The following is a 72,089-nucleotide window of genomic DNA, read 5'->3' on the forward strand; positions in this document are numbered from 1 at the left end:
CCTAAAGGGAAGTTCAATTTGCCATACGGAATAAATCTTGCATGACTCAAGCTTTCTGACTCCAGTCTCTCACTCTCACCTCACTTATCCTCAAACCCATCCCAGCTTGGGTGACAGTTTTTTACACAGTAATGGTGATGGTTTGTACTGTGTCATTCCTACTCACTTAATTTCCCCCTGACACACACAACTTTGCCCAAAGGCACAAATTGCAAGAGAGTCAGTTGGGAGAAATAATAGAACCTATGGTTGAAGGAGAGAGAACTCAAGAATAAAATGTGCTGCTTTTCCTTCCCCTATTATTGATTCATCAATTCTCCTATCATTATTGTATACAAAACAAAAGACAACTCTACTACTATCAATCAATGATATTTATTAAGTATTGTCTGTTTACAGTACACTTTCCTTAGACTTTGGAGATCCCTGCCCTCAAGAAGCTTATAGAATATTAAGCGAGAGACACACACAAAATAATTTCCAGATGGAAGAAGAAATAGGAAAAGTGGACATATTGGTAAGTCCGCAAATTGAAGGGTAAGCCAATATGTATAGAAGTGTTCTGGGGGAATGTGAGTTCATAAAGTGCCTAGTTAGCCTAGAAGTGCCAAGATGGCAGTTGAATTTTGAACACTGGAAGATGAAGGGAGTTCTTGGAATGTGAGACTTTATGAAGTCAGTTCCATCCCACTGAGAAGTACTAGTCTTGGCATATAATCTGGTCAACGAGGGTATGAGGAAATCAAAGTCACCATAAATGAGTCCATCAGCAAATGTACATTTAGGCATGTTTTTGCATTTTCAGCCAATGGGCATCTGAGATACTACATTTTTTTTTTATATCCTGAATGTGTGCAACTTTGGGATGGAAGAAGCTTCCCTCTATAACTGCTCTTCCTTTAAATCTGTCTCTGAATCCCATCTCTAAATTACACTGTGTACTTTTTCAACTTTAATGGTGCTACTTTGTCTTGTTTATTGCAGAAACCTATGTTCTAGCCTAGCTAAAAGAACTTCACATACATAACTCCACAAACATTGCACAGTGGTCCCTATAAAATAAGTTGTAGGTGAGATGGATCACTTTAAACAGGTAGACATTGGAGCTTAATGGAGACTCAGATTTTGTTTTGTTATAATGTTGTTATAATGTTGTTTCTCTATCAGTTCTAAACTGCTTTGCTACCTGCTTTCATTAGAATGTTAACAGCTGCTTTTCAGTATACATAACTCTATTCATTCTGTTCCAGAATTGCAAAATTACTAAATTTCAACATTTGTTCAGTTTTGAATGTTTCAGTGATCAATATCCTTCTTTGCTTCCCTGGAATTTGGAAAGGCCTTGGACAAAAGGATGACTGAGAGTGAGTATGTGTGATAAGACTACCTTTGAATCAGCTGGTAATAGCCCAATATCAAATAACAGTTTTGCTCTGGCCCAGGCTAACTAACAAAATTCATTCATTCAGTCATTTATTGAGCACTTATGATGGGCACTGCCCTGTGCTAAGCACTTGGAAAGTACAATTTGGCAACAGAGACAATCCCTAACCAACTATGGGATCACAGTCTAGAAGGGGCGGGGGGGAGACAGACAACAAAACAGAACAAGTAGACAAGCATCAATAGCATCAAAATAAATAGAATTAGAGATATATACACATTATTAATAAAATAAATAGAATAATAAATATGTACATATATACACAAGTTCTGTGGAGCAGGGAGTAGAGTAGAGTGGAGGGAGGGAGCAGGGAGTAAGGGCGATGGGGAGGGGAGGAGGAGCAGAGAAAAGGGGGAATCAATCTGGGAAGGCCTACTGGAAGAAGTGAGCTTTCAGTAGGGCTTAGAAGGGGGGAAGTGAACTAGTTTGGCTGATGTGAGGAGGTAGGGCATTCCAGGCCAGAGGTAAGATGTGGGCCAGCTGTTGACACCAGGACAGGCAAGAACGAGGCACAGTGAGGAGGTTAGAGGCAGAGGAGCAGAGTGTGCGGGCTGGGCTGTAGAAGGAGAGAAAGGAGGTGAGGTAGGAGGGGGCAAGGTGATGGAGAACTTTGAAGCTAATGGTGAGGAGGTTTTGCTTCATACAAGGTTTTATAGGCAGCCACTGGAGATATTTGTAGAGGGGGTTGACATGCCCAGAACGAATCTGCAGAAAGATAATCCGGGCAGCAGAGTGAAGTATAGACTGAAGTTGGGAGAGACAGGAGGTTGGGAGATCAGAAAGGATAATGATGCAGTAATGCAGTCGGGATATGATGAGAGATTGTTCTAACAAGGTAACAGTCTGGATGGAGAGGAGGGGATGGATCTTGGTGATGTGAAGGTGAGACTGGCAGGTTTTGGTGATGTATTGGATGTGTGGGGCAGCTTGTACAGGAGAATAAAGGTAACTCTTTCAGTCAGAAGTCAGATTTCAACTCTCTGCCAAGAGGTGCCACTGAGTTAATACTTTGCTAAGGCCAAGCATTCAGATGATGTTTAAACTGAAAATATATTTCCTTTTCATCAGCACAACTAACTGGAGACAATAGTTTAAATTAGTTACCAACCTTGTTTTCACTCAATGGTATTTTAATAAGATTGACCAACATAACAGATGAAAATGTGTATGGGAAAGACTTGCAAAGGGCCGTTGGATAACGGTCGGAGAGCCAACAGCTGATACTGGAACCAAAGAAACCCCTCGCTACTGTGTGGCTGGATCAACACATTTCTGTCACCTACCATTAACTACTGACAAATGCTTTTCATCTTGGCGTGACCACCTTTGGCTTCTCCATCTACTGGATCTATGTAATTCTTGATACGTGGTGGTGATGCTATAAGGGGAAGTGAGAAACTGACAAAATACCTATAAATTCCCTTATTGACAAATGCACTATATTTATTTGGAATTCAAAAAAAGGCCATTGCAATAAAATTCAGAACAAATTGTAAAAGACCCACCCAAACCTGCAACAAAAGAATAAATATGATGAGGAGGGTTAGGGTCTATTGCAGAACAGAATTGAATTAATGGCTTAATGTTTTACAGTCTTTGTGTGAGACAACATTGTTATAAAAATGAATTATTAAATGTCCATATGTATAGTCCTCTGAAATATCAATTACCCTAAATTGATATGGTTACTGTCCCCTGTGAGATATTAATTCTGAGTTTATGCATGCATCAGAGAGTTGTATTTACCAGCTATTGTTGTCAGACATTCAGGAAACATCCTTGTCATTGACAACTGTTGATCAGCAAACCCTTTTTGGCCTTTTATTTGTCTACTCATCCTTCTCTTCCCAGGCTTCCTCACTCCTGTCCTCACTTGCTCCATCCTACTTTAATCCTGTTTTTCAGACTCTGGGGGAAACTATCCTACTTTCCCTCTTAATATATAAATTCTCTTCTCACAAAAACCCAAGTCCAGCAGCCCTAAATACCAAACACTCTCAACTCTGTTTTTTGGTTCTTTTTTGTTAGTTCTGCCTTAGACCTGTCCCTGCTACACCAGGCCTGTTCAAACTTCTTCTTCCTGGTCTGTGAAATTTACAGAAGTGGAGTCGGATGGAACAATGTCCATCCCTACCCCTGCCTCACTGGTTGCATTCCCCCTCTTACCTCACCTCCCTTCTCTCCTTCTACAGCCCAGCCCACACCCTCCTCTCCTCTGCCCCTAATCTCCTCACCATGCCTCGTTCTCACCTGTCCTGCCAACGACCCCCGGCCCACGTCCTCCCCCGGGCCTGGAATGCCCTCCCTCCTCACATCCGCCAAGCTAGCTCTCTTCCTCCCTTCAAGGCCCTACTGAGAGCTCACCCCCTCCAGGAGGCCTTCCCAGACTGAGCCCCCTCCTTCCTTTCCCCCTCCTCCCCCGCATCCCCCTGTCTTACCTCCTTCCCCTCCCCACAGCACCTGTATATATGTATATATGTTTGTATGTATTTATTACTCTATTTTATTTGTACATATTTACTCTATTTTATTTTGTTAATATGTTTTGTTTTGCTCTCTGTCTCCCCCTTCTAGACTGTGAGCCCACTGTTGGGTAGGGACTGTCTCTATATGTTGCCAACTTGTACTTCCCAAGCACTTATTACAGTGCTCTGCACACAATAAGCGTTCAATAAATACGATTGAATGAATGAATGAATTCCTGAGCCCAGTGCATTGGAAAATAAGGGCAGAATGGGTTGGAATGGGACTTGTGAGGTGGGGAAGGTGGATCGCTTTTTTTTTTTCTTTTAAGGTGGACAGAGAGTGTACAGGTATAGAGTTTTGGAGCCAACAAAACTCCTCCTTCCCTTCCTTGGTGAGGGGAAGGAGTAAGAGTGAGTTCTTCCCAAAACCAAAGGACTGAGAACTTTAGTTGGAAGGTGTAGATTTAGGGTGGGATTCATAAAGAAAAAAGTGGCTAAGAATTACTTAACTAATGGATAGCTCTCAGTGACAGGGACTTGTATAGTGTTTTGGTCAGCAACATTTATGAACTATTTCCTTCTAATTTTGCACCATTCTAAATGAAAACTAAGACCATACATTTTCAAGGCAATAACTTACCTTCCTCAGTTCATCTCATATTGAATGATACAAATGGTCCATTTTTACTGAATAAACCCAAGGACGAGATCATTTGTTGTCATGCACATAAGAGAGTCTGTTAATATCTGAACATTAGAAAAGCAAATAGAATGTATTCTCCTCAAGCAATTCCTGCAATGACAACTCAATTTGTCTGTTAAAATTGGATTGAAATGTGAGGAAATGAAAATAGCATAACAAATAGAATGTGGTAATTGTGCACTGTTATAAAAATGGGCTTTTGGATTCCAGTAAGTCAACAACATTTATTAAGCTTGGCCTGTATACATAGTGTTGAACTTTACTTACTTTTCTCCTTATCCAAAACAACTTCAATTAATCAGACAAACACCTTCGAGTCACCTGCATTCTGGTTTTCATTTGTGTTTTACTGTATTTTTGTTAAGTGCTTACTATTGGCTATGCACTGTACTAATCACTGGGGTAGATATCACACTGGGCTCACAGTATTAATCCCCATTTTACAGATTATGGAACTGAGGTACAAAGAAATTAAGTGACTTGTCCAAGGTCACACACAGCAGACAAGTGGTGGAATTTCTGTGGAATGAAATTCCCTCCTACATCAATCAATCAATCAAGCAATTGTATTTATTGAGTGCTTACTGTGCGCAGAACACTGTACTAAGCGCTTGGGAAGTACAAGTTGGCAACATATAGAGATGGTCCCTACTCAACAGTGGGCTCACAGTCTAGAAGGGGGAGACAGAGAACGAAACCAAACATATTAAGAAAATGAAATAAATAGAATAGATATGTACAAGTAAAATAAATAGAGTAATAAATATGTACAAACATATATACATATATACAGGTGCTGTGGGGAAGGGAAGGAGGTAAGGTGGGGGGGATGGAGAGGAGGAGGAGGGGGAGAGGAAGGAGGGGGGCTCAGTCTGGGAAGGCCTCCTGGAGGAGGTGAGCTTTCAGTAGGGCCTTGAAGGGACCTATATAAGCTGTCTAGGTTCATTGTACTCTGGAAAAAAGATAAAAAACACAAGGGATATATGGCAGTAATGTATGGTACACTGTAAAGTGCATATAGAAAGATTCTGTTCTATACTCATTTTCTGAGCCCCTGGCCAAGAATTCAAAGTGCTGGCCCAGCCCTGTCCCCAGTATGTGATGTATGACATAGCACAAGAGCATGACAATGTCACAGTGTGTGCAATGTGACATCATTAAAATAAATTGTTTACTCAACCCCCAAATTTTCAGCTCCATCTCCATATTCCAATCCAAATCTCCTTTGGCACTAGAACACTAAGCCTCTGAGCCAAGATAATAATAATAATAATAATAGTATTTGCTATGCACTTACTATGTGCCAAGCACTGTTCTAAGCACTGGGGTAGATGCAAGGTAATCAGATTGTCCCATGTCGGGCTCACAGTCTTAGTCCCCATTTTAAAGATAAGGTAATTGAGGCATAGAGAAGTTAAGTGGCTTGCCAAAGGTCACACAGCAGACAACTGGTGGAGCCAGGATTAGAACCCATGACCTTTGACTCCCAAGCCAGTGCTCTTTCTACTAAGCCATTAGGCTGAGGATATAGACAGCTAGGTGTAGAGAGAGATAAAGACAGTTTCCTTCTTTATCGGCCAAATCTTGGGCGATGTGATGTCTAGATGTCCTTAGTTGGATCATTTTGAAGCCAACTGCTAAATATTTTCAGATATTTTTCCACATTTCCCAGGTCTGCCCCTTCCACATCATCCAAACTGCTACATTTTCAGTAGTTGCTTCTACTATTCCCAGTGTAGTTGCTTCTACTATCCCCAGTGCAGACAGTGACTGGAACATAAAGTTAAGAGTAAAGATTTGGAGGGAATATAAGTAGTTCGGTTGTAAACATTTTGACTTTTAGGTATCAGAGGAATATTCAAGTGAAGATATGTTGGAGTCGATGCAGAACAAGTGAGAGGCAGAGGCTAGAAAGACAGATTTGTATAGTGGTGGTAGCTGGAGTCATGCAAGTGGTAACTACCTCTAAAAAGTGGGTGGATGAGAATAGAAAATATGTATATATCTATAATTCTGTTTATGTTGATTCCTGTTTACTTTTTTCGATGCGTGTATATATATATATATATATATATACATATATATATATATTTAATTCTATTTATATTGGTGCCTGTTTACTCATTTTAATGTCTGTTTTTCCCCTTCTAGACTGTAAGCCTGGTATGGGCAGGGATTGTCTCTCTTTATTGCTGAATTATACTTTCCAAGCACTTAGTACTGTGCTCTGCACAAAGGGTTCCTAATGCCTGCTTATTACAAGTCTGAGGAGACTCTTAAATATACTTCATTTATGGCCAGGGTGTAGATTAGGCAATAAGAAAAGCTATATGATTAAATACATTTAAAAAACCCCCAACAAAACATTTTTCCCACTTTATCAAAGACAGGTAAATTTGTCTACCTCTCCGCACTTGCTAGCCCATTGTATTTTGGACTTCAGTGAGAACACAATTGACAAGGGCAGTGATACTGTCCAAACTGCTATTACTAAAATCAATTCCTTTTATCATAATTCTCAGTCTTGACATGTAGGGACCAAGGCTTATCCTTTGGTCTCCTTTGGACATTATCAAATTTGAGCATTTCTAGTTATGTGGGTCCACGCTCACGAGGGATTTGCTGTTACTGACAATACTTTGCATTCTAAGCAACTTGTAGGGGGCCTTTCAAAATAGGGTGTGATGATCCCAGAGGTTCTCAGCCCTGAATCTCAGCTGAAAGATTCCTTGAAGTTACTTTAGTAGCACCTGGACCCTAATCAGCCTCCACAGGAGTCTAAAGCTCTCCAGTTCTTCTGTCCTTCTAATGTAGATTTGGGGACCTTGTCTGCTCAGTGCACCTCAAATCTCTACCACCAACCTTCGACTGAAGCCCAGGCATTTCCCTAGAGGTGAAGAAGTCAGTGGGGATTAGTAATCACTACCCTGTAGGATCTAGCTCCAGTAAGCTCAAGGAGAAAGTGCTCCCTCTTGCTACTGTGGGTTTTCAGATCCATGTCTCTGTAACACCAGTAACTTCTCCTCTAGCCCCCTCTCTCAGGCAGAAAACAAGATCTGAGCTTTCAAGAAAGTGTAATGGCTCCTTAATTCAATAACAATGAAAACAATTCCAAACTGCCTTTCCCTAGATCTAATATATTTTCCCGACGACTCTTTGCTTTCCTGCAGGTATTCACAGACTCACTTTTCTCTAATCCTTCCCCCTCTTCTCTCAGGGTATACCAGGTTTCCATTTTACATTTTCTGTAATTCACTCTAACGCAGAATCCTCTCCAATCCCTCGTTGTGCCCTGTTTCTGCCCAGGTCCATTTACAGTCCTCGAGTCCTCCCCTTGCCTCTGTCCTCACAGAACCCTGGCTCCCCAACTCTCACCTCTAAGATGGCTGAGACACTTCTCTTCCAAATACCTGGCTCCCCCTAATTCCTTCTCAATCTTCCTCTATGGTTGGTTCAGCTAAGAATTTATACTTCCCTCAAGGAGGGGAGCTTTGGAGTAACTCCTAAGTGTAATAACAATAATAATAATAATAATAATTTTGGTATTTGTTAAGCACTTACTATGTGCCAAGCACTGTTCTAAGCACTGAGGGAGATACAAGGTGATCAGGTTGTCCCACATGGGGCTCACAGTCTTCATCCCCATTTTCCAGATAAGGTAACTGAGGAACAGAGAAGTTGTGACTTGCCCAAAGTCACACAGCTGATAAGTGGTGGAGGTGGGATTTGAACCCATGCCCTCTGACTCCCAAGCCCGCGTTATTTCCCCTGAGCCATGCAATGGAACTGATTGTCACAAGGGTATGAACAAATAATACAGGTGATAACTCAATGATTGATAGGCAGATGTTGGGATTTGAGGCCTAGCCTTCAGCTACCAGAATGGTGTCTGGGCAAGAATTACTGTCCAGCTCCTCTTCATACTAGGAATGGATAGTGCATACTATTATACCGCTAACCTTATATTCACTCCTGATCAGTTAGGTGTTCTGTAATTTAAGATAGGCAAAAGATGTATTCTGATATGTTATTTCATGACAGGACTATATTGAGAAAGATAAAAGCCTGAGACACAGTCCAAAGTGTGAACCAAACCAAGCTAAGCCCTGTGGTCCAAACCCTAACCAGTTAGCAAGTGAATTTAGTAAAGAGACTGAGTGAAAGTGACCTGCTAGATTAGAATAAAGAATAACAAAGAAAGGAAAAAACAGGTAGGGTATCAGGGCATGCAGGTCCTGGGGACCTGGGAACCTTCCCCAAAATAACTAGGTCATGAACTAATTGACAACCACTCCAAGATTTGAAATTACCATTGCCCAGAGGAAAGAAGAAGCTATGTAATCTTGCCAGATTGTCAGGTCCTTGAAGGCAGGATTCAAGCGTACGTAGTCTATGGTACTTTCCTAAGTTCTTAGTTCAGTGCTCTGCACAGCACTGATAGATTGGTGTAAATATCTGAACATAAGGATCTGTCTGTTCTGATCTTTTAAGGGGCTTCCCTGCTGGTATAATAATAATAATAATAATTTGATGACTGTTCCTCTCTTTGTCCCCCGTAGACATTTTGTGTGTTAGAGACTGCTTGAGAGGAGATTGCATAACCAATTCATAATTCCCTGCTTGTGAAACCATGTCCCTGGCAAGTTCATTTATCTCAGGTGCCTTGCAGTTAAGAAAGAAGAGAGGGAGGTGTAATACGTGGGCATTGGGTTCCACTATGGGGTAGTTCATTTTATGCTATAGTACATTATTCAGAAAATTATTCAAGATGATGTATCAAGTGGGTGTTTTTAAATGTCTAAAGATTGATCTGTCTCAGAGTTTGAATTGCTAGATAGCCTGATTTGGCAAACAGGGGCCGGCACTGGAAAGATGGATATGAGACTTTCTGTGCCACTTGAGAGGAAGGAACCCAGGCTGGCCAAGCGGGTGCACGTTCATTCAGTTGTATTTATTGAGCAATTACTGTGTGCAGAGCACATGATTTCCTCTGAAACTGAAACATGTGTGGGTGAACCTGAGCTGATTGAGGGTTGTGGTTGGGGAGGAGGCTGGAGAATTGCTTTTTTTTTTTTTTGAGGTGAAGTGATGTATTTGTTAAGCACTTACTGTGTGCCAGGCACTGTACTAAGTCCTGGGGTAGATACCTGCTGATCAGATTGGAAACAATACATGTTCCACATGGGGCTCACAGTCTTAATCTCCACTCTACAGATGAGGTAATTGAGGCTTAGGGAAGTTAAATGACTAGCCCAAGGTAACCTCCACCAAGGTAACAAATGGTGGAGCTGGGACTAGAACCTAGGTCCTTCTGACTCCTAGCCCAGAATGTGTCTGCTCAATCCACCAGGACATGCTGCCTTTTGTATGCTGGGCCCGGGAATAGAAAGGCCAACTGGCAGGGGCAGGGAGGGAGAAGGGTCCTTATCCCACTCATCGAAACAAGAAAGAGGTGTAAACTGAAGTGGATCTGTTGTAACTTCTTGGGAATGTTAGTACTGCTGGGAGACTATTTCCCTAATCATCAGAAGGGAGTGTGGAAATCAGGAAAGCACCTATGAGAAGCCTCAGGTTTGTTTTCTTTTCATTTAAAAATAAGTAAAAAATAAATCCCCCAGTGTTGGAGCTTCCTGGTCTGTGAATATGACTGGGTGGGTTAGGAGTGCCATGACTGGGGTGAGAACCAGGCTGATGACTTTTAGACTGTGAGCCCCTTTTAGACTGTGAGCCCACTGTTGGGTAGGGACTGTCTCTATATGTTGCCAATTTGTACTTCCCAAGTGCTTAGTACAGTGCTCTGCACATAGTAAGCGCTCAATAAATACGATTGATGATTGATGATGACAGATTGCATCATATGCCTGGGAGCGGGAAGAGGTACCATGTTGGACCATAGTTCGACCCCTTTGCCTTGTGTTTGGTAGAACTGATAGACAACTCTGTAAGCCAACCAAATTGTTACCCATCAACAGAATAATAATAATAATGGTACTTAAGTGCTTACTAAATGCCAGGCACTGTACTAAGTGCTGGATAATGAGGCTCTCCAAAGTGTCCCACACAACTGCTTTCTTAGCAGCATATGTAAATATAGACCTTTCTCCCCTGAAGTACATAAATGTAGCTTAACTGCAGCAGTTTCCTTGGCTTTCCCCAGACTTATCCTATCTCTTCTCCCAAGGCTCCTCGTGTTTTCTTCTTCAAAGCTTTTCTGTAGCTTGTATATCTATATTTGAACCGATTTATTATTTTAACAACCCTAGTGATGCTGGATTTTATTGACAACTTTTGGGTTCCAAATGTCATTCCTGCCACTCAGGCAGCTTCCACAGCAGTTGGTTCCTGCCTTGTAGGATGCTAGGCTTGGGGGAACTGGGCAAATCCATGGTGGGATGGGCTAAATCAGCTTGGGGAGGAAGCCACAAAGCAGTTCTTACCCTCCTCCCTTCTCCACGCCTCACCCTTTTTTATCTCCCTTGCTGCCAACCGCTCACCCCACCTCCTCTCCTCCTGTTATCTTCTCCTACTAACTGCTCTTCCCATTTCTTTCTCTGCTGCTGCCTGCTCTCCCCACCTACTTCTCTGCTGCTACCTGCTCTCCCTTCAGCCAGTTCTAATACATAAGAAGATATTTGCATGCTCCTTACACTCATCCATATAAGGTCATTGTGGGCAGGGAATATGTCTGTTATATTGTTATATTGTATTCTTCCTACTCCTCACTACTAGCTAACTAGTAGGCTAACTAGTTGGCTAACTCCTCACGATTGGTTTCAAAACTCTTCTTCAGCACAGGTGATAAATACCAGTTGACTCTGACCTTCTAGGGGCAGAACTCCGAGACACGCAGCAGTGGCCCAAGTATCTTTCTCTGCCCAGAGGGCCAGACACCCACTTTGTAATCAGAACCAGCCCCCTGAGGAAAGGGCCACGGGACGGGTGAGTGTCTTCAATCAATCAATCAATCAATCGTATTTATTGAGTGCTTACTGTGTGCAGAGCACTGTACTAAGAGCTTGGGAAGTACAAGTTGGCAACATGTAAAGACGGTCCCTACCCAACAGCGGGCTCACAGTCTAGAAGCGGGAGACAGAGAACAAAACAAAATGTATTAATAAAATAAAATAAATAGAATAGCTATGATCAAGTAAAGTAAATTGCCAAACGTTCGTGGGTGCGAGCCAGGTGCCCCTCTGCGGACGGGGAACATAAGTGGATTCCTCCTGTGTAGGGAGAGCACATTCATTCAATCATTCAGTCGTATTTATTGAGCACTTACTGTGTGCAGAACACTGTACTAAGCGCTTGGTGACAGAGACAACCCCTACCCAACAACGGGCTCACAGTCTAGAAGGGGGAGACAGACAACAAAACGAAACAAGTAGACATCACTACCAATAGAGAAGTAGCGTGGCTTAGTGGAAAGAGCTCAGGCTTTGGAGTCAGAGGTCGTGGGTTCTAATCCCGACTCCGCCACTGATCAGCTGTGTGACTTTGGGCAAGTTGCTTGACTTCTCTGTGCCTCAGTTACCTCATCTGTAAAATGGGGATGAAGACTGTGAGCCCCATGTGGGACAACCCGATTACCTTGTATCTTCCCCAGTGCTCAGAGCAGTACTTGGCACATAGTAAGCGCTTAAGAAATGCCAATACTATTTTTGAGAAGCAGTGTGGCTCAATGGAAAGAGCCCAGGCTTTGGAGTCAGAGGTCATGGGTTCAAATCCCACTCTGCCACTTGTCAACTGTGTGACTTTGGGCAAGTCACTTAACTTATCTGTGCCTCAGTTACCTCATCTGTAAAATGGGGATGAAGACTGTGAGCCCCACGTGGGCAACCTGATCACCTTGTAACCTCCCCAGCGCTTAGAACAGTGCTACGCACATAGTAAGTGCTTAATAAATGCCATTATTATTATTACCATCAAAATAGATAAATCGAATGGTGAGAGCTAGCAGCCCGCCACGTGCGCTGTTAATGGAATGGATTCCTCCCGTTTGGGAAAGCACGTGGATTCTTCCCGAATGGGAAGTGCACGTGGGTGAGAGCTCGCCGCCTCACCCACCCGCGAGTAACATATGCGTGTGCTCCTCCCGTTAGAGAAGCTACAATATTACTAATTAATACATTGATCCCGAAAGGGAAGTTCAATTCATTGTGTCTAAACAATTAAATAATCCAATTCGCCTCGCAGAATAAATTTTAAATGAAACTCAGACTTTCTGTCCCTGGCCTCCCCCCAGCCATCACTGTGCCGATTACCGAACGAACACGTCCCAGATGACAGGTGACCCTTCCCCCCTTCAAAACCCTACTGAGAACATACCTCCTCCAGGAGGTCTTTCCAGACTGAGCCCCTTTTCCTCTGCTCCTCCCCTTCCCATTGCTCAGCTCCCTCCCTCTGCTCTACCCCACTCCCTGCACTGCAGCACTTGTGTATATATGTACATATTTATTATTCTATTCATTTCATTCATGATGTGTATATAATTCTATTTATTTATATTGATGCTATTGATACCTGTCTACTTGTTTTGTTGTCTGTCTCACCACTTCCAGACAGTGAGGCCATTGTTGGGTAGGGATTGTCTGTATTTGTTGCTGAATTGTACTTTCCAAGTGCTTAGTAATAATAATAGTAATTTTGGTATTTGTTAAGCACTTACTATGTTTCAAGCACTGTTCTAAGCGCTGGGGGAGATACAAGGTAATCAGGTTGTCCCACATGGGGCTCACAGTCTTAATCCCCATTTTCCAGATGAGGTAATTGAGGCACAAAGAAGTTAAGTGACATGCCCAAAGCCACACAGCTGATAAGTGGTGGAGCCGGGATTAAAACCCATGACCTCTGACTCCCAAGCCCACACTCTTTCCACTGAGCCACGCTGATCTATAATGTATATAATTGTTCTGCCAAATAATTTATTTTGGCAGCGTTTCAGTGATTTTAATTTTTATCTCTACCATTAGAATATAAGCTCCTTAGGGCATGTAATGTGTCAGTTGGTTATTCTCTATATCCCAACCAATCAATGGATAACATATTGTGTGGAGAGCACTGTACTAAGTGCTTGGGAGAGTACAATACAACAAAGCTAGCAGACACATTCCCTGCCCACAAGGAACTTACAGTCTAGAGGAGGGGGCATATGTTAAATGATAAATATCATCATCATCATCAATCGTATTTATTGAGCGCTTACTATGTGCAGAGCACTGTACTAAGTGCTTGGGAAGTACAAATTGGCAACATATAGAGACAGTCCCTACCCAACAGTGGGCTCACAGTCTAAAAGGGGGAGACAGAGAACAAAACCAAACATACTAACAAAATAAAATAAATAGAATAGATATGTACAAATAAATTAAATAAATAAATAGAGTAAAAAAATATGTACAAACATATATATATATATAGGTGCTGTGGGGAAGGGAGGGAGGTAAGATGGGGGGATGGAGACAGGGACGAGGGGGAGAGGAAGGAAGGGGCTCAGTCTGGGAAGGCCTCCTGGAGGAGGTGAGCTCTCAGCAGGGCCTTGAAGTGAGGAAGAGAGCTAGCTTGGCGGATGGGCAGAGGGAGGGCATTCCAGGCCCGGGGGATGACGTGGGCCGGGGGTCGATGGCGGGACAGGAGAGAGAGAGGTACGGTGAGGAGATCAGCGGTGAAGGAGCGGAGGGTGTGGACTGGGCTGTAGAAGGAGAGAAGGGTGGTGAGGTAGGAGGGGGCGAGGTGATGGAGAGCCTTGAAGCCCAGGGTGAGGAGTTTCTGCCTGATGCGCAGATTGATTGGTAGCCACTGGAGATTTTTGAGGAGGGGAGTAACATGCCCAGAGCGTTTCTGGACAAAGACAATCCGGGAAACAGCATGAAGTATGGATTGAAGTGGGGAGAGAAACGAGGATGGGAGGTCAGAGAGAAGGCTGATGCAGTAGTCCAGATGGGATAGGATGAGAGCTTGAATGAGCAGGGTAGCGGTTGGGATGGAGAGGAAAGGGCGGATCTTGGCAATGCTGTGGAGCTGAGACCGGCAGGTTTTGGTCACGGCTTGGATGTGAGGGGTGAATGAGAGAGCGGAGTCGAGGATGACACCAAGGTTGTGGGCTTGTGAGATGGGAAGGATGGTAGTGCCGTCAACAGAGATGGGAAAGTCAGGGAGAGGGCAAGGTTTGGGAGGGAAGACAAGGAGTTCAGTCTTCGACATGTTGAGCTTTCGGTGGCGGGCAGACATCCAAATGGAGATGTCCTGAAGGCAGGAGGAGATGCGAGCCTGGAGAGAGGGGGAGAGAGCAGGGGCAGAGATGTAGATCTGGGTGTCATCAGCGTAGAGATGATAGTTGAAGCCGTGGGAGCGAATGAGGTCACCAAGGGAGTGCGTGTAGATTGAGAACAGAAGGGAACCAAGCACTGAACCTTGGGGAACCCCCACAGTGAGAGAATGGGAGGGGGAGGAGGAGCCTGCAAAAGAGACTGAGAAAGAATGACCGGAGAGGTAAGAGGAGAACCAGGAGAGGACGGAGTCTGTGAAGCCAAGGTCAGATAGCGTGTTGAGAAGAAGGGGGTGGTCCACAGTGTCAAAGGCAGCTGAGAGGTCGAGGAGGATTAGGACAGAGTAGGAGCTGTTGGATTTGGCAAGCAGGAGGTCATTGGTGACCTGAGAGAGTGCAGTTTCCGTGGAATGTAGGGGACGGAAGCCAGACTGGAGGGGGTCGAGGAGAGAGTTGTTGTTGAGGAATTCTAGGCAGCGCGTGTAGACAACTCGCTCAAGGAGTTTGGAAAGGAATGGTAGGAGGGATATGGGACGATAACTAGAAGGCGAGGTGGGGTCACAGAGGGTTTTTTTATATATAAAATAATATATTTTTTTATTTTTATATATTTTTATATATTTATATATTTTTAAATATAATTTATATAGTATAATATGAACAAATTACAGGTAGATACGTAAGTGTTGTGAGCACCTACGACAGTGCATCTCACCAAGTGGGCTTTGCTACTACTATTAGTACTTCTATTACTACAACTACTAGTAATAATAATAATCATTGTGATATTTAAATGCTATATACCAAGCGCTGTTCTAAGCACTGAGGTAAGTGACAAAGTGAGTGGCAGTCAATTTAAAAAAAAGTGATTTTTAATGAGTTGATGGAGAATTGTTTGTCTTATCAGGATACTTGCCAGATTTCCAAATCAGGAAAATTGTGCAGGGTGTTTAGGTGATTTTCTCGGAAGTAGTGCCTGGGATTACAGGGAGAGATTCTTAATCAGGCCATTGCAGATTCACTCTAGCTGGCTTTTCCAGATATACACTGAAATAAATCCTCTTGAATTAGAAACTTTCTGTCCTTTAAATCCCAAAGAATAGAACAAGCTACGTCTACATTTGGCCTAGCTATCAATTCTGGTGGTTAGGGAATTTTATGAACTAGGTTTCCTGGTTTGTTGTGTTGAGATGTAGAAGGTAACTGTAGATTAGGGAATCCAAAATTGAACTCCTCATCCTCCCTCCCAAATCCTCTTATCCTCCTAAATAAGATCACTGTTGAAAATGCCATCACAATTGCTGTCTCTCAAGACAGTAACCTTCACATTATCCTTGACTCCTTTTCTCTTTCAACCCACATCATCAGTCAGTCTCAAAACCTGTAGGTCATTTTTTCACAACTCCAGAATCTGTCCCTTCCTCTCCATCCCAGGCACTCACCAAATTGTAAGATCCTTGAGGGCCAGAACCCTGTTAGTCAACTCTATTGTACTCTCTCTACTAAGTCCCCAGTGTAGCATACAGGTGCTAAATAAATACCATTGATTGAATGTTTTATTATTTACGGGTTGATTAACTGATTTGATATTTCATGTCCAAGACTGAGCTCCTAATATTCCTTCCCAAACACTTCCCTGACTTTCCCATCTCTGTGGATGGCACTCCTATCTTTCCCGTCTCACAAGCCTGCAACCTTGTTGTCATCCTTGACTCCGCTCTTTCATTTACCCCACACATCCTATCCAATTTTCTGAAGGCTAAAGGTGGAGATGAGAGGGTTGCCCATTGGCTGAGTGCTGTGTTCATCAGATTCCAAGGGCAGGCCAGAGTGACTTTATCTGTAAGTGATTTTGATAAACACAGCACTCAGCCAATTTTAGCCTCAATGTTAATGAGTTTCAGTTAGGTCCTACCCCTAATTAGGAACACCTCAGAAGTTAATGATCATAATAGTAGAAAAATCATTTGTTACCATTCCAAAAATGGAAAGTGATTTAAAAAATAGTGTTTATTCTGAGTTTATTAGAATTCCATCTACGGAGACCAAAACCTAAGTTTTAACAATGGTTTTCAGCTTGATTTTAGCTATAGGTAGACATCAGTATGTATTATTTATTTATTTGACTTGTACATATCTATTCTATTTATTTTATTTTGTTAGTATGTTTGGTTTTGTTCTCCGTCTCCCCCTTTTAGACTGTGAGCTCACTGTTGGGTAGGGACTGTCTCTATATGTTGCCAACTTGTACTTCCCAAGCGCTTAGTACAGTGCTCTGCACACAGTAAGTGCTCAATAAATATGATTGATTGATTGATATTATGGATTATGATAATTACATCCATCACAGGCTGAAAAGGACTCTGATGATTATTTTTAGTTAATTCAGGCAGTTGTCTATCAATTTTACAAAGACAGAAAAATGCTTCTTTATAGTTATTTTCTTACAAAAATCTCTTTGAGATTTCTCTAGGTATCTAGTATTTGTATTACCACTCTACCTGTCTCCACCTGGATTACATTTGCATAATCTTTTTGAAAGGCATTTGTGTAGTGAATACATTAACATTAATATACTAGAGTCATTTTCTCTGGAACTTTTTACTCTTCCCCAACACAGAAATTATTTAATAAGTTTTTGCAGTTTCTGGCATAAGTGCACCAAAACACTTAAATATTTTAAAAAACCTTTGCTTTCTTTCCTGGTTATTCATTTTTTTTCTGGACATATAATATGCTTCCATTGTGACATAAAATGCCATGTCATTATGGCATGTAGAATTTTGAACCCTCTTTGTGTGTACTTTATCCTACTCCCAAACTCTTTTTAAACTTTGTGGCATTCTTTACTTAATACTGTAATGTTATTCAAAAGACAATAATTTTTGCAAGTAGACGTATTTTAGATGACCACCTGTTTGCATTTTAAATAAAAAAAACCCTGAAATGTATTAAATGTATTTTTTTTCCATATTTTGTTTATTCAATTTCTTAAGAATGATGGTAGTTGTAGCATCCATTTTCTAAAAATCTGAATGCTTTGGAGTTTTTGATGAAGGAGAGAGATCAATCAGTAAATGAATCAATGGTCTTTTTTAAGTGCTTACTAGGTGCAGAGCACTGTAAGTGCTTGGGTGGGTTCAATACAGTACAACTAGCAGGCACGTTCCCTGGATACCTTGTCCTAGCTAGAAATGGATACTAGACTCTCTTTCTCTCTTGTCTGTAGCCCCAGATTTGGAGACCAGGGATTTATGTTTAATCCTCTAAAGTTTGTCCTCCAAAGGACCTGGAGAGTGAAGGTGAACAGACACTCACTTCTGACCCAGAAATGGCAGGACTCTAATCTCTGGACAGATACAGTACCCAGACACTGCTATGCCTCCTCTCCCTATTATTTGAATATTCAAATGTCTGAAATTGGTCCTAATGGGGGCTTTTCCGATGCCATGGGGTTTGCTCGGTAATAGTTATTCTTAGACTGAGATCTATAATGAGAAATAGTGGCCCAATCCCAACACCCCCAAACAATTTTTTTTACTCTTTCTGATTTGTATCACCCTCTAGTCTACTTTCCTCCCATGTCATCCTGCCTTTGAAATCAATATATGGATTCTGCTATAAATCCTTTTATGTTCAATCTCAACCTTGAATTTAACAATTGCTTCTAAGCAGCCTGACTAACCTAGTTTTCTGGCCTGCTCTGCTGGATATAAATGCCATTTGGTTTTTTGGAACTCTCTGAAGCTCATTTCTGAGCATAGTGTCTCTGTTAATGCAATCTTCATCTTTCTTCACTTTCTTATCCTGCCCGACATTTCCTTTCAATCAGAGTGGGTAACTTCTCTTATATCTCTTTTGATGAAGGTAGGTGGTGCCCATTAGGGATGGCAACATTGTGGTTCCTTGATTTTCTTTTATTTGCAGTTCATTGTTTACCTTACATCTCACTCTCTTAAGAAATCTGAATATTTTAAATCAGTTTTTATGCACTGACTTTTCCATTTCTCAGATATTGATTTTTTTCTTCTTTTTGTCTCCATGGATCTGAAGTTGTTAGGCTTTTTTTTCTGTTATATTTTAACTTTCTTATTACCACCTCTGCTGATAATATCATTGGGCATGTCATTTGCAGTTCAGAGAATAGAATCTAATCAGAAAAAATGGGCCAGAGTCACTGTGTGGAAATTCCTTATTGTGAGCATGTTAGGCACTTTGGGAAACTGCATTTAGTCTTTGAGTCCTCTTGGACCCATTTGCTAAATTACTGCTTACATAGATGCCTAATATACTCCCTGGTAGGAGGTTATTTACTGGAAAAAACTGGTTCAATAAGTTGCATTTGCTTTCAGACCAGTTTCCTTTCCCATTCAGGGCAGAAAAAGTGAAATCATAATAGTCTTTATGAATACAATATTGCCTGACTCATTTTTGAAATTTAGATACTTTTGACAGGTATCAAATCCACCAATTCTTTGAACCATAAACAAGGTACACATATGGAGCAAGATGGAGAGAAGCAGTGTGGCTTATTAGCAAGAGCATGGGCGTGTAAGTCCAAGTACCTGGGGTCTAATCCATATTCCATCACATGTCTGCCAGGTGACTTTGGGCAAGTCATTTAAACTTTCTGTCTGTTGGACCATCACAACATTGGTAAAATATGCCCTTCCTCTCCTTCTAAACTGCTACCACGTTAATCCAATCACTTATTCTATCCCACCTTGAATATTCTGTTAGCCTCCTTGCTGACCTCTCAGTCTCCTGTGTCTCCCCACACCAGTCCATACTTTGCTCTGCTGCCCGAATCATTTTTCTACAATAACAACTAGGCCATGTTTTCTCTCTCCTCATGAACCTCCACTGCTTGTCCACCACCTCCTCATCCAGCAGGAATTCCTCATCATTGGCTTTAAAGCATGCAATCACCTTGACCCCTCCTACTGCAACCCAGGCCACACTCTTCACTATTCTAATGGTAACCTTCTGTACCTGAATCTCATCGATTATGTCACCGACCTCTTGTCCATGTTCTGCCTTTCACCTAGAGTGCCCTCCTTCAAATCCAAAAGACGATTACTCTCCCCACTTCACAGTCTTATTGAAGGCTCATCTCTGCCAAGAAGCCGTCCCTGATTAATCTCTCCTCAACTCCCTTCTGTATCACTCTCACTTGCTACGTTTATTAATCCCCCCTCCCAGCCCGACAGGGCTTATGTACATAACTGTAATTTATTTACACTAAAGTGTGTCTCCACCTCTAAACTGTAAACTCATTGTGGGCAGGGAATGTGTCCTTATATTGTTATATTTTATTCTTCCAAGCACTTAGTACATTGCTCTGCACAGTTAGTGCTAAATAAATACAATTGACTGACTGACTTTGTGCCTCAATTTCCACAGCTGTAAAATGGAGATTGTGTCACTCTCTCCTATTTAGATTGTGAGACCCATGTAGGACAGGGACTGAGTCCAACCTGATTAATTTGTTTCAACCCCAGTGCTTAGGACAGTGCTTGACACGGTACTTAACAAATATAATAATAACAATAATAATAATACTATAACAAAATAGTAAAACAAAAGTGTGGGGCTTGGGGATGGAAGATGAGATTTGTGTGAACATTTGAAACATTCCCTTCCACATTATGTGCATGTGCAGATTGGGCCCTTCCAGTCTAAAGCAGCAATTGGCTTCTTCAGAGGTAATCTTCTGAGATCATGATGGGGGTGTGATTTGCATAGAGGCATTTGGTTGACTTCTCTCCTACAAATTGGCATCTTATTGGGCCAGAAGAGTTTGGATAAGCCAATGAAGCTTAGAGTTATGCCACTGAGAGAGATATTCTCTCACCAAGGATACCCATAATGGAAAGGTCTAAGCCAAAGCATCAAAGCTGATTTAACTGTGCTGTGCAGCTGAGGCATGGGAAAGCATCAAAGGTAGGTGATCAAGTGATCAAAATGTTGAATAAAGACAACAGCAGAGACTTAGGTTTTTACAGTGTGGAAAGAGACAATGGAAAACAACTTCTTTAGCTTTTTTTATACCAAGAAAACTGTATGGATAAAGTCCATAAAGTGTCTATGAATCAGAAATGACTCAGTGACATTTGAAAATAATGATTTGGTTGACTTACAAAGTTGTGTAAGCATCCTATCAAATCTACCAATTCCAAGGTGAAAGGGTTATACTGTGGTCCAACAAGGCTCCACCTTCCCCTCACAGTTGTATGATGCAGTCTGGTACTGGTCTGTTGACTGCCTCCTTCACATGACCTTGGAAGTGCCACCAATGCTACCATTGCCACCACCAGACTGTGTGGTTGAAGGGTGGTGCATGTGCAGTTGTTAAGTGGGGGTGGTCATTTTTCCACCACTCAAAGCAGGAAGGTGGCACAAACCAAGGTGGCTCTCTGCTAGCTCCTTGGGAGGAGTCGTACTGTCCTAGGGAACAGCTCCTTCAAGAGGCCTTCACTGACTTCATTTCCTCTTCTCTGACTCCCTTGTGCATCACCTTTTATTCGTTACCCACCTCAGCCCCACAGTATCTATGCACGTATCCAGAATTTATTTATTTCTATTAATTTCTATCTCCCCTGTAGACTGTGAGCCCACCAGGAATGTGTCAACCATCTGTCGTAGCATAATCTCCCGCGCACTTAGTATAGTACTCTGCACACAGTAAGTGCTGAATAAATATGATTGATTATTGACTGATTGATTGGACCTTGGGCAGCAAGAACCCTCACAGGAGCTAATACAGCGTTGCTTTGATTTGCCCTATTTTACTGCTTTTAGGGAAGGAAAAAGGAACTCATGGCTTGCATGCACATAAATCTACCTTCATCCAAACAGCCTGTGGTGGGAAGTGTAGTATTAAAAGCTCTCCAATATGTTCTAGTTCCCTTCCACCCCTTCCAGCAGTGCTTTCTACACTCCCAGCTGATGAGGGGGGAGGCAGGCCTCATTTAGCCCTACTTGATTGAGGAGTTAGGGGAGCCATGGCTGCAGTGGCCCAGATTGGGGTCCCCCCGCCACAGAGGTCAGCTCCAGGTTCACCCACACATGCTGCAGTTTCAGAAGAAAGTGCTTCCAGTGCCTCCAGTAGAAGTCGCTTGTTTCTTACCTGTTGTTACCATTTGCTTTGAAGTTCCAGTGACTTTGTAATTTAAAGTTTGTAGAAAGACACTCAGGAGACTTTATAAAGCATTGCTTTTTGGGACCATCTTGAAGGATTTCACCTGTAACATATCTTGGAGCAAAATTCACCAACCTATCATGGAACTGTTTCTGTTCCTGCTTAGGCACTTCCAGAACCCTGGACTGTATACTCTATAGACACCTCATATTTGGTCACATTAGTAGAGCCAGATTTGGTTTCTTCCTCTAAAAGGATCACTTGACTCTTCACAAAGTTTCATTTTTCAGAGGTTTGGCATGCTGTTGCTTGGATATTGTGGAAGTTACTTTTCAAGACTGGCTTTATTGGTAGTGAAAGTTTAGATCATATCCACAATCAGTCATGCACTAAGTTGCAATTAGTAGAAACATGTATTGCTGCTTGAAAATGACATCAATAATAGGCCACAGCTTGGATACTGGAACCACCTCTTGTTGTATTCACTGAGGAGTAATATGTACATTATCTGGTCATTTTTCTACATATTTCAAGGTCACATTGAAAATCACCAATGAAAATCATCCTACAGACATTGTTATTGCTGGATGAATCTATTCTGACCAATTTTTATAGAGCTCTCTGTTTCCATTTTGGGGTTAGGCTTTTTTCCCTTTTTCTTTGTTTTAATGGTACTTGTTAAGCACCGATTATGTGCTAAACCCTGGGGTAGATACAAGCTAATCAGGTTGGAAACAGTCCTTGTTCCACGTGGGGCTCACAGTCTTAATCCCCATTTTACAGGTGAGGTAACTGAGGCACATATAATTTGGTAACTTGCCCAAGGTAACAGCAGACAGGTGGTGGAATATGATTAGAACCTGGCCCTTCTCACTCGACTAGGCCATGCTGCATCTCCTTTATGGGGGTATACAAAATGGTACCTTGACATGGTATTTGTTTAAGACTAAATGTTAGGTCATGATACACTCTCTTAGGGCTTTAGGGAGATTAGTAAGGTTGAGACTGCTGTAAAGTGAGAGACAAACACTATCGAAAAAGGAAAATTTGGTTTCAGTTCCCTTGAGATGTCTTTTATCTGAAAATTTTATTTCACTTTAGTCTGTGATTTCAACACAATATCTGGCTGGCTTACATACCATAAAGTGTTTTTGTCCCTGCGTAATATCTGTTATTCTTATCCCAACTGGATGTTCCATGATTCAGATATTATTTTTTTTCATTGCTTATGCTTTTGTTTGTTATTTCTCTTCTGGTAAAAGCTCACCAGAGGAGGTTCTCTGTGAACTATATTTGTGTTTAGTTTGATCAAGTTCCTTTTAGGGTCAACTTTTCTAGTATTCTTCCCAATTTGGGATTAACTGTGCATTCCTAAATAGGGTATTTTGAATACATAGCTTCTTTAGCTTCTTTAACAAACAAAAGACAATGCCCTAGGATGCATATTCAGTTATGTAGGACTTTTAATGAAGTTTCTGATGACTTGGGATCTTGAGCCCAAGAGGTGAGAATAAAGAATGTGGTACCTATCACTTTCCCTTCCCCAAGGTATCCTGGTGCCTACAAGTTTTGTGTGTGCTGGTCCATAAACAAAAACTGCTACTATGCACTATCAGACTGCTTCGCCATGGATTAGCAAAGCAAATGGGGTAACTACCTCCTCCATTCCTACCAACAAGAGTACCTGATCCCAATATGTTATGTGATTGCCACATTGCCTCACCTGGAACCTCACCTTTGTTCTGACGACTTGACACCTGTCCACATGTTTTTTTTGTTGTCTGTCTCCCCCTTCTAGACTGTGAGCCCGTTGTTGGGTAGGGACCATCTGTATATGTTGCTGACTTGTACTTCCCAAGTGCTTAGTACAGTGCTCTGCACACAGTAAGTGCTCAATAAATATGATTGAATGAATGCATGAATGAATGAACCTCTCAAGATTTCCTCAACACCTTTGAAGAGACTCCATTCCACCCTGTCTTCCACTACCCTTGTGGGAAATAAACACCCACATATGAAGCCTTCATAATCAATCATTTATTGATTACTTACTCTGTGCAGAGCTCTATACTAAGCCTTGGGGGAGTACAGTACAACAGAGTTGATAGACACATTCCATAACCACAGCAACCTTACAGTCTAGTTGGAGAGAAAAACATTATAAATGACTAAATTACGGATTATGTACATATTGCTGTGGAGCTGAGGGAAGGGTGAATAAAAGGAGCAAATCAGTGTGAAGCAGAAGGGAATTGGAAAAGAGGAAATGAGGGCTTAGTCATGGAGGGCCTCTTGGAAGAGATGTGCCTTCAATAAGGCTTTGAAGGTGAGAAGATTAATTGTCTGTTGAAAATTAAGAGGGTGATGGTTCCAGGTCAGGGGTGAGAGGTTGGTGTTGTGATAGATGAGATCAAGATACAGTGAGTAGGTTAGCACTGGAAGAACAAAGTGTGTAGGCTGGGTTGTTGTACAAGAGCAGTGAGTTGAAATAGGAGGAGGCAAGGTGAATGAATGATTTAAAGTCAATGGTAAGGAGTTTCTTTTAGATAGAGGGGTGGTTGGTCAACCACTGGAGGTTCTTGAAGAGTGGGAAAACATGGACTAAATCCTTTGGTAGAAAAATGATCTGGGCAGAATGGATTGGAGTGGGGAGGACAGGAGACAGGGAGGGTCAGCAGGGAAGTAATCAAGATAGGATAGGATAAATTCTTGGATTAACATGATAGCAGTTTGGATTAAGAAGATAGGGTGGATTTTTGTGATGTTTCAAAGATTGACCCGACATGAACATATGGGTTCATATGGGGATGAGAGACAGGCAAGATGGTGGTACTGTCTTCAGTGATGGGAAAATAAGGGGGAGGACAAGAATTTAGATGGGAAAGGAGTTCTGTTTTAGACACATTAAGCTGGTGTTGGCAGGACATCCAAGTAGAGATGTCTTGAAGGCAGGAGAAAATACAAGACTGCAGAGAGGGAGAAGATCAGAGCTAGAGATGTGGATTTGGGAATCATCTGCATAGAGGTGGTATTTGAAGCCATGGGAGTGAATGAGTTCTCTAAAGGAATGGGTGTATATAGAAAATTGAAGTGGACCCAGAACTGAGTCTTGACTTACTCCCACAGTTCGAAGATAGCAGGCAGAGGAGAACCACATGAAAGTGAATGAGAATGAATCAGCAGAGAGATAGGAGAAGAACCAGGAGAGGACAGTGTAAGTGAAGCCAAAGTTCGAGAATGTTTCCAGGACAAAGGGGTGGTTGACAGTGTCTAAGACAGCTGAGAGGTTGAGGAGACTAAGGGTGGAGTAGAGGCCATTTGATTTGGCAAGAAGGAGATCACTTGTGACGTTTGAGAGGATGGTCTCTCTGGAGTGGAGGGTACTGAATATGTCTAAATATGTCTTAAACATACTTCTTATATTCCCACCCAAAGCTTGTCCTCCCCCTGACTTTCCCACTCTAGATGGTACCACCATCCTTTCTGCATACTAAGCCTGTAACCTTGGTGTTATTCTTGACTTCTCTCTCCCATTCAACCCACATATTCAGTCCATCCATAAATCCTGTTTATTCAACATTCACAACATCCCTAAAATCTGCCCTTTCCTCTCCACTGAAACTGTTATCATGTTATTCCAACAACTTATTTTATCCCACCTCGATTACCATTCCTGCCTCCTTTCTGTCTCTTCCCACTCCAATCCATACTTCACTCTGCTGCCCAGATCATTTTTCTACAAAAACATTCAGACCAGGTTTTCCCACTACTCAAGAAACTCTAGTAGTTGTCCATCCACTGTCGCATCTACCAAAAACTCCTCACCATTGACTTTAAGTCACTCAGTCACCTTCCCTGCTGCTACCTCACCTCACTACTTTCCTGCTACAACCCAACCCTCATACTTCACTTCTCTAATGCTAAATTTCTCACTGTACCTCAATTTCATCTATCTTGCCACTGCCCTCCCACCCATGCCTTTGGTCTGGAACTCCCTCCTTTCGACAAACAATTGATCTACCCCACTTCAAAGCCTTATTGAAGGCACATCCCCTCCAAAAGACCTTCCCTAACTAAACTCTCCTTTCACCTTATCCCACTCCCTTTGGCATCAACCTGACTAGCTTCTATTATTCATTCCCCCCATACCACTCATATACATAGCTGTAATTTATTAATTTATATTAATGTCTGTCTCCCACTTTATAATGTAAGCTCATTTTGGGAAGGGAATGTGTCTGGTTATTGTTGTATTGTACCTTCCCAAGTGCTTTTTACAATGCTCTGCACATAGTAATTGCTCAATAAATATGATTGACTAACTGATGGAAGCCAGCTTGGAGGGGGTCAAGAAGAGAATTGGAGGTAAGGAAGTGGGTACAGTGGGTGTAGACTACTTGCTCAAGGAGTTTGGAGAGGAATGGTAGGCGGGAGATGGTGATACATAGAGGGAATTGTGGAATGACAGAGTTTTTTGGGGGATAGGGAAGACATGGATGAGTTTTAAAGCGGTGGAGAAAGAGCCATTAGAGAATGAACACTTGAAGATGGCTGTCATGGAGGAACAAAAGGGAGGGGCAAGTAGTTTGAGAAGGTGAAAAAGAATGGAGTTGGATGCACGGGAGAGAGCAGGAGATCTCCTCTTGAGATACTGCTGGAAAAGTTAGGATAATTAGAGTTGAAGAAGGGGCAAGAGGGAGGGACTGGAGAGGAGTAAAACCTTGAAAGACTTGTGGCTGCTATAGTGGTCACTGGGGCAATGGTGTGCCTTAGACTCTGATCCACGAGGACCCTGAAATTTTACTTCTCTTGCCACAGAATCCTGCTGATATTGTTTCTATTTTCTGTTCTTTTGTACTATACTATTTTAGTGTTTTATTCCATCATCTTGCTGTGCTGTCCCCAATCCCTTCTCTTCACCTATTTTCTGAGATTGTGAGTTTTCAAGGGACAGGTTTAATTCACACCTGTGCATTCTTTCCCAATGCTTAGTGTTGTGTTCTAAACAAAGTAAGCACTTAATAAACATATTTCCTACTACTACTATTGAATCACTCACACAGAATTATTTGAATTCTGAGTTTTTGAAGTGCCCCAAAAGAGCTTATTGTATAAGTGCACAGAGAAAATTGAGAGGTTAAAATCAAGACATTCTATCTATTCATCTTGACCCCAGTTCACTCTTTTCCTAGGGTTAGAAAAGGTTGGAATGCAACTCGGGGCTGACATATTTCCCTATAAATCTACTTCCTAGCTTAAGGGGCATTGCTTTTAACTAGGGAAATCATGGGGCTCATTAATATAGCACAAAAGACCAGACCTCATAAATCTCCAAACAAAATTTATCCTGTTTTCATTCAACTCCATTAATGCCTTGGTATTCATTCATTCAGTCAGTCATATTTATTGAGCGCTTACTGTGCCCAGAGCACTGTACTAAGCGCCTGGCATCTTCATCAGCAGGCTGTGTAATTGGAAAACAAAAACTATTACTACAGCTACTATTTTTAATGTTGTTATTCATTAACTTCCTGCTATGCTAAATGCTTGGGTAGTTAAAATGTATTCAGCTTGGGTCTTGTCACTGCCTCACCCAGGTTCACAGTCTGAGGGAGAGTTCCGTGGCTATCTTAGCCTCATTTTATTGATGAGGAAACTGAAACTCAGAGGAGTTTAGTAACTATCCCGAAGTCACACAGCAGAAAAGTTATAGTGAGAGTTTTAACCTAGGTCTCAACTCCCAGGCCTGTGCTTTTTCCACTAGATCCTATTCCTGTGAATGAAAGTATCTCATATACCCAAAGACAGGAATTAAATCACTCCTCGGCCTCCTTATCTCTAGGTCTAAATGATCTAATTTACTTAAACCATTGTGACTAGTACACATTTTCCATTTTTTAATCATTTTTTTCTAACCTTGGTCCTTTTCCAGTTTTCCTTTGTCCTCTTCAGCCACTGTAAAGACTTTCCCTCTGATGTGGTATAGTGGAAGAATTGTTTCCCATTTGAAAGCCATATGCCTTTTGATATATCCCGGTTTATCACTGGCATTCTTAATGACAGCATTACTTCGTCAGTTCATGATCAGCTCTTCTGCCAACTTCGACTCCCCTTTTCTTTGTAGCCATTCGCGTGCCTATTTATCTTTTCTGGTCTAAATCATTTTCAGTGTCACTTGTATCTTCCAAAGTGGTAGCTAGCCTACCAAATTTAGAATCAACTACAACTTTGATTTGTGTGCTCGATGTCATTCTTACATAAAGATATTGCAGAGAACCATGATCCTTGTGGAACCCTACACAATAGAACTCAGTTTGACCCTGAGTCTTCAATGACTATCTTTTGTGTCCAAAATTAACCTATTTCTGCACTCAACCTTTCACTCATTCATTCGTTCCTTCATTCAGTCCTATTTATTGAACACTTACTGTGTGCAGAGCACTGTTCTAAGCACTTGGAAAGTACAATTTAGCAACAAAGAGAGAGAATCCCTGCTTACAGTGGGCTCACAGCCTAGAAGTGGGGGGGAGAGAGACATTAAAACAAGTGAACAGGCATCAGTAGCATCAATATAAATGAATACAATTATAAATACACACATCAAAACAGGTTAACAGGCATTAATATAAAAATAGAATTGTGCTGTGGGGAGGGAAGGTAGAGCAAAGGAAGTGAGTCGGGGTGATGGACGGGAGCTGAGGAAAATGGGGCTTAGTCTGGGAAGGCCTCCTGGAGGAGGTGAGGCTTCAATAGGGCTTTGAAGGAGGGAAGTGTGATTGGTGGATTTGAGGAGGGAGGGCATTCCAGGCCAGATGCAGAAGGTGGGCCAGGAGTTGATGCTGGGACAGGCAAGACTGAGGCACAGTGAGAACGTTAGCACCAGAGGAATAGATTGTGTGGTCTGGGATGTAGGAGAAAAGGGAGGTGAGATAGGAGGGGGCAAGGTGATGGAGAGCTTTGAAACCAGTAGTGAGGGTTTTTTACTTGATATAGAGTTGATAGGAAACCACTGGAGATTTTTGAGGAGGGGGTTAATTTGTCCAGAACGTTTCTATAGAAAGATAATTGGGGCAGCAGAGTGAAGTATAGACTGAAGTATAGACAGGAGGTTGGGAGATCAGAAAAGATGCTGGTGCAGTAATCCAGTCGGGGTATGATGAGTGAGCAGTTTGGGTGGAGAGGAAAGGATGGATCTTGGTGATGTGAATATGAGACCGGCAGGTTTTGTTGACGGATTGGATATGTGGGGTGAATGAGAGAGTGGAGTCAAGAATGACACCAAGGTTGCAGGCTTGTGAAATAGGGAGGATGGTAGTGCTGTCCAAATGATGGGAAAGTCAGGGAGAGAACAAGAGAAGCAGCGTGGCTAAGAGAAGCAGCGTGGCTCAATGGCAAGAGCATGGGCTTTGGAGTCAGAGGTCATGGGTTCAAACCCCGGCTCCGCCAATTTTCAGCTGTGTGATTCTGGGCAAGTCACTTAACTTCTCTGTGCCTCAGTTACCTCATCTGTAAAATGGGGATTAAGACTGTGAGCCCCACGTGGGACAACCTGATCACCTTGTAACCTCCCCAGCTCTTAGAACAGTGCTTTGCACATAGTAAGCACTTAATAAATGCCATTATTATTATTATTATTATTATTATTATTATTATTGGGAGGGAAGATAAGGAGCTCAGTCTTGGACACGTTGCATTTTAACTGGCAGGAGGACATCCAGGTGGAGATGGTCTGAAGGCAGGAGGAGCCTGGAGGGTAGGAAAGAGAGTAGGGAAGGAGATGAAGTTTTGGATATCATTAATGTAAAGACGATGGTTGAAGCCGTGGGAGTGAATGAGTTCACCAAGGGAATAAGTATAGATAGAGAATAGAAGGGCACCAAGAACTGACCCTTGAGTAACCCCTACAGATAAGGGATGGGAAAGGGAGGAGGAGCCCTCAAAAGAGACGAGAATGAATGGCCAGAGAGGTAAGAGGAGCACCAGGAGAGGACGGAGTTAGTGAAACATTCATATCAGGACCATACATTTCAATGCCATACAGTCTAAAGTCCCGATGACTTCAAGCAGGATTTAATGTTTTCTTTCATTAATGTATTCATTCAATCATATTTATTAAGCACTTACGGTGTGCAGAACAGAACAATACAACAATAAACAGTGACAGTCCCTGCCCACAAGTAGCTCACAGTCTAGAGGAGGGGAGACAGACATCAATACAAATAAATAAAACTACAGATATTTGCATAAGTGCTATGGGGCTGTTGCTGGGGTGGTGAGAGAGCAAAGAAAGCAGGTTAGGGTGATGCAGAAGGGAGTGGGAGATGAGAAAAAGTGGGGCTTAGTCTGGGAAGGCCTCTTGGAGGAGATTTGCCTTCAATAAGGTTTTGAAGCAGGGGGAGAATAATTGTCTGTTGGATTTAAGGAGAGAGGGTGTTCCAGACCAGATGCAAGATGTAGGCCAGGGGTCAGTGGCAAGACAGGCAAGATCGAGGCACAGTGAGAAGTTTAGCACCAGAGGAATGAAATATGCAGTCTGGGTTGTAGGAGAGAAGATGTATTTTACTATTTATTTCCCTTTTGTCTGCATAGGCCTGAAGATTTTACCATTGTACTAACATTAAAATTAACTAACATTAACATTGTCCTAACATCCAAGGTGTCCAAACCTTAATGCAAGGTGATATGGCAGGTCATGTGAGAATTGAAGGAGTCTTGGCAGTTGTTTAAAAGAAAACACCAAAGAAAAACCATTGGTGATAGAATTGATATTCTAACACCTTCCCTGCTAGAATAAAGTTGGGACCTGTCCAATGCAAAGAATTATCTGCATTCTTGCTCAAGAAGTAACCAGGAATTTGGTGCTAGAATATGATTCTGAGCCTCAGGGAAATTTAGCTCAGAGCAACAAAGAGGCAGCATGGCCTAGTGGAAATTGCATGGACATGGGATTTAGGAAAACTTTCTATTCCAAGCGACATCCCTTGCTTTCTGTGTGACCTTGGATCGGTCATTTGACATCCATATATTCCACATATCCATGCAGTAACTATTCCAGGAGTTCTTGGGAATCCTGGCATCATCTCACAAATAACCTCACTGACTGTCATGGAGTTCCAGAAATTGTGGCTTCAGTTTTCCTTGGTCATTGATGGGGGACCAATCAGAGACATCCAGAATCTCAAACACCTCTTTGGCTTGATTCTGGTGGAACTGTCCATCCCTGACAAATATAGCATCATACAGCCTGGTTGTGACCTGTATAGCCTGCAGACATTCTCCAAAGAAAGTAAGGTTTAAAGCCCCTCCCTGCCCCAAGTATTCTAGCCCTTAACATCAAATGCCAAAAGGGTTAAGGTCATTTTGCTAGGCACTGTTTGTCTTTTGATAAATGAGTTCAATAAAGTCACTTTTCCAGAGCTAAACCTTGTCATTAGATGAGTTCTAAAAGTAAGCTATCACATCTCTAGTCCTAGCATAAACCAGGTGTTAAGACTGACCAAAGCTGCTCTATCTAGCAGTGTGGCAGGGTTCCAAATTGGTTTGGTCACCCTTGCCAGTTAAAATGGATTGCTCTGTGCTTTCTTTCAAGTATATTTGTAGATGTCTTTCAGTTGAATTCTCCTCTAGCGACCTGCCCAGGCACAGTGGGAATATTCTCAGGGTGGCTTGGATCAGGGACTAGCCTGACAGCTTTATTTTTATTCATTGTTGTCAGGGGAAGTATGTCCAGGCCTCAGTGCCCTCGTCCATAAGTGGAAAGCATGGCACATAGCAATGCAGCATGACTTAGTGCAAAGAGACCAGACATAGGAGTCATCGGACCTTGGTTATAATCCCAGGTCTGATGGTTGCCTGTTGTGTGACCTTGGGCGAGCCATTTATATGTGCCTTATTTTCCTCATATGTAAATTAAGGCACAGACAAGGTTTGAATACCTACCTATGTGGGACAGGCATTGTGTACAATCTGATTCATTTTATTAATTTATTATATAGCCTTCCCAGACTAAGCCCCACTTTTCCTCATCTCCCCTTCCCTTCTGCATCACCCCAACTTGCTCCCTTTGCTCTTCTCCCCCGACACTCACCTCATCCCTGCAGCACTTATGTATATAGCTGTAATTTTATTTATTTGTATTGTGATGTCTGTTTTCCCCCCTTCTAGACTGTGAGCTCACTGTGGGCAGGGAATGTCATTTTTAATTGTTGGATTGTACTTTCCCAAGTGCTAATTACAGTGTGCTCCACACAGTAAGTGCTTAATAAATATGATTGAATGAATGAATGTTTACCACAGTGCTAAGACCAGTGCTGAACATAGATTAAGCACTTAACAAATACAATAGTACTAATTTGTCTTCCCTATGCCTCATTTTTATCACCTGTAAAACAAGGATTCAAGATTTAGACTGTGAGCACCATGTGGGATAGGGACTGTGCTGATAATATTTTTTTTACCCCAGCCCTTAGTATAGTGCTTGACACAGAGTAAATGCTTAACAAATACCATTATTATTAATTTGGGTGGGTGAGAGTATCGCTTGAAGTCCTTATCACTCCTACAGGAGCTAATGATTTTATTCTCAAAATACATATTTAATGAAAAGTACCTCTTGGAATCAGAAAGGATCTACAGATTCATAATTAATCTGGTGGAGGTTTAGAGTAGGAACCATCCTTCACACAGCAAAGCATTCACACAACTGACAGATTTGAACAACATCTACTGAATTTTGTTACCTGGCTTGCATAATGTACAACAATGTAAGAATAAAGAGTAGAAAAGCAAACTAAATAGGTGGTTTGCTAAACTAAATCAGTGTGGTTTCCAATATTAATAGTTATGTGATGCTTAACAAAGCCAATTTTAGCACTTATCCCTCTAGAATCTGTTACACTTTCACATCTGAAAAGTGGCCATCTAGTGCTAGCCTTCGTTTCTTGCCATTTTACCACTTTTCTGTCTGTCAGAACATTTCCTTCAATGTTTTTACTGAATATTTGAGTAATGACTAAACAGAAAAAGATAGAGATAATAATCACCATCTTTTATATTCTTTGATGAAAACTACATTGATAATCCACAAATCCTCTAACACAAGGCCATTTGTAACAATAGATGACACATCCTTGCCAGGAATTCTGCAGTTTCCCTTTCAAGTTTTTTTCATAACCCTCATTTGCTTACCATCAGTCCCACTCATTTGTTTCATTCAGGCTATCAGTTTATCTAAGACTATGATCTGAAGCAGCGTGGCTCAGTGGAAAGAGCCCGGGCTTTGGAGTCAGAGGTCATGGGTTCAAATCCCGGCTCTGCCACTTGTCAGCTGTGTGACTTTGGGCAAGTCGCTTCACTTCTCTGGACCTCAGTTCCTCATCTGTAAAATGGAGATGAAGACTGTAAGCCCCACGTGGGACAACCTGATCACCTTGTATCCCCCAGCACTTAGAACAGTGCTTTGCACATAGTAAGTGCTTAACAAATACCATCATTATTATTATTACTGTTATTATTATTAACTGCGTATATGACACCCCACTGTTATTTGGCATTGTTTGAGACTATGCTTCCCTATGCTATGCTTGTTTATAAAAAAAGCACGGGCTTTGGAGTCAGAGGTCATGGGTTCAAATCCCAGCTCTGCCACGTCGGCTGTGTGACCTTGGGCAAGTCACTTAACTTCTCTGAGCCTCAGTTACCTCATCTGTAAAATGGGGATTAAGACTGTGAGCCCTGTGTGGGACAGCTTGGTCATCTTGTATTCCCCCAGCAATTAGAACAGTGCTTTGCATATAGTAAACACTTAACAAATGCCATTATTATTATTATTATTATTATTTATTTTGCCCTACTGGCTTGCATCATCATCATCAATCGTATTTATTGAGCGCTTACTGTTTGCAGAGCACTGTACTAAGCGCTTGGGAAGTACAGACACGTGCCTGAAGTTTAGGTATCTGTTTAGGTATCCTGTGGTTGTCCATTCCACTCACATGTTCTGCCTAGCTCAGCTGGTTTCTATGCTGGTGAGCTAACTGCATTCCAGAACCTCGTTGTCAATAATCTCGTACTTCCATTTGATGGGGAGTAACAACCTGTCATTAATGAACCTGATCCAAAAATATAGTCTGCTGTCTGTCTCAGGGCTGTGTCTTGAGACATACAGGAAGTTGAACACCATGACAACTTTATAGCCATTTGTCTTAGCATGACATTTTTGATATGACATTATTGTCACACTCCGTTTTGCAGTCTGCCAAAAGCCATGCTAACAGCTTTAAATTGATCTTCTACCACATCTATCTCTTTAGCTGTCTTCTTATCTGTGATTAGGTGGTTTACAGCCTAGATAGAATTCAGTGACAGATTTAGGTTCTGAGATGTCAGTGAAAAATTACAAACAAATGGCTAGCATGCTCATAACCTCAGTTTTTTTTAGACATAGCAATCCATAGAAATTTGCAATCATGTTTTATGTCTTCTTGAGTATGAATGTTCAAGCACAGTCATGTGCAAAAAAATGGTTTTGAACCAGTGTCTCAAAAACTTTTAAATAAGCTTATAGTCTATTTAGCTGTAAGTGTTTTTGGATGGGTAAGAAATTTTAAGTGTTATGAAAAGAAAACAAATGTATGCATCCCTCTCCAACAACCCAGTAAGGATGGTTTCTCTGCATTCCTTTATTCTTCATCATTTTTGTCTCTCCCTTCCTTGTCTTTACATTCCTCATTTTCATTTTCTCCTCCTTGACCATTCATTCTTCATGCTGACTAATTTGCTAATGAAGTTATCAGAGTGAAGAATAAATCATAATCATGCTCTATCGACCTAGAGGAGTTGCATTTGAGGCTTCAGTGAACATAATTCCTTTGCATTTTTATGTTGGATTATGAGCTATTAGAATTTGGTCTTCTTGAGCAGTCATGATTGTCAAGATGTCACAGAATCTAGCAGTCCAACGTATTGCAGATGATGCTTTTATTCAATGGTGAGACATCAGAGAGATTAATTTTGTGTTCATTAATGTATTACCAATTTAGTTTTGGGACTCTAAAATGGATTTCCAGGTCCAGTGACAATGCTGTTCTTTTCATGTTGTCTTTTTCCAACTTGTCAATGACTTTTCTTTTACTCTGTGTCAATATAAAGTTTCCTTTGACCATATTATTGTTTATCTTAGGTCTCTTCAATTTCCTCCTTCTCTAACTGCACCATAGGATTGCTTATTCATACTTATTTTTCTTTCACTTTGAGTAGAATGAACTCTCAAATGAAAGCAGAGCTTTTTACAATGACACTCTACCCTTCTTTACAATAAATTCATTGTCTTCAGTTTTGGTTTTATTGCTTTTTTCCTTACCAAGTAGAGATGCTTGAGTAGCCGTGTTCCACGGGAAAAAAAGGTTCTCAGGCTCCTTGTTTCACATATGTCAAAAATGTTTCCCTTACCTCCTTAGTTACTTTGAGATTCAAGTCTACTATTAGATCTTAGGTTTCAGTATGTGTATTGAATCATGCCATGTGCAGTTTGACTGTTCTTCTGGACTTTATTCATTAATCCATTTCCCTATCCCCTAGCTGAAAGACATTGCTAGTAGTGGATTTCCTAGTTCAAACTTCTTTGTGAAGACTTTTCAGAGGACATTTCCAGCAGAATATCTGCCTTGTAATTTTTTTTCTCCTCATGGCCATAGTATTCCTGCAAGTTTTAATCAGGATAGTTCTTAAATAGTCGGAGTACACTCCTACTTCCTTATTGCCCAGAATCTAAATTAACGTTTTCATGACAGAATCACTACCCTTTAAAATCAATCATCTTTTTCAGTGAACATGTACACTGGGAGATGTGGATATGGGATTTTGTGGGCATAGTTTTACACAAATACTCACATACCCACACCTAATTATGGGAATAACACAGAGGAACTACCTGGATCTATGATCTTCAGTATGTCCTGGAAATCTATGCATAAAATATGTTTTGTGAAATGAGTGTGACCTAGGAAATCCCTGATTGTTGCTAAGGGTGTTTATTTATTAATAGGTATTGAGAGTCATCGATCATTTCTATTTATAAGTTCCTACTTCACATATTAGTGATGAGAAAAACTCCTTTCAGGAACATTGTGATTTGGAAAATATCTAGGCTTACCAAAAAAAGGTTTTAAACTATGGAAATACATTCCTAATTTAAAATGTCTTGTTGAATTAAACAAGAAAGGTAAACTAGCTCAGTAGTCATTAAATTTGAACACAATATCATTGGTAGCATCTATATTTTCCAATGGAATAATATTGATTAAATGATATGGATTATGTGTGGCTAATTGTGGTTGTATCCTCACTTGAAATATTGAAGACTTTGATGTTTCTGCACAATTACAAGGAAGGTAGGCTTAGAGTTGGTTTAGTATTGAATACTTCAACTTCTTTTTCAATCCATTGTATTTACTGAATACTTACTGTGTACAGAGCACTGTACTAAGCATTTGTAGAACAGATTTGGTAGACATATTTCCTGCTCCCAAGAATTATCCACACTTAGATATGTATGATTTACAGTTTTCATATATTCCTAAGTGACTAGAATAGTGCTCGGCTTAAGTAAATACTCAAAAATTATCATCATCCCCAAAGATAATAATAGTAATAATATTGCTGATGCAGATTTAAGTGCTTAGTACAGTGATCTGCACACAGTAAGCGCTCAATAAATACGATTGAATGAATAAATCATTTAGGTTCTGTTACAGTGTTGTGCAGACCACCAATGAACAATATCAGTATCAGTTTGATTTCTGCATGAAAATGCTGCAACTGCTTAGGGCCACCTTTATCTTCTGTACTTTAAAAACTGGTGTATACCCAGGATAAGGCTATCCCTAAGGTAATGTAGGCACAGAGACTCTTTTCAGGCTATAATATATAGTCCTCAAAGTATCAACACAGCAAGATATTGGTTTGCTAGGAGTGCAGGAACTAAGGGAAAAGGATAGACAAATAAAATGGGGATGATCAGAACATAATTAAGACTTGTTCCTCAATTTTATGGTTAGGCTGAATAAGGACAGCCAATTAATCAGTAACTCAGTAGTATTTCTTGAGTTCCTATATATTTATTGAGTTCCTACTATATGTAGAGCATTGTACTGAGTGCTTGGAAACATTCTAGAATTAATAAACTTGATCTCTTCCTTCAAGGTGTTAATAACAGGGGACTTAGCTACTAAAATTAATTTACACAGAAGACTAAGGAAGCAAAGAACGCATATATATAGTAGTAGTCAGTCAGTCAATCCTATTTATTGAGTGCTTATTATATGCATAAGACTACTAAGCACTTGGGAGAGTACAATATAAGAATATAACAGACACTTTCCTTGCCCATCACAAGCTACTTATGTAATGAGCTATGTAAAGTATGCACATAGTGCTAGGGGAGGTAGAGCGTACTTAAGTGATAATGAGACATGTAGTGATATAGCCTCCTCTCAGGATCACAAATGGAGAGTTTCCAGTAATCTACCAGTCTCGGCTATGGGAGGAAGAGTCAAACAGAGGCATAACCATTCCATTCCTAGCTTTGGACATTTGTGCTGCCGATTCATACTTCCCAAGTGCTTAGTATGGTGCTCTGCACACAGTAAGCGCTCAATAAATATGATTGAATGAATGAATGGAAGGCAATAGGCTACAAGTCAAAACCCCCATGTAGTGGGTAGCGGCAGTATGGGAGAAAGTCAAGGGTGGAAACTCAAGTTGACTGTGTGGAAGAAGGCAATGGTAAACCACTTCTGTATTTTGACCAAGAAAACTCTGTGAATGCATTTCCAGAATGATTGCAGTTGGAGGTGGCACATTCTGAAAGAGATGTGTCCATGGAGTCTCTATGGGTTGGAAATGACTCGGCAACATAATACAAGTGATAAAGCATCATTAGAGGGTAGGATGGAAGCCTCTCACAACTACATACAAGACTGGACAGCATTACAGTTCTATAGTCCTGTAGTTTAGTCCTAAATTTGATGTTCCATTGTCAACAAACTCTACCTGTAAACACATTTTGTAGCCTTTCAATTAGCATTACTACTGTCTTGTCTTTCAATGGATTATGTGCTGCCTTTTTTAGAAGAACTTAATAACCAAGTACAGGTTCATGATGTTGAAGGATAACATCAGCTGTGGGTAGGAGATTTTTGGTATAATCTGGGACTTATTCTGAGCTTTTTCATACTTATTTTTTGTAATACTATGTTGGTCTATAGAGCAGTTTGTTGTCATCAGCATGACCTCCTGTGTACCTGACTGGAAGATTTAAGGTACGAAAGGTAATGATTGTGGAATGAAAGGCAGGTTTGACAAGTGGAGAAGTTGAGAAAGGGAAGATAGAGAGAGGGAGGATGGCCCCTAATATACATGTTTGCAAGTATATCCAATAACATGGGATTCCATGTTCAAGCTGCTTGGTCCTCAAGTGAATTTATTATTCTCTCAAGGGACCCAGAAATCAAGTCTACTGATCATTCCTAACAATTACCCATGAAATATCAACTGAGTGGACAAAAACAAGACAAAAAATCACTGCTACTGGAGAGTTTACAATCTACCCATTCCATTGTCATAAATCAAATCCAGATTTCATTATGGCAGGTGAGAACTTTTCCACTAAATCCCCAATATCAAATGCTTTTGTGAAATATCTGAGAATAGTATAAATGTCTAGGTGTTACTTCCAACAATTGCCTATGTTTAAGTGTACAACAATTTGCTATAAGGTTCTGTTGCTCAACTAACCTGCACAGTAGAGTGAGACTTTGGAATTGGGAACAAATAACTGTATTTTCAATAATTATGAAAAGGGATTCTAGATAGTATACTGAGAGCAGTGGATAAGCAGCATGGCTTAGTGCTAGAGCATGGGCTTGGGAGTCAGAGGTCATGGGTTCTAATCCTGCCTCGGCCACTTGTCGTTTCTGTGACTTTTAGCAAATCACTTCACTTCTCTGTGACTCAATTACCTCATCTGTAAAATGGGGATTAAGACTGGGAGCCCCACGTGGGACAACCTGAGAACTTTGTATCTAATCCAGTGCTTGAAACAGTGCTTAGCACATATTATGTGCTTAACAATTACTACTATTATTATTATTGTTGTGAGATGTCATAGCAGTAACCCCAGAATATTCTGTCACCTTTCTTCTTGAATATAATGTTGATAATACCATCCCTATGATCTTGTGATATGTTTTCAGAGTCCTAGGTATTAAAAAATAATTTGGATGCGTACTTGAGAATGCATCCTCTCCAAGTCTGTAGAGCTTGGAAGGTTGCCATGAAGTGTGGGAGCTTTATTATTTCTAATGGATCTTTCTGCATTATTGACTTTTTCATAAAAGGGCTGGTTTGGGGGATGGCATGGCAGAACCAGCAACCTACCAGATATTCAATGGAGATGGAAATGGGCTAGGTCCAGAGATCTAACTACTGAGAATTTCTCAAACAGTTTTCTGTTCTTATTCTTTAGAGAGCAAAACTAACCTGGAGAGAGTGTAAATTAATTTTTCAGAGTGACACAGCAAGTCAGCAGCAAAGCCACAGCACAAAACTCTGATCTTTAAGTCCAAATACTTTGTTTAGCTGCCTAGAAAGTCTGATCCAGCTAGGATCACATTATCTAGAAGTCAAAGTAGGCCCTGGCACCTCAGACTGTATGCATTTATTTTATTTATTTTAAAAGTCATATAAATTCATTTTTACAGTTTGAATAACAATGATCTCTTGATTCCTACATCACTATTACTTAGTTGATAGGTTTGGCCTAATTGTTCCTGTGCCTAAGCTAGACTTCGGTTGCCTGTTAGGCCAGATTTTGGAGATCGCTTTCAGGACGTTGGGCATTGAAAGCTCCTTGTGGGCAGGGAGTGTGTCTACTAACTCTGCCGTATTGTAATAATAAGAATGATGATGATAATACTGATAATAATAATGGTACTTGTTAAGCCCTTAGTGTGTGCCAAGCACTGTTCTAAGAGCTGGGGTAGATACACATTAATCAGATTGGACACAGTCCCGGTCCCACGTGGGACTCCCATTCTTAATTCTCATTCTACATATGAGGTAACTGAGGCCCAGAGAAGTGAAGTGACTTGCCCAAGGTTACACAGCAGACATGTGGCAGAAGTGGGATTAGAACTCAGGTCCTTCTTCCTTCCAGGCCCCTTCTCTAGTCACTAGGTCATGCTGCTCAAAAGACTTTCCAAGCACTTGGTATAATACTCTGCATGCAGCAAGTGCTCAGTTAATACCTTTTTTTTTCACAGGAGATACTGAAAGAATTAGCATTTTGGGCAGTACTTGGGTGTGTGCATAAATAAATGCTAAATAGCCCAACGTGGATTAGAAAAGTTAGTAAGTAAAATCATGGAATCAATAGAGAAATGTTAATAATTTATTTCATTTGGAATTAAGTAGCAAAAATTAAAAATATTTTCCCCAAATTATGAAAATAATATGTATTTATTTAAAACAATTCAGTTTATCAAGAATGTTTAACCATCAAAGCAAAATGAAAAAATAAATGCATTGTCAGCCAGGAGCTGTTTCCCTTTTTAGAATGTTATCTCTGTGAACAGGGAACATGTCCCTTCATTATTTCTTTTCTTCCCAAGCACCTAGTACAATGCACCACACCACTGTACTAATTTTACTGTTACTTCTTAAAGAGGAAGCAATATCATTTGAGGTTGGAAATGATAGTTTCACAGTGAAATTTTGTCAGTTAATAGGTGTGCGTTATATTTGTGTGAGATAAGATCAACATTTTAATGTACATTATGTCAGTGTAGAGATGGTTACTATGTGCTCTCTCACGATTTCAACAGGCAGTATTAAGTAACATTTTCATTTCTGCCTCCATGTCACAAAATTCTCAAAGCTTGTCACCATTTGTCAGAAACCAAACTTGCTTTTGTTTGCTGTTTTCTCTCACTTGTTCACAGCTCTGCCTTATCATCAGAAGTTCTTGCCTCATTATACTTTTAAAACATTTTTCTATCTGGTCTACAGTCCACAGATTTCAGCACATAATTAAGTAGTCAAGCATCTTCATGTGGTCCATTTTCCTCATGTTACATGCAGAATTTGTTTGCCAAAATAGAACTTATCATTTTTGGTCCTATCTTGACATTTCATGTTTAATGTGGTACTAATGGAATTGCCTTAGAAGTTGGATCGTGAGGTATGTACATGAGTTGTGGATGTTACAACAGTTAGGAAAACATTTAGTTACTCTAACACGATGTGGCATTGGGGCTACATTTTGCCTTCTCTTCCCAAACTGCTGCTGAGTTTCTTCCTTAAGTTTTAATAATAATGATATTCATCACATTCTAACTATGTGCCAATCACTGTGCTAAGCGCTCTGGTAGATAAAAGATGACCTCGTTGGATACAGCCCCTGCCCCACACTGAGTTCACATTCTAAGAGGGAGGGAAAAGAAGTAATCTATCCTCATTTTAAAGATGAAGATGTTGAAAAACACAAAGAGTTCAAGTTACTTGTTCAAAATCACACAACAAGCAAATGGTGGAGCTGTAACTAGATCTCAGGCCTCCTGAGTTCCAGTCCTGTACTCCTACCACTGTTAGACTACCTCTCATCCTTCTAATTTTTGGCCTAGAATTGGGTAATTTAACTCACCTAGCAGACACCAGTGTTTTTGAAAGATAGATGGGGTGTAAAAACACAGAAGGATATATACAACTATGCAGTAATAGGACACCAACTATCCAGGTTGACCAAAAAATACCCTTTTTGCATTCAGTTCTGATTCCAACATGTTGTTCCATATCCAGTCAAATCTGAAACAATGTGGGAGTCTGTCAGAGGCTGCAGTGAGGGCAGTGCTCACCATTGCTCACCATTTTGCGTCAGCTAAGAGATTTATGTTTGGAAAAATATCATCCATTTACAATGGAATCCCCACATCAGTTTTGATAGGTCAGTTATCGGGCATATGGGTTAAGGCAATGATGGCTGACAGGCTTCACTATAATTCTTTGCTCTGGTCTAATACAACCTGCAAGGCATCGGGACTTTGATTCTTGGAGGGGAGGTGCATAAACTCAATGCTGGCTATCTGAACCATTGCTGAGAAAGCACTGCAGGATGGGCCATAGCACAGATGATAGAGACACATATTCTAATTCCCAGAATATGACTTTTAGGTAACAATGGCGGCAATTATCGCCGGACAGTAAAAATACTAGATTGGCAGTGATGTGTTTTTTTACTTACGTCAATCAATCAGTAGTATAAATGTATTTCTCACTCTGTGCTGAGCACTGTGAAGCAGCATGGTTCAGTGGAAAGAGCATGGGTTTGGCAATCAGAGGTCAGGGTTCTAATTCTGGCTCCACCACTTGTCAGCTGTGTGACTTTGGGCAAGTCACTTTTTTGATGGTATTTGTTAAGCGCTTACTATGTGCAAAGCACTGTTCTAAGCATTGGGGGGATACAAGGTGATCAGATTGTCCCACGTGGGGCTCATAATCTTAATCCCCATTTTACAGATGATATAACTGAGGCACAGAGAAGTTATGTGACTGACAAGTGGTGGAGCCGGGATTAGAAGCCACGATCTCTGTCTCCCAAGCCCGTGATCTTTCCACTGAGCCAAGCTGCTTCCCACTTAACTTCTCTGTGCCCTAGTTCCTTCATCTGTAAAATGGGGATTAAGACTGTGAGCCCCATGTGGGACAACCTGATTACCTTGTATCCCCCACCCCCAACGCTTAGAGCAGTGCTTGGCACATAGTAAGCACTTAACAAATACTATTATTATTATTATTATTATTATTATTATTATTTTTATTATTATTACTAAGCACTTTGGATAGTGTGGTGGAAATAGTAGAAGTGATCCATGTTACAATCCATCAAAGAAGACAGATACTATAATCAATTATAGGTATAGGTTATGTACAAGGTAGATTTGAGAGTCATGCACAAAGACGTGGTAACAGAAACCATGGGATGGGAGGATCAATCAATTAATCAGTCAGTGATATTTATTGAGACTTTACTGTGGCCAGAGCACTGAACTAAATGCTTGGGAGAGTACAACACATTCCCTGCCCTCATTGAGTTTATAATCTAGAAGGGAAGACAGACATTAACATAAATAAATACTGGTTATGTACATGAGTGGCTTGGCGGTAGAGGAGGGAATTGTGGAAAATAAAGGGAGCAAGTCAGGGCAACCCAGAAGGGAGTGGGGAAGGAGGAAATGAAGGCTTAGTTAGGAAGGCCCTTTGGAGGAAATGTGTCTTCAGTAAGGCTTTGAAGGTAGGGAGAGTAATTGTCTATTGGATATGAAGAGGGAGGGCATTCCAGTCCAGAGGCAGGGCTTGAGTGAGAGGTCAGAGTCGAGATAAACAAGATCAAGGTACGGTGAATAGGTTGGCATTAGAGGAGCTAAGTGTGAGGGCTGGGTTGAGTAGGTGAGTAGCAAGGTGAGGTAGGAGGGAGCAAGGTTGCTGAGTGCTTTAAAGCTAATGGTAAGCAGTTTCTGTTGGATGTTGAGGTCGATGGGCAACCACTGATGGTTCTTGAGGAGAGGGGAAACATGACCTGAATGATTCAGGCAGCAGTGTTAAGTATGGATTGGAGTGGGGAGAGACAGTAAACAGGGTGGTCAGCAAGGAGGCTGATACAGTAATCAAGGTGGGATAGAATAAGTGATATGGATCAACATGATAGCAGTTAAGGTGTAGAGGAAAGGGTGGATTTTAGTGATGTTGTGAAGGTCAAACCAACAGAGAGATTAAGCGATTTGCCCAAGGGCACACAGCAGCATGTGGTGGAATTGGGATTAGAACCCAGTTCCTCTGTGTAGTTTGTAATTTCTAGTGCGGGCTTTGTAGTCACGTGTTTGTACGTGTTCAACTGTTATGAATATTATTGTGGAGTCCTTGTTAGCATGTGTGAATATGACCCGGGGAATCAGTGTGTCTTATTATGAGTCTGGGTACGTACATGAGTGTGAGCGTCTGCCTACTGATAAGGAGAATGGTCCAGGACAGAGAAGAGCAGGACCCATGGAAAAAAAATGAATTAATAATAAATGAAGGTGAGGGCATAGGTGAGAGAGTGGGTGATTAAAGAACAAGGAAAAATAGGAAACATATTTGAAGGGCTAGATGAATAGAAGTGAATTGCCATAGGGAGAAAACAATAGAAAAAAGATAAAAGGATAAGTTTAGTACTTGAAAGAATACAAGTAATGATTCAGATGGAGAAGCAATAATAGGGGGACAAACAAAGTCATCCTTATTTTTCATATTTCAGCTAGTATATTAAGTAAAGAAGCAGCATGTTCTAAGTGGCAAGAGCACCGTCTTGGGAGTCAGAGGGCGTGGGTTCTAATCCCGGCTCCGCCACTTATCTGCTGTGTGACCTTGGGCAAGTTGCTTCACTTCTCTGTGTCTGTTACCTCATCTGTAAAATGGGAATTAAGACTGAGCCCCATGTGGGAAAACCTGGTTACCTTGTATCCACCCCAGCTCTTAGAACAGTGCTTGGAACATAGTAAGTGCTTAACAAATACCATTATTATCATTATTATTAATAGTAGATAGTATAATAGTAGTAAATAGTAATAGCTAATAGTTAATAATAGTAGCTAATAGTAAATAGTGACTAGCTAATAGTAATAGCTTAATATTAAAGCTAAGTTGGGTTAAGTTTAACCAAACCTCAAATATCTCTAAAATTACTCCGATTTTCAACAAATTGTAAAGTTAAGGCTTCTTGGGAATTTAACTACATTTACTTAGATCTTTTAATGGTATTCACTGATTTGGAAGTATTAATATAAAGTTAATATTAGTCATAAGCAATATCCAGTTACCACCCCAGTTCTTTTGTAGGATGTATCTTCATTACGTGATTATAGCATGTTGGAAAAATAAAGAAATATTTGCTCCGGACATCACATGGCTTTCAAGTTGTTCAAGAAACAGTTGTGCAAATACATGCAACACCATTCAAGACTTGATGTTTCTTTGGTTTCCAGACTCTATTTCAGCCTTCTTGCTCTGTGCTGTACTTTGGATCTCCATATTCTTGCACCTTAAGTATTGAATAAAATGTAGTATTGAGTTGCAGGAGTGGAAAGCCCCCACAAGTGGTGGAAATGATAATGGTAATCAATAACAGTAAAAAAAAAAAAAAAAAAAAAAAGGAATCTGTTTCGAAGCCTATTAGTCAAGGTAGTATCTCCAAACCGTCTGTCCACTAAGCCATTACTTCTCACTGGATCGATCGATTCTAACATGTGATTTTCCTGGATTGTAAGTGTCTTCAAGAATATGGCCCTCAAGTAATTTTTGTTTGTTTGCTTTTTTAGTGGTTTTTGATAAGTGCTTACTATATGTCATGCATTTTATTGGAGTAGATTCAAGGCTGAACAGAACCCAAGTCCCACACAGGGGTCACAGCCTTAATTCCCATTTTACAGATGAGGTAAATAATAATAATAATAATAGTGATATTTGTTAAATACTTACTATTAGAACCTGGACTTCTTACTCCCAAGCCCATGGTCTATCCACTATCCATTATCTACTATCTCATAGAAAAATGTCTTATAGAAAAATCTCCTGGGTGCTACATTAATATTTTTCCTTGGAAAATGTAATGTCAAAATTGACCCAATTAAAATGGGACTTTATAAATGTCTTAGGTAATACAGAAACAGCATGACCAGGTTGAACGAGCACAGGCCTGGAAGCCAGGTGACCTGAGTTCTAGTCTTGCTCTGTCAATTACTTGCAGTGTGAATGTGGGCAAATCACTTAACTTTTCTGTGCCTTAGTTTCCTCATCTGTAAAATGGGGATTAAATGCCTACTTTCTCTCCTATTTAGACTGTGTAAAACTTGTATCTATCCCAGTGCCTAGCATGGTGTTTTACAATTAATCAATCAGTCATATTTATTGAGCACTTACTTGTGCAGAGCACTGTACTAAGCACTTGGGAGAGTATACTACAACCAAATTAGCAATTCTGCCTATACAAAGCTACATTTAGCTAATACAAAAGAAAAGAAGTGAAATCCCCGAGGGACAAACTGATCACCTTGTAACCTCCCCAGCGCTTAGAACAATGCTTTGCACATAGTAAGTGCTTAAAAAATACCATTATTATTATTATTACAAAAGTAATAAATAACATTATTATTATTAACAATGATAATAGTAATAATAATGATGAATTTGATATTTGTTAAGCACTCACTATGTGCCAGGCACTGACTGTACTAAAAACTGGAGTGGATACAAGCAAATTGGGTTGGACACAGTTCACAGACTCAATCCCCATTTTACAGATGAGGTACTCTGAGGCACAAAGTCAAGTGACTTCCCCAAGGACACACAGCAGATAAGTGGCAGAGCCAGAATTAGAACCCATGACCTTCTGATCCATACCCATACTTCTATACTAGGCCTGTGCTCTACCCACTACACTATGTTGCTTCTCATTAGCAAGTGATAATTCATACCTATGATATCATCTTTGAACCCAGCTAAGTACACATAATTATAATAATTGTGGTATTTGCTAGGTGCTTACTATGTGCCAAGCACTATTCTAAGTGCTGGGGTAGATGCAGGGTAATTAGGTTGTCCCACATGGGGTTCACAGTCTTAATCCCCATTTTACAGATGAGGTCACTGAGGCACAGAGAAGCAAAGTGACTTGCCCAAAGTCACACAGCCAATAAGTGGTGGAGCAGGGATTAGAACCCACGACCTCTGACTCCCAAGCCCGTGCTCTTTCCACTAAGCCACACTGCATAGACTTGTGTGAATTATAGTGTATGTATGACTTTGAAAATTGACTGAAGCAGCTCACTAAGTAAAGAAGAATAACCATTTTCTCTAGGCAAGGATAAACCAGAGCAGCTACCCAACCTATGATGGATCATTTGTCATCAGGAATGCCTTTGTCTAGTTTTGTTTTGTTTGGTCTATCCTTCTACCTTCTCCCTTTATATTCTCCTTCCCTGCCACTCTTCTCACTGTCCATGTTTCCATAACACTGTGCTCTGAGGAACCCTATCTCTTTCATGGGAAAATATCCCTGTTCATCCTTGACCTGTTCCTGGCTGATTTTATTTTTCCTCTTCATCACTGACTTGATTCTCACCAGTGACCTTTCATTCATTCAGTCAATCATATTTATTGAGCACTTCTTACTGTGTGCAGAGCACTGTACTAAGCATTTGGAAAGTACAATTTGGCAACAAAAACAATCCCTACCCAGCAACGGGCTCACAGTCTAGAAAGGGGAGACAAACAACAAAACAAGTAGACAGGCATCAATAGCATGAAAATAGATAAATAGAAGTATAGATATATACACATCATTAATAAAATGAATTGAATAATAAATGTGTACAAATATTCACAAGTGCTGTGTGGCAGGGAAGTGGGTAGAGCAGAGGGAGAGAGTACTGGCGATGGGGAGGGGAGGAGGAGCAGAGGAAAAGGGAGGCTCAGTCTGGGAAGGCCTTCTGGAGGCGGATGGCTCTCAGTAGGGCTCTGAAGGGGGGAAGAGAGCTAGTTTGGCAGATGTGAGGAGGGAGGGCATTCCAGGCCAGAGGTAGGATGTGGGCCAGGGGTCGACAGCGGGACAGGTGAGAACGAGGCACAGTGAGGAGGTTAGCGGCACCAGAGGAGTGGAGTGTGCAGGCTGGGATGGAGAAGGAGAGAAGGGAGGTGAGGAAGGAGGGGGCAAGGGGATGGAGAGCTTTGAAGGCAATAGGATTTTTTGCTTCATATGAAGGTTGGAAGGCAACCACTGGAGATATTTCAGGATAGGAGTGACATGGCCAGAGTGCTTCTGTAGAAAGATAATCCGGGCAGCAGAGTGAAGTATAGACTGAAGTGGGGAGAGACAGGAGGATGGGAAATCAGAAAGGAGGATGTTGCAGTGATCCAGTCCGGGTAGGATGAAATACTGTACCAACGAGGTAGCGGTTTGGATAGAGAGGAAAGAGCAGGTCTTGGCAATGTTGTGGAGGTGAGACAAGGCAGGTTTTGGTGACAAATTGGATGTGTGGGGTGAATGAGAGAGCGGAGTTATAGATCACACCAACGTTGCAGGCTTGTGAGATGGGAAGGATGGTAGTGTTATCCACAGTGACAGGAAAGTCAGGGTGAGAACAGGGTTTGGAGGGAAGTTAAGGAGCTCAGTCTTGCACATGTTGAGTTTTTGGTGGACATCCAGATGGAGATGCCCTGAAAGCAGGAGGAAATATGAGCCGGAGGGAGGGAAAGAGAACAGGGGAGGAGATGTAGATTTGGGTGTCATCTAAGTAGAGATGAGAGTTGAAGCTGGGTGAGCGAATGACTTCACCAAGGGAGTGAGTGTAGATGGACAACAGAAGTGGACCAAGAACTGACTCTTGAGGAACCCCTACAGTTAGGGAATGGGAGCGGGAGGAGGAGCCCATGAGGGAGACTGAGAATGAACGGCCAGAGAGATGAGAAGAACCAGGAGAGGATGGAGTCCATGAAGCCAAGGTTGAATAACGTGTTCAGGAGAAGGGGATGGTTGACAGTGCCAAAGGCAGATGAGAGGTCAAGGAGGATTAGGACAGACTAGGAACCATTGGATTTGGCAAGAAAGAGATCTTTGATGACCTTTGAGAGGGCAGTTTTGGTGGAGTGGAGGGGGTGGAAACCAGATCGGAGGAGGTCCAGGAGAGAGTTGGAGTTGTGGAATTTGAGGCAGCAAGTTTAATGACTGGCTCTAGGAGTTTGGAAAGGAAGGGTAGGAGGGAGATAGGGCAATAACTGGAGGGGGCTGTGGGATCAAGAGGGTTTTTTAGGATGGGAGAGACGTGGGCATGTGTGAAGGCAGAGAGGAAGAAGTAAGGTGGTAGGACCATGTTCACCTGTGCTCTCTTTCAAGGAGGGAGTTGATCTCTCACTTCCCCATCTCAGGGGGAACAGAGCAGGACCTGGTCTACTCCTAGTCCTTCATTATTGCTTTTTCTCTTTCTGGAACCCTTCTTATCTCTTTTGTTGAATTATATACAACAGAAACCCCTTACCATTGGCTTTAAAGGACTCAATCACCTTCCCTTCTCCTACCTCACCTCGCTTCTCTCCTTTTACAACCCAGCCCACGAATGCCCTTCGAATGTCAACCTACTCACTGTACCTCTAACTCATCTATCTCATTTATCTCACTGCCAACGTCTCACCCACATCCTGCCTCTGACATAGAACTCCCTCTCTCATCATACGCGGTTCTGCTCATATTGGGAATGGTCTATCATATCAGCTTTCTCACTTGACTACCAGACTCCAGCCATTCTCCCCTCCAATATTTACTACATGCTGCAGTTCTGAAATGTAACTGGGAAAGTATGGCCTCAAAACCCTAGGTTAGCACATTGCTAAGCACATAGGCAAACCCTCCACTTTCTGACTCCCTCCATGTAAAACAAAATTCAATTTCAAGGTTCTCCAACAACTCAATTCACTTTATCTATCTGTGCTATTTTTACTTGGTATCCCCAACTTACTTTGTTTGTTCATCCAAAGATCATTTTCTAACTGCCTTGATTCAAATCAACTGCCTCCAACTTATTCCTCACACTGTTCCCTAAACAAAGAACTCCCACCTTCCACAAGTACAGGAAACTACAGGTCTCCCAATATTCAAATCTCTCACATCTTTCAACAGGCCTTCCACAACAACAGTAATAATAATAATTTTGGTATTTGTTAAGCACTTACTATGTGCCAGGGAATGTACTAAGCACTAGGGTGGATAAAGGAAATTGGGTTTGACCTAGTTCCATGTCCCACATGAAGCTTACAGTCTTAAACCCCATTTTACAGATGAGGTAACTAAGGCACAGAGAAATGAAGTGACTTGCCTGAGGTCACACAGCAGACAAGTGGCAGAGCTAGGATTAAGACCCAGGTCATTCCTACTCCCAGGCCCATACTCTATCCACTAGGCTGTGCTGCTTTCCTACTTAATTCCTAGCATCCCAAGTTATAGAAAACCATCATCCTTCTCTACCACTTATGCATTTACATAAACTCATCTTAAAGATTTAGGTAACTTTTTTTTCTTTATGGTATTTGTTAAATGCTTACTTTGTGCTGGGAGCTGTACAAAGCTCTAGGGTGGTTACAAGTTAATCAGGTTGGAAACAGTCCATGTCCCACATGGGGCTCACAATCTAATTCACCATTTTAACAAATGAGGTAACTGAGGCACAAATAAGTCAAGTGGCTTGCCCCAGGTCAAACAGAAGACAAGTGATGAGAAGCGGCATGGGCTAGTGAATAGAGTTTGGGCATTGGAATCAGAAGGACCTGGCATCGTCACTTGCCTGCTGTGTGACCTTGAGCATGTCACTTAACTTCACTGTGCCTCAGTTTTCTCATCTGTATAATGGGGATTAAGACTGTAAACTCACTGTGGGGAGGGAATGTGTTTGTTTATTGCTATATTGCACTCTCGCAAGCACTTAGTACATTGCTCTGCAAATAGTAAGCATTCAATAAATACAATTGTGAGAATGAATGAATGAATCAATCAATCAATCAGTCATATTTATTGAGCACTTACTGTGTGCAGAGCACTGTACTAAGCGCTTGGGAAGTACAAGTTGGCAACATATAGAGACAGTCCCTACCCAACTGTGGGCTCACAGTCTAAAAGGGGGAGGCAGAGAACAAAACCAAACATACTAACGAAATAAAATAAATAGAATAGATATGTACAAGTAAAATAAATAAATAAATAGAGTAATAAATGTGTACAAACATATATACATATATACAGGTGCTGTGGGGAAGGGAAGGAGGTAAGATGGGGGGATGGAGAGGGGGATGAGGGGGAGAGGAAGGAAGGGGCTCAGTCTGGGAAGGCCTCCTGGAGGAGGTGAGCTCTCAGTAGGGCCTTGAAGGGAGGAAGAGAGCTAGCTTGGCTGATGGGCAGAGGGAGGGCATTCCAGGCCCGGGGAATGACGTGGGCCGGGGGTCAATGGCGGGACAGGCGAGGACGAGGTACGGTGAGGAGATTAGCAGCAGAGGAGTGGAGGGTGCGGGGTGGGCTGTAGAAGGAGAGAAGGGTGGTGAGGTAGGAGGGGGCGAGGTGATGGAGAGCCTTGAAGCCCAGGGTGAGGAGTTTCTGCCTGATGCGCAGATTGATTGGTAGCCACTGGAGATTTTTGAGGAGGGGAGTAACATGCCCAGAGCGTTTCTGGACAGAGACAATCCAGGCAGCGGCATGAAGTATAGATTGAAGTGGCGAGAGACACGAGGATGGGAGATCAGAGAGAAGGCTGATGCAGTAGTCCAGACAGGATAGGATGAGAGCTTGAATGAGCAGGGTAGTGGTATGGATGGAGAGGAAAGGGTGGATCTTGGCAATGTTGCAGAGCTGAGACGGGCAGGTTTTGGTGACGGCTTGGATGTGAGGGGTGAATGAGAGAGCGGAGTCGAGGATGACACCAAGGTTGCGGGCTTGTGAGACGGGAAGGATGGTAGTGCCGTCAACAGAGATGGGAAAGTCAGGGAGAGGGCAAGGTTTGGGAGGGAAGACAAGGAGTTCAGTCTTGGACATGTTGAGTTTTAGGTGGCGGGCAGACATCCAGATGGAGATGTCCTGAAGGCAGGAGGAGATGCGAGCCTGGAGAGAGGGGGAGAGAGCAGGGGCAGAGATGTAGATCTGGGTGTCATCAGCGTAGAGATGATAGTTGAAGCCGTGGTAGTGAATAAGGTCACCTAGGGAGTGAGTGTAGATCGAGAACAGAAGGGGACCAAGCACTGATCCTTGGGGAACCCCCATAGTAAGGGTATGGGAGGGGGAGGAGGAGCCTAAAAAGAGACTGCGAATGAATGGCCGGACAGATAAGAGGAGAACCAGGAGAGGACAGAGTCTTTGAAGCCAAGGTCGAATAGCGTGTTGAGGAGAAGGGGGTGGTTCACAGTGTTGAAGGCAGCTGAGAGGTCGAGGAGGATTAGGATAGAGTATGAGCCATTGGATTTGGCAAGCAGGAGGTCATTGGTGACCTTTGAGAGGGCAGTTTCCGTGGAATGTAGGGGACAGAAGCCAGACTGGAGGGGGTCGAGGAGAGAGTGGGTGTTGAGGAATTCGAGGCAGCGTGTGTAGACAACTCGTTCAAGGAGTTTGGAAAGAAATGGTAGGAGGGATATTGGGCGATAACTAGAAGGTGAGGTGGGGTCAAGAGAGGGTTTTTTTTTAGGATGGGAGAGACATGGGCATGTTTGAAGGCAGAGGGGAAGGAGCCAGTGGAGAGTGAGAGGTTGAAGATAATAATAATAATAATGATTTCATTTGTTAAGCGCTTACTATTTGCCAAGCACTGTTCTAAGCGCTGGGGGGATACAAGGTGATCAGGTTGTCCCAAGTGGGGCTCACAGCCTTAATCCCCATTTTCCAGATGAAGGAACTGAGGCACAGAGAAGTGAAGTGACTTGCCCAAAGTCACACAGATGACAATTGGTGGATCTGGGATTTGAACCCATGACCTCGGACTCCAAAGTCTGGGCTCTTTCCACTGAGCCACGCTGCTTAAGATGGAAGTTAAGGAGGGGAGAAGGGATGGAGTGAGAGATTTCATGAGATGAGAGGGAATGGTGTCAGAAGCACAGAATGAATGACCGAAGCCCATGTGGGACATAGACTGTGTTCAACTTGATTACCTTGAATTTATCCGAGTGCTTAATTCAGTGCCCAGCACATAGTAAGTGCTTAAAAAATACCATTTAAAAAAAAGTGGAGGAGTTGGGATTAGAACCAAGGTGCTTCTGATTCCCAGGACCATCCTCTATCCACTAGGCATTGTTGATGTTGCTTCTCCATTATATATATATAAATATATATATATATATATATGTGAATATGCATATATATGTGTGTATTGATTTAGTCTCTTTGTGAATAGTCATTTCTCCATTAATATATAAGCCCCATTTGGGCAGGGAATGTGTTACTTCCTTATTTTTGTACTCCCAAGTACATGACTTTGTACATGCCTTTGCATTTAATGAGTACTCAGTAAATACTATTACTACTTCTACTAATATTACAATTACCACCACTACTACTATTACTGCCACTATTAGTAATACCACCATCACTGAGGAATCTTATTCTGACCCTTAATTTAACATCCAGGCTCATACTTAGAAGTCATTATTTCCTAAATCTGAAAAAAAATTTCCTTGTAATTGTTTAAGCATTTTGGTTTTCCCTTTTCATTTCCCCAAATTGGTTCCCTTTGCCTTATCTTTCCGACTACATTTATTTGCTTTTCAATTTCAGAACAGAGAAAGAAGGAACTGAAGTCATGTTCTAATTTGGTAAGTACCCAATTTACTAATATATTCTGAATAAGAGTAAACAAGAAAGAAAGTGATGAGAACATTGCATCACTCATATCAAGCACTGGTACATCCTTCTGTGGATACCCAATATTTATACTTTGCTAGTATTGCTGATTTTTTAGGTTTAGATATAATAGTAAAAGTAGGGAAGTAATGGCAATACAAATGCAGTAGTAATTTACGTCTTCTTGATTCAAACTGCTTTTTATTGATTCACAGCATGAAAAGAATGTCATGCTGAGAAATGAATCGTTGCTTTTTTTAAAAAAATATGGGAAACCTTGAAAGAGAATATAGTAATCCTGTCTCTCTGTTTTGCTTGGCTTTCTGTAGTGCTCTTCCAAGCATGGATTCCTTTTGAAGTCAATAAGGGCTCTTCACTCAAATCAAGCAAGAATGTAAAATGTAGAGCAATAGGAGTCCAGCAAGATCATATCTACACGAGGCTCCAAATGAACATTATTTGTAAATGATTACACTTCTGAATGAACACCGCAAAAGAAGTGCTTGATATAGAGCACATTTCAGCACATGCTGTGCAGAGCTATGCTCGTGAAAGCACTTCCCAAGTGCCTAGAGGAATAGAGCATTTCATTATGCTTCATAAGCTGTTTCTACCAAGCATTTCATTTGTTCATGAAGCACAAAATTGGCTGAAAAATGGACAAACCATCAAACTACTCAATTATTCTTCTTATAACTACTGTCTTGAAAATCTGGCTAGATTGATTGACTGATGAGGAAATAACAAATAACAGAAGCTGGTGAAAAGGCAATCCCAAAAATCTTTGAATGGGCCACAGGACTGAACTGAAGGCTGTCAGGAAATCCTAAGGGAATCAGGAAATTCAAATAGAAGATCAAGAAAGATTCTGACTGCTAATACGATTAGAGTCTAGGTCAGTGGGCAGATTTTCAGATAAAATCATTTAGGTTTTTTTTTTATCAAAGCTGGAGTAACTTTGTAACATGGAATAGTTTATATATAAAATCTAAAAATGGAAACAATAAAAGAATTTGAAGAAAATCATCTTGATAAAAGACACACGGCCAATTAAATGCAACTTCTGATGTCCTTATATCAATCCCTTTATTGACCTTTCAAACTGAATTCAAGTTTGGTAGGAAAAATATAGATATTAGTTGTTTCACTATAATGGTTCTAGAGCTATTAGTAATACTGTAGCTGGAATATCCATGAGTGTGGTAGAAGTGATTATAAGTAGTGGTAATGAGGTAAAGAAAATGGCTTTACATGATCATCTGTGATTTCATTGATGAGGAAAATTAATCAAATGAAGAAGCTTAATTGAAAAACTGGGGAGTGAAAGTGATCGAGTGTGTTTTATGGATTAGAAACAAAATGGCATGGAATATTGACTACTGTTCCATGAGTTGTATATACATATGTTAAGTTTTGGAATATTGAACCGACAATTGTCTTCATTTAGGGCAAAATGCAAACTAATAGTTTCCAAGAATTGAGTGTTAATTCATGATATAAAATACATTGAAAAAAATGAAAAATCTATGTTTTAAAAAAGTACAGAAGAAGATGCATGATGATTCTGAGTAAATTCATATCCAGCCAGTGCTAAATGAATGTTCTTTTGATAATAATAACGATAATAATAAGGATTTCTTATGCCTTTCAACCTTGTTTATAATGAAATGAATGGAAATTTGAAAAAAGTGATTTTTTTTCATCCTTTTGTTGTTGTTGTTTGTTATATCATTTTAAGGGCTTACTTATGGACCATTTGCCCTAGGTGTTGTGTTAAGTATATGAAAACAAGACCAGACACAATATCCAACACACAACTGAAGAAGTACAGAAAGCTGGTATTTTATCCCCATTTCACAGATGAGTACACTGAGAACCAAAAGGGTTAAGTGACTTGATGAAGATTTCACAGCAGGTGTGCTGTACAGCTGGAATTAGAACTCAGATATCCTGATGTCCAGTCCCATGAATATTTCATTAGGCCATGTTACCTAAACATTATTTGTGAGCTTACTTCAGCTGGAATCTTTCTGAGGATATTGAGAGAGTCATTTTGGGTCAGATTTCATCCTGTTGCAGGCCTCCTGAGTGACCTGTAGATGCTTGTGACTGATTCCTGCCATAATTTGACAAGTAGCTATGTCCTCTAACTGACGGGGCACTTCACATGTATTGACATGTAAGGTTTAAGAGACCCCTGACAAGTTTTTCAATGAATGCAGCTGGTTTTGGGTGGTAAGAAAGAGAAACTCTCAGCTTCAAGGCTCTCCATTACCTTGCCCCCCTCCTACCTCACCTCCATTCTCTTCTTCTACAGCCCAGCCCGCATCTCTGCTCCTCTGCCACTAACCTCCTCACTGTGCCTCGTTGTGCCTCGTTCTCCCCTGTCCCGTCATCAACCCCTGGCCTGGAATGCCTTCCCTCCACAGATCCACAGTATACTATCTCTCCTCCTCCCTTCAAAGCCCTATTGAGAGCTCACCTCCTCCAGGAGGACTTCCCAGACTGAGCCCCCTTTTTCCTCTCCTCCTCCCCATTGCCCCCCTGCCCTACCTCCTTCCCCTCCCCACAGAACTTGTATATATTTGTACAAATTACTCTATTTATTTTACTTGTACATATTTGCTACTCTATTTTATTAATGATGTGCATATAGCTATAATTATATTTATTCTGGTGGTTTTGACACCTGTCTACATGGTTTTTTTTTGTTGTCTGTCTGCCCCTCCTAGACTGTGAGCCCGTTGTTGGGTAGGGACCATCTCTATATGTTGCCGACTTGTACTTACCAAGCACTTAGCACAGTGCTGTGCACACAGTGAGTGCTCAATAAATACGATTGAATGAATGAAAAGCCACTTCAAACTCTGTCAGAGAGTCATAGGATGATCGGGGATAAAAGTTCTCAGTCTTCATATTTGTTTTCTCTGACTCTCCATTACGTTCTGCACATTGAGACAGACTGAACTAAGCTCTAATAAGGGTTTGAGTAATGCTTAATGAGAAGGGAGAGTGATAAGTAATGTACAACCAATTCACCTGATAATGCATTATAGTATTTTGCTTACCCTTTAAACAGCAGTATATGTGACTCAGCTTGCCATTCATTCAGCTTGGACTGTGAAGAAAACTAGGGAAAATCTGAGAGGCAGTAGTAATAATAATGATAATTGTTGTATTTATTAAGTGCTTACTATATTCCAGGAACTGTACTAAGCTTGGAGATAGATACAAGGTGATTGCATTGGACACAGTCCATGTCCCACATAGGGCTCACAATCTAAATCCTCCTTTTACAGATGAGGTAATTGAGGCACAGAGAAGTTCATGACTTACCCAAGATCACACAGCTGGCAAGTAGTGGAGCTTGAATTAGAAACGAGGTCCTTCTGATTCCCAGGCCCATGCTCTATCCACCAAATCATGCTGCTTCTCAGTGAAAAATATATTGAATAGAGAAAATAAAGGGCAACTGGGACTGGGTTCCATATCAATTTGTGATGAGTATCTAAGGGCTCTGATTCGTCCCTCCATGTGCCAGGAGATGAAGAGGGAAACCACTGAACATATTACTACATGGGGTTCTTATCCAGCCATGCCTCTTAATGAGAACATAAATGCTACTTCTTTATCAGACTAATCCTTCATACACTTTATCCAGGAATTGGATACTTTGAGGATCATATTATGGTGCCCCTCTTAACCTTCATTTTAATAGTGAGAGTGGTACCATCTAACATTCCTAACCTTTCCCTCTACATCCACAAGCTTTTTTGTTCTCCATGAATTTGCCAAACATTCTTGATCCTCCTGGTATTTATTTCCTGTGCAAATTTCCATGGTGACACATTCCTCTAGTTAAATATGTGCTGTGTGAAGGAATGTTTTAATCGTATACTTTGAATTATTTGTACTACTGGCATGATACAGTATATGTTCAACTTGAATCAAGTTTCTTCTCAGGTAACCAATGACCTTCTTGCTAAATTCAACAGCCTCCAAGAGGCCTTACCTGACTAAGCCCTAATTTTTCCTAATCCCTCTCCCTTCCAAATAACCTGTGCCCTAGAATCTGTACCTTTTAAGCACTGATATTCACTCCACCTATGTACATATCTCATATTTTATTTTAATGCCTCTCTACCTTCTAGACTAAAAGCTCCTTGTAGGAAGGGAACTTGTCTACCAACTCTGTTATATTTAAACTCCCCAAACACTTGATACAGTGCTCTGCATAGAGTAAACACTAAATGAATACCATGGATTGATTGACTGATTTTTGTGCCTACAAATTGAGGAGCCAAAATATTTTCTGTTTATTCCCATATAGATGTGCCTCTGATCTCTTGATCATTTTGGTTGATCTTCTCTGTATTTATTCATTCAATTGTATTTACTGAGAGCTTACTGTGTGCAGAGCACTGTACTAAGTGCTTGGAAAGTACAAATCGGCAACATGTAGAGACGGTCCCTACCCAACAACTGGCTCACAGTCTAGAAGGCGGAGACAGAGAACAAAATAAAACAGGTAGACAGGCATCAATAGCAACAAAATAGATAAATAGAATTATAGCTACATACACATCATTAATATAATAAATTGAATAATAAGTATGTAAAAATATACACAAATGCTGTGGGGCAGGGAAGGAGGTAGAGCAAAGGGAGGGAGTGGGGGTGATGGGTAGGGGAGGAGCAGCAGAGGAAAGGGGGGGCTTAGTCTGGGAATGCCTCCTGGAGGAGGTGAGCTCTCAGCAGGGCTTTGAAGAGAGGAAGAGAGCTAGTTTGGCAGATGTGCAGAGGGAGGGAATTCCAGGACAGGGTAGGACATGGGCCAGGAGTCGATGGCAGGACAGGTGAGAACAAGGCACAGTGAGGAGGTTAGCAGCAGAGGAGGAGAGAGTGTGGGCTGTGTTATAGAAGGAGAGAAGGGAGGTGAGGTAAGAGGGGGCAAGTTGATGGAGGACTTTGAAACCAATAGTGAGGAGTTTTTGCCTCACGCAAAAGTTGATAGGCAACCACTGGAGATTTTTGAGGAAGGGAATGACATACCCTTAGCGTTTCTGTACAAAGATAATCTGGGCAGCAGAGTGAAGAATAGACTGAAGCAGGAAGTGACAGGATGATGGGAGATCAGAAAGGAGGCTGATGCAGTAATCCAGTCGGGATAGGATGAGAGATTGAGCCAATATGGTAGTGGTTTGGATGGTGAGGAAAGGGCAGATATTGGTGATGTTGTGAAGGTGAGACCAGTAGGTTTTGATAATGGATTGGATATGTGGGGTGAATAAGAGATTGGAGTCAGGGATGACACCAAGGTTGCAGGCTTGTGAGATGGGAAGGATGGTAGTGCCGTCAACAGTGACAGGATAGTCAGAGAAAGGGTTTGGGAGGGAAGATAAGGAGCTCAGTCTTGGACATGTTGAGCTTTAGGTGGTGGGCAGACATCCAGGTGGAAATGTCCTGAAGGCATGAGGAGATAAGAGCCTGGAGGGAGGGAGAGAGAACAGAGGAGGAGATGTAGATTTGAGTGTCATCTGCGCAGAGATGATAGTTGAAGCCATGGAAGCGAATGAGTTCACCAAGGGAGTGAGTATAGATGAAAGTCTCTGTAGTTTGCAGGACTCTTATTCTATCCTTAAATAGTAAATAATAATGATAATAATAATAACAGTGGCATTTGTTAAGCACTTACTCTGTGCAAAGCACTGTTCTAGGCACTGGGGAGGTCACAAGGTGATCAGGCTACCCCACGGGGGGCTCACAGTCTTAATCCCCATTTTACAGATGAAGTTACTGAGGCCCAGAGAAGTTAAGTGACTTGCCCAAAGTCACACAGCTGACAAGTGGCGGAGCTTGGATTCGAACCCATGACCTCTGACTCCCAAGCCCGGTCTCTTTCCACTAAGCCACGCTGCTTCAAATGTAGTTGAAAGTTGTCTTTAGTTTTAAGACGATGCTACTGCTGATGATACTGTATTCCTAAATGTTAAGTGTCTATGGGAGAGACTGCTTTCACCCTTTTTTGGTCCTTTGCTTTTTGTTTGCTTAGATCACAGTGCTTAAGAGGAGAAAGGAATGTCACCATAGCAAAAACAGATTGTACACTTTGTTTTCTTTTTTTTTTGCAGTGGCAATGATGGTTTGTCTGAACCATCCCCTCTCTTTGATCCAGTCACCCAGTGGCTGTGGCATGGCTTAGTAGAGAAAAGGTGGGCAGTTTGTGGTCAAGAAATAAAATGTCTCTGAGACTTCAACAGCAGCAGAGACCTCATAACCCTCACTCTTTGGTAAAACGTCATTGAGTATGATTCTCAGATGGGCAAGGTAAGGGTTGAGTATCAGATTATCAACAAAGAGTATCAGAGCAGGACATAAGACCCACAGTTCTACCCAGCCCCACAGTTCTACCCAGCCCCACAGCTATTATCTACATATCTGTAATTTATTTATTTATTTATTTGTCTCCCCCTTTTAGACTGTGAGCCCACTATCGGGTAGGGACTGTCTCTATGTGATGCCAATTTGTACTTCCCAAGCGCTTAGTACAGTGCTCTGCACATAGTAAGCGCTCAATAAATACGATTGATTGATTGATTGATTGATTGATTTATTCCTATCATTGTCTGCCTCCCTCTGTAGATTGTAACCTCATTGTAGGCAGGGAATGTATCTGTTTATTGTTATATTGTACTCTCCCAAGAACTTAGTACAATGCTTTGTACACAGTAAGCACTTAATGAAATATGATTAAATGGAAGGGCAGGCTTTCTTGGGGCAGAGAAATCAATCAATTGATTGATCGATCAATTAATTACATTTATTGAGCACTTACTATGTGCAGAGCACTGTACTAAGCACTTGGGAAATTACAGTACAAGAAAATTAGCAGAAATGTTTAGAGGGGTTCATCACACAGGACAGCTCCATCTGGACTGCTAGTTGGCCTAATACAATTATCTAACTGTAATAACATTGCTCTGTCAGCTATGGTTTCAACCAGAGAAGAGCATTCCCAAACTGGAGCACATCCAGATTATCTCTACAGGAGACAACCTTCATCAGGCCACTTAGCCTCACACAGTGCTGTGTTATCAACCCCATGCCTTCCAATCCATCTGCAAGATAGTGGCACCATGCTTTGGTAGGCACTACGTAATGATCATCTTGTAGTGTCCATCAGAGATGGTGCAACAAATACAATAGTAATAGTACTAATAATAACAAGCTTCGTGTAGCAGATAGGCTTTTCAGAGGGTTTGGAAGTAGGGGAAATTATGATGATAATAATAATGCTAATACTAATATTAATTAATCACTTGATATACCAAGCACTGTAGGAAGCAAGATAATCAGCAGAAAAGGCTTGGGAGTCAGAGATCGAGGGTTCTAATCCCGGCTCTGCCACTTATCAGCTGTGTGTCTTTGGGCAAGTCACCTAACTTCTCTGTGCCTCAATTACCTAATCTGTAAAATGGGGATTAAGACTGTGAGCCCCATGTGGGAAAACCTGATTACCTTGATTACCCAACACTTTCCCTCTTTTAGACTGTAAGCTCCTTTCAGAAGGAAATTTAAAATTTATCTAACAGTTGTACTGAACTTTCCCATTGCCTACCATGCTTTGGTAGGCAATAAGTAATGATCATCATGTAGTGTCCATCAGAGATGGTGCAACAAATACAATAGTAATAGTACTAATAATAACAAGCTTCGTGTAGCAGATAGGCTTTTCAGAGGGTTTGGAAGTAGGGGAAATTATGATGATAATAATAATGCTAATACTAATATTAATTAATCACTTGATATACCAAGCACTGTAGGAAGCAAGATAATCAGCAGAAAAGGCTTGGGAGTCAGAGATCGAGGGTTCTAATCCCGGCTCTGCCACTTATCAGCTGTGTGTCTTTGAGCAAGTCACCTAACTTCTCTGTGCCTCAATTACCTAATCTGTAAAATGGGGATTAAGACTGTGAACACCATGTGGGAAAACCTGATTACCTTGATTACCCAACACTTTCCCTCTTTTAGACTGTAAGCTCCTTTCAGAAGGAAATTTAAAATTTATCTAACTCAGTTGTACTGAACTTTCCCAAGTGTGTAGTAAGCTCTCACTAAATGCTTTTGATTGATTGAATGAGCCAAAGGCATATTATGATAGCAGAAGAGTGTTGTGAGTGGACCAGTGGGCTCAGAACCTTTAAATCCATGGTCAAGTACATCCCCCCTGCCCTACCTCCTTCCCCTCCCCACAGCACCTGTATATATGTTTGTACAGATTTATTACTCTATTTATTTTACTTGTACATATTTACTATTCTAATTATTTTGTTAATGATGTGCATCTAGCTTTATTTCTATTTTTTCTGATGACTTGACACCTGTTCACATGTTTTGTTTTGTTGTCTGTCTCCCCCTTCTAGACTGTGAGCCCATTGTTGGGTAGGGACCGTCCCTACATGTTGCCAACTTGTACTTCCCAAGTGCTTAGCACAGTGCTCTGCACACAGTAAGTGCTCAATAAATACGATTGAATGAATGAATGAACACAATATGAGATGATGCAACAAGCCATGAGGGGAAAATCCTGAATCCTCAGAAACCCTCTCTTTTGAATCAGGTCAGTGGAAAGAAATATTAAAAGAAAGGTGTTTCACTGTCTTCCTTTTGCTTAGTTCCAGTTTTTATACTATAGCTAAGTGAGACTATTTTTTAATTACAAAATTCTGGAAACACAAGGTTCTCTTGTATGATCCTGAGCGCATAGTCTGTAAATTCCTTGTAGATTGTAAACTTTATGTGGGAAAATTTGTTTTATTGTGCTTTCCCAACTGCGTAGTACAATGTTCTGCTCAGAGCAGGTGATCAATAAATATGATTGACTTATTGATTACAGTGCTCAGCACACAATAGGCATTCCGTAAATAACACTGATTGCTTGACTGCTGGGAAATGACTGTAACTGACAGATTAAACCAGCAAGCAGAAATTTAAAGATATTGTTCTCATGAAGCAAAGATTCTGTGAAAATTGGATATGAGGAGGAAAACTCCAAAATAGAAAAAAAGTACAATGGGTTCCAGAATAAGGTGTCATGTTTTTCATTATTCATATGAAATCCTTTTACGTGATGTGTCAAATGACATTCTTAAATGTCTGCAGATTAATCTGTTTCATGGTTTGAATTACTAGAGTAGCAGCGTCCCCCTCTCCATCCCCCACATCTTACCTCCTTCCCTTCCCTATAGCACCTGCATATATGTATATATGTTTGTACATATTTATTACTCTATTTATTTATTTTACTTGTGCATATCTATTCTATTTATTTTATTTTGTTAGTATGTTTGGTTTTGTTCTCTGTCTCCCCCTTTTAGACTGTGAGCCCACTGTTGGGTAGGGACTGTCTCTATATGTTGCCAACTTGTACTTCCCAAGTGCTTAGGACAGTGCTCTGCACACAGTAAGTGCTCAATAAATACGATTGATTGATTGATTGATTACTGCCAGGAGACCAGCTTGGAAATCAGAGGTCTTGGGTTCTCATCCCGGCTCTGTCACTTGTCTGCTGTGTGACCTTGGGCAAGTCACTTAACTTCTCTGGGCCTCAGTTACCTCATCTGTAAAATGAGGATTAAGACTGTGAGACTTGCGTGAGGCAAGCTGCTTACCTTGTATCTACCCCAGCTCTTAGAATAGTGCTTGGCATGTATTAAACACTTATCAAATACCATTATTATTAGTAGTAGTAGTAGTAGTATTACTAAATCACCTGATCTAGTAAGCACGAGAAGGAGACAGAGAAGAGGGAGACAGGAATTTCCGTTAAGCTGGGAGGAAGGTACCCAGGACGATCATGGGAGCTTTCATGTGTGGGTTGACCTGGAGCAAAGGGGACACGAATCTTGGCTGTTGCTGCCAGAACTCTCCCAGCTGATGCTGAAGAGCTGCTGTTCCTGCTCTCAGGGCTGTGGAAGGGAAGGGGAGAGAGCCATTAGTACTGTACTAAATACTAATCATGGGCAGTATGGCTCAGTGCAACGAGCCTGGGCTTTGGAGTCAGAGGTCATGGGTTCTAATCCCGGCTCCACCACTCATCAGCGGTGACCTTGGGTAAATCACTTCACTTCTCTGGGCCTCAGTTCCCTCTTCTGAAAAATGGGGGTGAAGACTGTGAGCCCCATGTGGGACAACCTGGTGACACCCAGCGCTTAGAAATACCAAAATTATAGCGAAGCAGCACGGCTCATTGGAAAGAGCACGGGTTTGGGAGTCAGAGGTCATGAGTTCTAATCCCACTCTGCCACTTATTGGCTGTGTGACTTTGGTCAAGTCACTTAACTTCTTTGTGCCTCAGTTACCTCGTCTGTAAAATGGGAATTAAGATTGTGAGTCCCATGTGGGACAACCTGATCACCTTTTATGCCCCCAGTGCTTAGAACATAGTGCTTAACAAATACCATTATTATTATTATTATAAATAATAATAATAAAATCTCCCAATAAGAGCAAGCCCAGCTTCTAACCTGCTTCTACCTTTGCTGAGAAGCAGCATGGCTCAATGGAAAAAGGATGGGTTTGGGAGTCAGGGGTCATGGGTTCAAATCCCGGCTCTGCCAATCATCAGCTAAGTGACCTTGGGCAAGTCACTTTACTTCTATGTGCCTCAGTTACCTCATCTGTAAAATGGGGATTAAGACTGTGAACACCACATGGGACAACCTGATCACCTTGTATCCACCCCAGTGCTTAGAATGTGCTTTGCACATAGTAAGTGTTTAACAAATGCCATCATTATTATTATTACCTTTCCAGCCTCCCCTCCCCACTTTGCCTCCTGTCTGTTCCTCTTGTCAGCTGTACACCTCAAAGAGCCAGGGTGGCTGTGGGTGGCCCAAGCTACCAATCAACCTATGCATCAGGCAAAAACTCCTCTATCTCAGCTTCAAAGCTCTCCATCACCTCACCCCCTCCTACCTCACCTCCCTTCTTTCCTTCTACAGCCCAGCCCACACCCTTCTCTCCTCTGCTAATAACCTCCTCACTGGGCCTCATTCTCACCTGTCCCACCATCAACCCCCAGCCCACATCCTTCCCCTGGCCTGGAATACCCTCCCTCCACACATCCGCCAAGCTAGCTCTCTTCCTCCCTTCAAAGCCCTACTGTGAGCTCACCTCCTCCAGGAGGCCTTCCCAGACTGAGCCCCCTCCTTCCTCTCTCCTCCCCCTCCCAATCCCCCCACCCTATCTCCTTCCCTCCCCATAGCACCTGTATATATGTTTATACAGATTTATTACTCTATTTTACTTGAACATATTTACTATTCCATTTATTTTATTAATATGTTTTTTTTTGTTGTCTGTCTCCCCCTTCTAGACTGTGAGCCCGCTGTTGGGTAGGGACCGTCTCTATATGTTGTCAACTTGTACTTCCCAAGTGCTTAGTACAGTGCTCTGCACACAGTAGTGCTCAATAAATATGATTGAATGAATGAATAATTGATGATCCCTGCTTCTAACCCTCCTGATGCTCCCCTTTGCCTCCGCTCTGTCAACCTCTGCAACTCTATGCCCCAAGGAGCTGGAGAATGAGCAGCCCAGGCTCAAATACCCTTCCATAGTAAAAGTGGTGTAGCTAGGGACCGTGAAAAATACTGATTTTCATTTTTTCAGAGACATTCTCTCCATTTCTCAGATGGGGTTTAGTAATGTTTCAGATCCTGCCAGAGAAACCAACAGGAATGAGAAGCAGCATGGCCTACTGGAAATAATAATAATGATAATGATAATAATAATAATAGTATTTCTTAAGCACTTACTATGTGCCAAGCGCTGTTCTAAGCTCTGGGGTAGATACAAGGTAATCAGGTTGTCCCACATGGGGCTCACAGTCTTAATTCCCATTTTACAGAAGAGGTAACTGAGGCACAGATAAATTAATTGGATTGCCCAAAGGTAAACAGCAGACATTTGGGCAAGTCACTTAACTTCTCTGTGCCTCAACTGTAAAATGGGGATTAAGATTTTGATCACCTTGTATCCTCCCAGTGCTTAGAACATTGCTTTGCATGGAGTAAGCGCTTAGGAAATACCATCAAAAGTGACAGAGCTGGGATTAGAACCCATGTCCTCCGACTCACAAGCCCATGCTCTTTCCACTAAGCCACACTGCCTAGGAGTCAGAGGGTATGGATTCTAATTCCAGCTCCATTGCTTGCCTGCTCTGTGATCTTGGGCAAGTCATTAACTTCTCTGTGCCTCAGTTACCTCATCTATAAAACAGGGAATAGGGCTGTAAGCCCTATTTGAGACATGGACTGTGCCCAGCCCAATTATCTTGTATCTACCATAGAGTTTACTGCAGTCCCTGACACATTGCTTAACAAATACCATTTTAAAAAAAGTACCAGTAAGAAGAAGCAGCTCATTTTAGGAGGAACATATTGGAAGATGTGCTGATAATCATGACATAAATTAGCCTTTCATCTGAATGAAGGAAGATCAGAGGGAGTGTCTGGGATGTCATAATCCAGTCAGATGTAATTTAGGCAGTTTGCACTGGTGTTGTGTACCCATCCCCATCCCCTGTGGGACAAACCCAATATCATAGTACAGAACTTTGCTTATTTGTAAATAATGTGGGAAGGAACATTGGTCTTAACATTCATCTTTTCAACTAGATTCATATTCATGGAAAGAACTTCATCATCAGCATTATCTTTGAAAATGTATGCTCAGATGACCGTGCAAACCATGAGAAACAATAAGCCTGTTGATACACTTGTGCAAAACAAGAATGAAGTAATAAGCCAAGTAATACTCTTGCCCAAAACAAGAAATATGGGTAATGATTAATAAGGGACGTCTAGCAGATTCACGAAGTTGGAAACAACCACTAGCTTACTAGTCAGAGTTGTCCATAACATAAGAACAAATGTGCAAGGTAGAATCATTTAGAATCATTTTTTTTTTCAGTTTCTCCTTAAAGTTAGTTATGAAGAATTGTGTGTTAGTAGTTTTTAAAATGGCCATCAGCCTTTATTAAATAGAAAAATCTTGCTTAAATTTAAGAAGAAAAATTAGAAATAAGTTCCAACATTGAAATTTAGTAGTTCATAAAATTATTTTAGTTACTTTTCTATCTGGAGGTTTCAGATGCTTAGTGATCCAATTGTAAATTTCATTTTGGGTTGTCAATAAGTCATTAACTATTATTCAAAAGATGTACCCTCTAGCTACTCAAAACTCTCTTTCGTCTTTTATTAGGCCTCAACTGGAAGATTTAAAGTCCAAGTTTAAAGCTAGTTTGATTTGACTTAATCTTGGATTATTTGAAAGATCATTGATTTTCATGGCTGTGAGACTTTTGTTTTGCTTCCAATTTCAGCAGTTCTTTGAGATGTCTTTGCCTCAAAAAGCACTTTATAAAATTAAGTTGTGGCAAAAAGCATTGCTTTAAGGTTACCTGGAGACAACACTACATGACATTTTCTTTAAAAGTACCGTGAAATAAATAAGCAAGCCATGCCAAAAAGGAAAAAAATTTCTCTATAAAAAGGAAAAGTCTGCTACCCAAGATAAGCAAAAGGGATAATGAATGTTATAATCTCTGAAAGTTATTGCTCAATTTATCAAGATGTATGTGTCAAAGAAAGGAACTGTCGATTGAGTTTACTTGTTTGAGTATACAAAAAGAGCACATTATGTCCTCTCAGTTCCATGTGACAACCCATTATTTATTTGTTCTTGACTTGTGTCCAGTTTGACTGAAGTTAAATGAAGTTTTAGGGGAGTCAAGCATCTATAATAAACTGAGACCCTTAGGAAACACAATCATTAAATGCAGAGATAATGGCAAATTATTTACTGAAACAAAGTTTTAAACTCAGCTGCCAAAAACCTTCTTAAGTCATAAAACAATGAATATCTAAATAATTCAAGGGAGATCAAGAAAGTATGGCATAGAACTGTTCCCTGGGTCCATAAAGATTTCTCTGTGTTCTGATACAATTCCAGTTAATAATTAATAATGATAGCATTTATTAAGTGCTTACTATGTGCAAAGCACTGTTCTAGGTGCTGGGGAGATTACAAGGCAATCAGGTTGTCCCACAGGGAGCTCACAGTCTTAATCTTCATTTTACAGATGAGGAACTGAGGCACAGAGAAGTTAAGTGACTTGCCCGAAGTCACACAGATGACAAGTGGCGGAGCCGGGATTCAAACCCATGACCTCTGACTCCAAAGCCCGTGCTCTTTCCACTGAGCTACGCTGCTTCTCTCTGAGCTATGCTCCAGTTCCTATGGATATTATGACATTATGAGAAGATGGATGCCTGATTTTTGTCTGATCTACTGATTTCAGTACTGCCTGCTTAGATCAGAAAGCTGGAGGCCACATTGATTTCATGGTGTGCCTGAAGCCACCATAGAACTTGAAATTTCCAGTTGGTCTAGTGAGCATTCTGTCTGCTCTATGTGCACTTGACACTCAGTTGTGTCCTTACTTACTGCTAAGGAATAGTAATGGAGTTTACTATTTGCAGAGCACTGTACTAAGCTCCGAGAGAAAAAAAAGCACAGGTGGGAATTAAACATGGTCTGTGTCCCTCAGGGGGCTCACAATCAAAAAATAAGATTAGATTTTGAGGTGAACGTAGCTTCAGTTCAAGCCTTGCCAAATGCACAAGCCTTATTTAAAGCACATCTCCAAGAGGCCTTTCCCAACTGAACTCTCAATTTCCTCATTTTCTATTCCCTTCTGCATTACCTTTGCACTTGGATTTGTACCCTTTATTCACCCCATCCTCAACCACACAGCACTTATGTACATATCTTTAATTTATTTATGTCTGTCTGCCCCTCTAGACTGTAAGCTCATCAAGGGTAGGGAACATGCCTATACTATGCACTTATTATAGTGCTCTGGACAAAGTCAATACTCAGTAAATTGACTGATTGACTGATTGCAGATTGGACCAATCTCCCTACAGACAGGCATTGCTCCAGTGGAAGAATAGGGGAGGTTTCTCCTCACCTCTACTTGTCTAATAAAACATTGGATTCAGTATGCTGTGAAGGACGTTACCTTTCAGATCACTAAAGTTCAATGTGTAATTTATTGCTACACTGTATTGAATTCAGTTGAAGTGCTGCCCTAATTTTTGAAAGTCGGGAGATCCAGCCAGTCAACAAGTAAAAGAAAACTGTTAATAATGAAACACTTCACTATAAGCTTTAAATCACTCAACAACCTTGGTTCCTCCTATCTTATCTCCCTGATTTCCTACTACAACTCAGCATTCACACTTAGCTTTGCACTTCAGTCACATCCATCTCATTGCCAACTCCTCACCAGTTCCCTGTCTCTGGTCTGGAACTCCCTATCATCTTCCTTCCCAACAGACATTCACTCTCCCCACCTTCAAAGCATTATTAAAAGCAAATCTCCCCCAAGGAGTCTTCCCTGATTTAGTCCTCATTTCCTTTTCTCCCACTCTAGTTTGTGTCACCCTGCTATAGGACTTGCACCTTTGTTCAGCCCCACAAGATTTACATACATATATGTAATATAATTTATTTATATTAATGCCTGTTTCCCCCAACTAGACGGCAAGCTCATTGTGAGCAGGTAACGTGTCTACTAAATATGTAATATTATACTCTTCCAAGCACAAAAGTACAGTGCTCTGCATGCAATAAATGCTTAATATCTGTGACTGATTGGTTTATTAATTGAAACTAAAAGTACTGATTTAGTAGAAGTTTTCATAGCAAAATGCTTAGGATGGGAAGGTATTTAAAAGCAAGTTCAATAACAGTGGGTTGCTAGGACCAAAAATGACAACAAAAACTTGTGTTAGTTTGTGACATAGTTTAAGAGAGGTTTTGCTGAATGTTTTGGGCAGCCAGAGTCCATGGAAGTGTACTGCCTGCTTGAATATAGGCTCTTGTTCTTAAGATAACAGTTTAGGGAATAGAGTAGGATTCAGTACAGCCTGGCAAATCTCTCTTCTTTTACTGAGTATTTTGAACATTTGAATTATATGAATATTAATGCAAAGTGCTATATTTTCAAGTTACTTGAAGTCTTGCTCGATCTGGAGACCAAACAAACTTTTAAAATGCAGTTTATTATTAAATTCTTAGCACTGTTCCAGTAATCCTAAATAAAACTAATAGAGTTCAAATGCCACGGATTCTAATTCTGTATCCTTGAACAGATTGCAATTCTTTGTTTTCCTCATTTTCAAATTATACACTGTGTTTTCTAAACTATAGACTGGATATTTCCAAAAAATACATTGCAATTTTTAGTTTTTATACATTTGCTATACCAGGTGATTTAAAGTATTGTCACTACAAATCAGAAGGACATGACCAATTATAGACAGTACTCATGGGCTTAGATACTATTACCTATGAACACAAAGAACTTTGAATTTTAAAATACTTCCAAACAACAATTCATTTTAATAAAATAAAGCCTAAAGCAAGACAGAAGACGAGCTATTTGATAAGCAGCAGAGAGACCTAAAGGTCATCATTAAACATGATTCTCATTTACCCTTTTACTTGCAGTGTCAAAGTCTTGTTCAGGCACCAAACCCTGGAGATTTTCCTGCTACCCTTTTGTGTTGAGTTACATTGCTAATTTAAAAGCCTAGTGATTATGCCATGTTATGATATCCAAGGAAAGGTCAATGGATTCATGAAATTACTTTTTTTAGCCTTCATGACAGTGTAGACCTTTATTTTTTTAACCATTTTTAACTGAAAATTGATCATTTGTTCCCTTGTATAATAAAGTGGTATTAAGAGCGACAACTTGCAATGACACCCATCTATCCTTCTGTCTACATACACACACACCCCGCACCCACCCACACACACACACCCACACCCCCCCACACACACGCACACCACCACCACCCCACACACACGTGGAAACAAGAATGCACACACATAACCATATTACATTGCACACTTTTGTAATGTAGAATTTTTAATAGGGAGGAAAAGAGGAAGGAAGAGTTGATAATGAAAGGAAATAGTTTAGATATTAAAAAGGTAATAAACTGTGCTCCAAATTTTAGTGAGCAGTGCCATAGTTATTGCTATCAGTTACATTTGTGGCATGTGATACCTTCTCTAGGATTTAGGTGGCAAGGATATGGACAAAAAGAAAAAGTGGAATATAATGACCAAGACAACAGTAGGAATGCCGTAACATGCAGGAATTAGTGAGGACAGCAGGGGTGGGGATAAAAGTGGCCCAGGAAAGAAATGAGAAACGGTGAGAAGAAGCTTGGCTCATTGGAAAGAGCGAGGGCTGGGGATCCAGAGATTGTGGGTTCTAATCCCAGCTCCACCACTTGTCAGCTGTGTGACCTTGGGCAAGTCACTTAACTTCTCTGGGCCTCAGTTCCCTCATCTGTAAAATGGGAATGAAGACTGTGAGCCCTACGTGGGACAACCTGATTACATTGTATCTACCCCAGCACTTAGAACAGTGCTTGTCACATAGTAAGTGCTTAACAAATACCAACATTATTATTATTATTACTATTATTATTATTATTATTATTATTACAGTAATTCAGTGGCACCAAAGTCTTCCTTCTTCATTAGGGCCACGTAGTCCACTGGTCTAAAGCTGTTTTTTATGTCCCTGGAGGGAGATTGGAAAAGGTGCTTATGCCTTCTTTGAATACCATTAATACCATTAATGAGGAAGTAGTTTATGTTAAACACACCTTGTGAGGAAAGTGATATCCCAGTTCAGATGAATGACCTCCCGTTTTATTTTTTTTTCAGGACCTCAAAAAATTAGAGGCACTCATTTGTTTGAGCACTCTGAAGATATTTTTCACCTACTGGATGATAGGAAAACTGTACTGGAAAATCAATGCCCATAACCTGAATTTGTGTGGCACTATTATTTTCTAGTGCTCTCACATGAATGATCTAATTTTCCTCACAAAATAAGACTACTTTATTAACTTCATTTTGCAGATGAGGAAACAGAAGTAAAGAGAGATGAGGAATTTGTTCAAGATTAATCAATAGGTTAGGGGCAAACCTCGGAATAGAAATCAAGACTTCTGACATGGAAGCTCAAATTTGTTAGATCATATTGGATAGAAATAATTGCTAATAAATATGCAATATCTCATGAGTATACTAGGTAATTGCAATTCACAAGAAACTTCATGTTAAGCATCCAATCATCATAAAGTCCATTTTCTTAAGAGTTAAAATTTATAAATTCTCCAGATGTATACATTTCTGCATTTGGATGGAACAGATCACTTTAGTTAGCATTCCGTAATTAATCTCACTCAGCCTCCTTGGAGTTCAGGGTCCAAGGCACACCTGAGGCCACAGCAAGCACTACTGCAGCTACCAGTCTTTCCAGGGTTATATGGAGGCCTCATGCTGTAGGGTTTCTCTCTTTTCTCTCTGGTCGGTAGAAGACAGGATGGGATTGAGTCTCATGAGTGGTATGGAGGAGATCTGTGACAGGTTGGTGAGGAGGCAGCATGGTTGACTGTCTAGAGGGGGGCATGTCAAACTGGGGGTGCTGGGATGCTGTAAGGGCTATTTGCTATGGGTGTGCCCT

This window comes from Tachyglossus aculeatus, chromosome 2 (genome assembly GCF_015852505.1).
Source record: "Tachyglossus aculeatus isolate mTacAcu1 chromosome 2, mTacAcu1.pri, whole genome shotgun sequence".
In the NCBI taxonomy this organism is placed as follows: domain Eukaryota; kingdom Metazoa; phylum Chordata; class Mammalia; order Monotremata; family Tachyglossidae; genus Tachyglossus; species Tachyglossus aculeatus.